Source organism: Homo sapiens, chromosome 9 (assembly GCF_000001405.40).
Source record: "Homo sapiens chromosome 9, GRCh38.p14 Primary Assembly".
NCBI lineage: Eukaryota > Metazoa > Chordata > Mammalia > Primates > Hominidae > Homo > Homo sapiens.
The window spans coordinates 25,471,199-25,541,027 of record NC_000009.12 but is presented as its reverse complement, the minus strand read 5'-3'; the positions used below and the strand labels follow the sequence as shown (position 1 = coordinate 25,541,027).

The 69,829-nt window shown below is 35.5% G+C and overlaps 1 long non-coding RNA gene across 1 annotated transcript; it reads left to right on the top strand.

Annotated features, from left to right (window-relative positions):
- The first annotated feature begins 10,269 nt into the window (after positions 1-10,269).
- On the top strand, positions 10,270-62,711 carry LOC107987056 (uncharacterized). The gene is made up of 3 exons (XR_001746637.2): positions 10,270-10,355; positions 12,897-13,080; positions 62,663-62,711. It is a non-coding gene; the product is annotated as an uncharacterized LOC107987056 (long non-coding RNA).
- The last annotated feature ends 7,118 nt before the right edge of the window (positions 62,712-69,829 follow it).

The window sequence follows — 69,829 nt, the reverse complement described above, 5'->3', positions numbered from 1 at the left end:
GCATAGGACGTTAACTGATTCCTACAAACCTCTTGTGAACTCTCATTTATTTTAGAATTCTTTTGTGCTTGCAAAACATCCATCTGTTCTTAATCACTTCCTCAATATTCTTGCCACATTTTTTTCATATAGATTTTTCCCTCATTTACCATGTGCTAAGTATTTTGAGGATGGCATTATGATGAGAAAGAATATACTAAAAAGAATGGAAAAATAGCATATTTCCTAGCATCAACTTGCTAGACATTCCAGATAATTTGAAGAAGATGCTTGTCTTTTAAAATAATTTAAGGTTTCCTGCATAACAAATATGTTAAAATGGTACAGCTACAGAAGAATTATAATTTATTTCTTGCTCTGTTTGTTTGTTGCCAGGCCCTTGGTCCATTATGCCAGCTCAAATTACCTACGAATCATACACCCACTGGTCTTGGATACCAGCAAGGATTAGAGACAATTGATCACTGGAGACAGTATAATAGAATGGCTCAGAGCTTCCAATTCTTGATTTAGACATTCCTGAGTTCAAATACAGAGTCTTCCAACTATTTTCTAGTTGAGTGTCCTTGGGGAAAATATTTTGCTATTACTTAATTTTCCTCCTCTAGAAAATAATTATACATATTGTTCAACACACATACAAAGTGTTATAAGAATTAACTAAGATAGTTTAGGTAAAAACCTTATAATACTAGCATAATGTAAGTGCTCAAAAATATTAACTATTTTTTATTATTACTCAAAATCACCATACCCTTTAAAGCCTGATTCCTTATTTGTATCAATCCATTTCTAAGCTCTTGCATTTATTACTTTGTCTTTGATTCCTTCCTCTATCTTGCTTGGTCTTCATATATTTTCTCATGATATAAGAATATTCTCCCTAACTCTCTCTCTCTCTCTCTCTCTCTCTCTCTCTCTCTCTCGGACTTTAATTGCCTCTCAGGCCTAGAATTTCCTTTTATTTCATGTGGTAGCTCAATGTTCAAGTATCAAGCAGCCTAAAACCTATTTTAAGTTAGTCCTTCACCAAAGTCTACTGTGGCAATTAAAATTTTTATTTATGTATTTTTATTACTTAGACACAATAAGGCACTCAGACCATTAATGAAAAACAAAAAAATTGCCTGCTCTCCACTGACCACACAGGGGAAATGTGGATTTATAGTTCTTATCCATATATCTACAGCTAATCTTCATGTTGCTTAAATAGTTTGATCGTTAGCTATCAGCATCTGAAGACATTGCAGCAGCCATCCTCTCACTACAACAGAGGAGAGTTATAAATAAAGCTTCTCCTTCCTTTACTTTCTTTCATCAATCATGGGAATTCAAGATATAAATATTCTTTTGAAATGTGAAATAAAATTTGAGCATACATAAACTTGAACAGAATCCTAAAATCGCTTCACTTTTAACACATTTCCAATTCTTCAGCCCATAAATTATAGGCTACATATCCTATGAATTTTAACAGAGATAAGATGGAAGATAAATAAAATTAAAACCAAAGATGTCTTTATCCTGATTTCCAAGATAATGCCTATATGGCATTGTAGATTTAAGAAAAGGCTGCTAAATAAAGGGTCAAGGATTTAGATGTCAGCCCCAGCCCAGTCCCCAAGTTGCTAATTCAACTTGGGTTCATCACTTAGCCTATGTCGACTGCTGCATCTTCCTCTGTACAACAGAGTCGGATAAATTATTTATTGAAGGATTTACAACTTGTCTATTCAAGGAACCAAAATACCTAGTAATATTCATATACCTATGAGTCTTGTGTGCTAGTATTTTTATAAATAAGCTACAGCTAAATGTATATACACATACACACACATATATGGTCTTGATTTGGCAAGTCGAAGTGGAAATGACGTTACTGTTTCCTTTCTTTCACATTTCTACACAAAACAATGGTGGCACACCAAGCACCATATCCTTTATCACCGTGAGGTTAATTTTCCTAAAATAATTTTAAGCACTTTGATTTGTGGTCACAGTTTTTTAAAAAACAGCATAGTTCCTTAATTTTTTTTCACTCATTTTTGGTTTCCTTCACAAAAGGAAAGAATGAAGGAATTATTTAAAATATCCTCATTAAAAATCTAATAACTGTAGTCTTGCACAGCAGGAGATATTTTAATTTACATTATGGCTATTATTTATTGATCTTTCATTATTAATTAACATCTGCAATAGATTATGAACGTAAATTTTTTATAAAACTTCAAAAATATATTAATACTATAAGATCATCTATTTATTAAATAACCCTATTGTTACTAAACACTGGACATTTATTTTGAGAATATCTGGAATAGTTTTTCAAGTGACACTAAATTTTCTTGCATACAGATTTTTAAAATGCCATTTTAAAAGAATAATCCATGTTTTCTTGCTTATTAGAGAGCAAATGAAGGAAACTACGAACAAAGTCAAACCAATATAAGCCTTCTCTGGGCTTTGATCAAAGCTTAAACATTAGCTACAATAGTTACTCTGTTCATTGCAAAGATTAGAGGGAGGCAGTGGCTTCAAACAATTTAGATGGAAAAAGAGCAATCAGAGGAATGGTTGTGTGCCTTGGATCCATACAATCCCAAACTTATAAAGCACCCATAAAAATGCACCCATCAGTAATTACAAATAAAAAAAAAATCATCCGAACATAAAGTTTTCGCCTCAAGGGAAAACAACAAGAACCAAAGGATGGGAGAGGGAGTAGGGAAGGAGCTAATGCAAAAGAGAAAAAGAAAGCACAACTATTGCTGTTCAAACCATGTAAGACTTGGAAGGAGCAAGAGAAGCAGCTAAATCAAACACTTAGCTGGAAAGGAGAAACTGAAAGCAAACAAAAAAGAATCCAATTACTTTATGTTTGTTTTTGTAAATGGTTTTCTGTAAGAGGAACAAAAACTATTTTGACTTGTTTTCCTCTGTACTATACTGTTAATAGCAAACCGTACCTTATGAGTAAGTCCAAGCAACTGCTGATACTTCTGCTAATGCTAATTAACCTCCTGCTACAAATATCAACAAACCCACATCTGAGCTTTGTCTGCACATCATTCCACCCTCCCTTTTATAATTCAAATTACAGTAGTCACCATTGGTTGCTACTTATTGAGCAGAATCACTCCAGCAGTTGAAAAACAAGATGACAGCCGGGGTCACACTGTCTGTTATTTCCCAGACAGAAAAAGAACAAAGGCTTAAAATGGCTTCAAGAAGTCAAAATATAATTTCTATAAGGAAAGATAGATGAGGGACTCATGATTGAGGTGTGAGGGTTGAGAGTTTTTCTGGAGGTATTTGGACATGCTTAGAATCCCATTTTGTATCAGGAATATCAAGGTCATTGGAAATCCTTACATCTGGATTATTACAAATGCAATGTACGCAATTTTCAAAAGCATGGTAAGGGCTCTCTCAACATCTAGTATTTTTGCACAAATGCTCTTTAATTCTTTGTGCAGTTCAGATCAATGAGACTATATAGGCCAAAAATAAGAGGAGAAATTTTCATTCCTTCCTCCTCTTAACTACTCTCCAAAGTTGAAACAAAATTAGCATCTACAATAGCTGCTTAAAACCAAGGATAATTGGCAGAAATGATCCCGACATTAAACTCTGCCACTTGATCTTGATTTTCTCTCAAATATGCTTCCTCTATTTTGTTTCCTCTATTTTCCTTAAATTTTCAGTATATTTTTAGGCATATGAGTTTTAGCCTAGGAATCTAGAAATCATTGCAGTGAGCCAACAAAAAAGATGCTTTCTACTGGGGAAAATGCTTCAGAGCTCCTGAGTTTGAATTCACATTTGCCTGCCCTCAATGTCCTATACTATTCTCATGATCACCCTGCCTTTAATGTTTTTTCAAATGATTGAGACTTACCTATAGAACACGAAGCTTGTTTTTTCAAGATAGCTATGTGACATACACCATGCACACCATGTTCTTCTGGCAAATGCTCATTTGAGATTTCAGTATTCTCTCTTTTTATACACCTTTCTTTCAGATAATTGAGTTTCTAGTCATAAGCATGTGCTGTTACCATAGGGGGTTTGATGATAATTAAGAAGTTCTTGGTTAAACAGCATTGCTTAAAACACATAATATGGATAACACCACTCCCAGGAAGATGGAGCCTTGGTCTCAGACTGATAGTTTCCCATTGCCGATATGATGTAAATTATTACAGTATCAACAGCATTGATTTTCCAAGGTAAGAGGTGGTTTTCTCTGTTTAATCACCTGCTGTCTCCGCAACCTTGAGAACTGGTGAGCCCAGTTTCCTCATCTAACAAATAGGGATAATGATGTCCACTCTGCCTAACATGTAAGGTGGATATGAGGACTCAATAATAGGAAACTCATCAATGGCTTTGAACCTTTTAAAGATCACAAAAAACACTGAGATACCTGTTATTATTTTTAACCTTATAAAGGAATCACAAATCCCAGACTCAGTCCAGATTGGATCCAGCATCAAGTTAGTGTAGAAAAACCCAGAACTGTTTTCCCACTAGTCTGTGTCAAAACTCCACCCACTCCTTAAGACTTGTCTTTAAAGTTGTTTTTTGTTTGTTTGTTTTTTTCTGAAAAGTGTTCTGGTTCCTTCAAATGTACACATAGTCTTCCTCCATTTAATTTCTATTATGGTCTCCCTTTTTGTTAAGCGTTTTTGTTTGTTTGTTTGTTTGTTTGTTTTTCACTTCTATTCACCCGGCTAGACTGTAAGTCCCTGGAGGGCAAATGAGTTCTTTGTCCCATCTCTGCGTTCCAACGACATCTAGAACCATAGTAAAAATGTAATAACACTCACTGAAACTTTGTTTATCTAAATTACCCTGATTCAAGGGAAATCTAATAAAACAGTATTATTAGATAAAAACAAAATTAGAAAATTTAGTAATGATAGTGATAAAGGGATGAGCTAAAAAAAACAGGTAGTTTAGGGGCTAATATGAATTCAAAATACAAAATGAATTCGTATTATTCTTTCATTTATTCATTCACTTGTTCAACAAATATTCACTAAGCCCTTCAGATGTGAAGGGAATGTTTTAAGAACTGTTACAGAAAATAAAATTTTCCAAAGTGCCTTTATAAAGTAAGGAAACTATACTATATTCTAATTCATGAAATGAAAAGCTGAGATGGAGTTTAACACTAGTTATGTTTGGAAGTCTCCTTTTATTTTAGCTCTTGGATAATTGCACAAAAACCACTGTTTCGGCAGACATGAGGTCATATGAAATGTCAGACCTGATAGGAACCCACAAAATAGCTGGTCCAGGCCCCTCCTTTTATCCAAGAGGAAAAGATCTCAGTTAATTGCCCAACATGGTCAGTGGCCATAGTGTTTGATTTCTTCTTGTTCTCCCCCTTACCCAGAACTTCTGCAATTATAGGCAGCAATTATTACACGTATGTAGACTATAAAACTATGTATTATACAGAATATAACAATTATCTGATATTTGCCCACGTGTTTGATAAACTTATAACTTTTTCTAAAGGAACTTGATGCAGCAAATAAATATGTGGTTCATCAGAAAGAAGCAGAATCAAGTCAAATGGGATTTTATGCAACAACATTGGACATACTTCATTTAAATGCTTTCATTTAAAAAGGTATTTCTACTATCTATGCCCAAGTAAGAGAGCAGTAACTTGAGCTGCAAAGAATTAAAAAAAAAACCCTGTCCTGTCAAAATTCTTTATTATTTTCTTGCATATCCACCATCATTAAAACAACGTGTGTGTGTGTGTGTGTGTGTGTGTGTGTGTGTGTGTTTTGTTTAGTTTCTTTTTTTCCAGGATCTAATCAGATCTAATTTCATTCTAGCCCAGTGTCCACAAAAAAATAGATCAGGTCATAAATAAGAATCTATTTCAAGGTTGTAGTGATCAAAGTTAAAAAACCTGGCCTTTATTTTCTGCAGTTTCACAGGATTTGTGCTTCTCATGTGTAATGAGAAACTTAAAAATATAGCAAAATTGAAATAAAAATCCGTGCAATTCTTTCAGGAGCTTTGATAACTTGTATTGTTACAATTCTTAACATAAAGAACGGAGAGAAGCTTGGAGACTTACTTTCCCCTCCTACTGTCCTTCTTTCCCAGATTCCCTGTGGTCTGATGGTAATTATTTTGGGGTTGTTTGTATTCTTGTGCCTATAAATGGCAGATCTTTACAGGGAGTAGATTTGCAGCAATTAAGAGCTAGACTTTTGAAAGCTCACTCATTCCACGTCTGTTCGCATTTCCACTCCCCTCAGTGGGATGAAAATCAGAGGGGTGTAATTAGGGACTTCAGCTCTAACACCGGCCAGTACTCTGCTTGGGAGTAAGTTTCTCCCTGAGATGAACTTCAGTTTCCTTATCTGTAAGATCAACGTGTTCATACTTACTTTCAAAATTTGGCATGAAGACTAAATGCAATAGTAAATGTAAAAGAGGAACTCAGTGTTTAACAAACAGCAGGCACATAACTGATGGTGAACTCCTTCTTTTGTTATCTCTATCCTTCTACCAGTTTTCAGAGAATGAGGATAAGATTCTGTTAGCCGACAGAACCAAGCCAGAGGAAGGGAGTGCAGATCTACTCTGAGGTAATAATGTAAGCAGTTCAGAACTCTTCTCCAAAATCTGGCAGATGCTGCATTAAGAATGCTCTCTTTGGAGTCATGTTAAAAGGCTCCATAACAGCCATTGAGGAAATCATACCACACCACACTAAGTTCTTGAACCACTTTTGTATCATCAGGACGATGCTATTCAAGGAACAGAGGGATGTATTAGTCTGTTCTCACGCTGCTAATAAAAACATACCTGAGACTGGTATAGTAATTTATAAAGGAAAGAGGTTTAATTGACTCACAGTTCCACATGACTGGGGAGACCTCACAATCACGGCTGAAGGTGAATGAGGAGCAAAGTCACCTCTTGTATGGCAGCAGGCAGGAGACGCTTCTGCAGGGGAACTCCCATTTATAAAACCATCAGATTTCGTGAGACTTGTTCACTACCACGAGAACAGTATGGGGGAAAACGGCCCCATGATTCAACGATCTCCACCTGGTCCTGCCCTTTACAGGTGGGGGTTATTACAATTCAAAGTAAGATTTGGGTGCGGACACAGCCAGAGCATATCAAGAGATATACAGATGAATAACAGAGTCCTTGTTGTTTTCATAAAAGTTAATGGAATCAGCTGGGCACAGTGGCTCATGCCCATAATCCCAGCACTTTGGGAGGCTGAGGTGGGAGGATCACTTGAGGCCGGGAGTTTGAGACCAGCCTGGCTAACATGGTGAAAACCTGTGTCTACTGAAAATATAAAAAACTTAGCCCAGAGTGGTGGCACATGCCTGTAATCCCAGCAACTCAGGTGTCTGAGGCATGGGAATCACTTGAACCCAGGAGGCAGAGGCTACAGTGAGCCATGATGATGACACTGCACTCCAGCCTGGGTGACAGCGTGAGACCCTGTCTCAAAAAAAAAAAAAAGTTAAAGAAATCCACAACCACACATTTTTGATACCTTTAAAATGTGAACTAGGCTTTAGGGTATGGGAGACAGAGAAGAGGAACAGAGGATGAAAGAATAGAATCTAAAGGTTTTAAGCAGAAGAGGGCTTATGCTGCCCAAGGAGGCCAGGTGGGCTTCCAGGTCTAGGATGTTCACTGTGTCCAGCTACTGTAGACTTCCTAGGACTTATCCTTTCTCTCTAGAGGTCTCTTCCTGACCTCAATTTTCAGGAACAAACAAACTGGTGGCAAGGGAAAAAACTCTAACATTTTGCAATTCCAAAGGGACCTTCATTAACATATAATCCAACACTGTGGTTTATCCCTGAATTCTCTTTACAACTGTATGGCAAGATAACTCTAAATCTTGTGCTTGGGGATTCACTGATTTCTAAGTTGGAAGGTCTAGATTTTGTAAAACTTTGTCTTATGTTGATCAAAAATGCACCTTCCCGTTACTTCCATTTTGTTCCCCTAGTTTTACTCTTAAGAGAATTGAATAACTTTCTAATTGCTCTTTTCAAAACAGTATTTTAGACACAATTTTTTTTTCCAAGCCAAATATCTGTACCTTCTTCAAGCATTCTCGAAAAATATGGGATTCTTCACCAAACTGTTTACCTTTCCCTAACAATGTCTGTGGTGTTTATAATGCCCTTCAAAAGTACAATTACGAATAAACATTAAAAACTGTGGTTTGACAAAAGCAGAATAGAATGGAGCTATATTTTTCTTCATTGTAGATACTGTCTGATTTTCTCTCTACCACCTGTGCAAGGATCATCTTTAGTGATGGCCACAGCCAAGTGGTGATTCACACAGACCTGAAGTCTCTAAAGCATTCCCACAGATGCTGCTTTTCTTCCACATCTATAATGTGAAGATTTAAGGAAAGTTCAGGATGTTTTTTTTGTTGTTGTTTTTTCTCATTTAATGTCATCTGTTGATATTCAGCTCTTTCCTGCAGTTTATCAAGATATTTTTAGTTCAGGCATTCAAAGCATTTGCTGTCTTTTCCAGTTTCATCTGAAGTCTGATGATTTTGTTTTGCAGATATAAACACAGTCACTAATAAATATGCTTAACTGTTGAGAACAGCCTTATGGCCAACAACACATTTCCCTCCAGGTTAGCAATGGATCCTCAAATCTTGAGTCTGGGAACAAATCTACCTGATTTAATGAGTATTCAGGATACACTTTTCCATCTCAATAAGAGATAAAAACATCTCAGCCAGGCGCGGTGGCTCATGCCTGTAATCCCAGCACTTTGGGAGGCCGAGGCAGGCGGATCACAAGGTCAGGAGGTCGAGACAATCCTGGCTACCATGGTGAAACCACGTCTCTACTAAAAATACAAAATATTGGCCAGGCGTGGTGGCGGGCACCTGTAGTCCCAGCTACTCGGGAGGTTGAGGCTAGAGAATGGTGTGAACCTGGGAGGCGGAGCTTGCAGTGAGCCAAGATCCCACCACTGCACTCCAGCCTGGGCGACAGAGCAAGACTCCGTCTTAAATAAATAAATAACAACATCTCCTAACATATCTCACTAAATGCTTTGTAGACATACTACCACATTTTCTGAATTACTAGGTTGGCAACACTATCAAAAGTAAAACTGAAGAACAAGTGAAATGTAGTGGCTAAGAGTTTAGATTCAGAAGCCAAGTCACTTAGATTTGAATCGTGACTCTGCCACTTTCTCACTATGAGAGCTTGTGGGACATGTATGAACTCTCGATGCCTTAGTGTCCTATTTGATAAAAAGAAATAATTGCACTGACCTTAAATGGTTGTTGTAAGGTTTAAACAAACACAAACATATTTGGAGTGCCTAGCATACTTAGTAACAAATAGAATTATTAATGATAATATTAATATATTGGCATTAATAGAGATGCATAAAGATATTCCATAACTCAAAGCTTCTTTGCTAGTTATAAATTTGCTTGATTCACAACTAAGTTATCAAAGAATGAAAACATTTTTAACAATTAAAAAAAACGGTACATAGAGTGGATCTACCCCATAGAGCTGTTCTAGTAAACAGAAGAGGCCTGATGTCCAAGCAGTCTGGAAATCTCCACTGACTATGGTAATTGGAGATCTAGTGCAAAAAACTAATCTGGGAACCACAGGCCTCAGTCAGCAGTCACTGGTCATATGAGTGGTCCATGCATAAACAATGAACTCCCAGTTATCAAGCTGAAGTTCAGGTAGAGAGATTCAGTCCTTCAGACCGAATGACAACCAAGGGCAGCCTATGGATGACCAAAACTCCAAATATCTGTTAGTCTAATGGGCATCATTGGTCTCTCTATGGATTGGCTCTCCAAGGGAACTCTTACATCTGAAGCATAGATAACTACTAATAGCCATGCTATATTTTGCAAGAAGATTTTGCTCTTTGAAATGTGTGCCTATTGCAGACAGACGCTTCCTCAGAATGTCAGTCCTATTACTCACATAGTGTGATTATTCAGCGTTTGAGGAGAGCTAGTCAAAGACCACTCAAAGGAGCTATAATGTAAAATAAATGATTATCTGTTACTTATTGTAATAAATGGAATTTCACATTTTTTCTTTAAATTACAGATGATTTTGTTGCCCTCCACCAAATATTTTAATTTTACTTGTTTATGACTGTTATTTTACTTATTTGATAACAAAGGTAAAAAGTGATCCCAACTCCTATGTTAATGATATGTTTATTCTTTTATGCCACATTTATAGACAGATCAAGATATCCCAACATTGTGATTATGTCATCAAATATATTTCAAGTTTTCAGTCAAGATCTAGATTGAGTGTTTGCAGGTAAAAACTTGAATTCCTTTATGTCTATTTACCTGGGTATATTATTAAATATTATCATTGCCTGTAATCTAAACTCATATGAGTTCTTACTGATTATGTTATATCAGGAAACACCAATCATAGCTAATTCAAATATGACAAAGCTAATGACCTCTATTAATTTATCTGCCCTTACTTAAAGTGTCTTCCTTCACAATTTTTAAGGACAGAGAGAACCTTCTGTTAACTAGCATTTTCCAGACAAATGTATAGAATTCTGTTTACGGCTAGAAGCCAAAAAATAAAAGACCTAGTATTAACTGGAATTATTTATGTATTTATTTCCCTCTATTAAACCTCTAGTGTTTTAAAATACTGAAATAAAATAGTCACAGTGTTCTGGGAACAGTGTACTCTCTTTAAGTTAGATAACATAAATTTGTGATGGGAAAACTTTGAACTGAAATTTCAGTCTCCCTTAAGCAACTTTCAACAGCTTACATCAAGTACAATAAACTAAGAGCATGTAAAGTCAGTTTCTTAAATCAATCCATGTTATTCATCCACAAAAGTGTGTTCAATGATTGGGTCTGTTCCACAAAAGAATGAAAGCAAGTGAATTATGGAGAAGTTCAACATTTCTATAAAAGACTTAAGTTTGTAAAATTTATACTTACTTAAATGGCTTTCATTATGAGATATTCAAGGAAATCTGACAGAGATTGGATGATGAGTGGATCTATTTTTTCTTTGCTTTCTTCCTTTTTTTTTTTTTTTTGACAATGTCTCACTCTGTTGCAGAGGCTAAGTGCATTGGTATGATCATAGCTCACTGCAGCCTCTACCTCCTGGGCTCAAGGGATTCTTTCGCAGTAGCCTTCCAGTACCTGGAACTGCAGGAGCCACCATGCCTGGCTATTTTTTTTCACTTTTTGTAGATATGGCGTCTGACTATGTTCACAGGCTATTCTTGAGCATCTGGTCTTTAGCTATCCTCCTATGTCAGCCACCCAAAGTGCTGGGATTACTATAGGCAATCCACCGTGCCCAGCAGATCTATTTTTTTCTAGGCTAAATTGCCCAATCTGGAAGGTAAAGACAATTCTTCCCAGCAGAACATGAAAGTAGAATGAAACAGTAGGAAAAGTGGACAATTTAAAGAGAGAATGCCAGCTTAATATGCTGCAGTTGAACTCATTAATTTGGATTATAAATGCAGACTCAATTCCAGAAATGACCCACGAACTGGAAATTTCAGGTTCCTACAGAATATTATGGTCAAATACAGAAAAGGATAGAATAATTCCTTTATTTGGACCCTCAGCTGAGCTGAGATCCTAAGAGCCAATGAAATTTAGGGGTTAAGATTTTAGGCTTCAAATTGACAGGCTTGGTCTTGTCTGCGCTCTATCACTGGCTAACAGTTATTGCTGGTCAAGTTATTGAACATCTCTAAGAACCTGTTTTCTTATCTATAAAAGCAGGCTAGTACTGGAATGTAGGAAATGGTGAATGAACATTTGTTAAGTGAAAAAAATATTTTAGAATCATCTATTTTATTTAGTTTTCTCTTTTGTGGGAAATGTAACACAAGTTACAGAATAAGAAACAGATAATTGTGCCTCTCCCACCAATTTAATCACTCTCCTCCTAAACTCATGAAAGCAAGTGTACGGGTTGCCTTTACGTCTTCTTTCTTTTTATTTATTTTTTTAATGTAGCTCATGATATTTTCTCATGGGTGAAGTAATTAGAAAGATGGTATTTAAAAGTATCAGCGATGGGATTCAAAATCTCAAATTCCATAGCATTTGAGCTTTGAATATATAATTATAGTCTGAAAGTGTTGGGTATGAATTTTTCTCTGATATCATGTTTTATATCTCTGGCAACATCTGACAATAGCCTGTTTAGAAATATATATTTTTCTGTAAATGTATGAGTGATTATGTTTGACTACCTAACCTAAAAAATTAAGGTAAATATTTGGAAGGAAACAAGCGTTCTAAAACTGAAAGGTAGAAAAGTATAAGCAGAGATAGCCATAAACATTATAGGAAATAGCAATTTCAGTAAGCCAGATGAAATAATGTGATCTGAAAAAGTCAAAACTAAAATACCTATTAAGAGTAATGGCCAAGCCATGCTTGTTTCAATCTTTTCTTTTGTTTATGATTTTAAAATATTTGCCAACTATATGATATGCATTGTGGAGAAAGGAATACAATCCTTTAAAATACAAAACAGGTTTATGTTTTGGACCAATATAAAAAAATGCATGCTAAAATGTGAAGTCTAATAAGGCTTTTTTTTTTCTCAATCTGGAAATAAAAAGGAGAAAAGAAATGTGATCAAAAACATTATCAGTAGTTCACCTCACTACAATGAGAGTACACTCAAAGACTGATTTGTTAGGTATATTCATTTCTTCTTTTTACCAACAATCAGCTAATTTTTCATGTAATGACTTACTGGTCTATCACAATATAATGGTTGATTTTGCTTCATTTTTAAAAATAGAGAAATAAACTTACTTTTCTGTATCTTTTTCATAATCCAAAGGAGTCATTTTTATATTGAAGACAGTTTTCTCCCACCTGAAGTCAATGGAGCTGATAAAACTTTCACTTATTGCTTTGTACCCCAACTCTCCAATCCACAGTACCTGTCAGTAGTTACCAAGCAACAGTGACAAACGTGTGCCTCCTATACATTGGCATTCACTGCCGTTATGCTGTATTGTACGGTGAGTATGTTTAAATAAGAATACAACTGTAGATGAGAATGAGACTCTTACAGTAAACAAGGATAAGTGGAGACAAATGAACCCTTTACTAACCATCTGTCTTTGACATTAGGCAATTTACAGGCCTTTTTACTCTTATCCTTTATGTGTAAAGATGTAAAGATTCCAAGAGCAATTGATCTTTTTATGAAACTTAGAAAAATGTATATTCATAGTCATATTCAACTTAATGGGTATATGTATAGTTATATTTGAGTAGCTTGAGGATGAAGGATTTTGAAGGATAGTGAATATGTAGGTAGGTGTTCTGAGACAGGGTTGTCAAGTTATAGGTATAAAGATAAGGATCTGTAGATTCTCTTCCCTGACACGCATTTTGTTTCAAGTTTGTTCACTAGCTCTTCAGTAGCCATTCTCATCATAAATTTAGGAAGAAAATAGTTACAGTGTAAAGATGCTGAAAGTCGATCTGTTTGGAATCAGCAGTGTGGGCCAGGAGTCATTGTTCTATGTGCCATTTTTTTAAAGGGATATTGTGAAATACGGAGAAAAAGATATCTGAGAAACAGAATTGTTTTGTTTGTTTATGAGAACAGTCATTTGAGTAGCATTATACAAAAAACACGGTCTTTTCACATAAAGCTGTAAAAGTTATCAAAAAGGCTTTTCCACTGGAGTATGATATCAAATTAGTTAGCCACGATTGAACCAGGAACATGATTGAACTAGGTTTTGAAAGAACATACCTCAAAATAATAAGAGCCATATACAACAAACCCACAGCCAACATGATCCTAAATGGGAAAATCTGGAAGCTTTTCCACTGGCGTATGATACCAAATTAGTTAGCCACAATTGAACCAGGAAGAAATTGAATCCCTGAACAGACCAGTAATGAGCTCTGAAATTGAGGCATTAATAAATAGCCTACCAATAAAAAAAAAAAAAAGCCCAGGACCAGACAGATTTACAGCTGAATTTTACCAGATGTACAAATAAGAGTTGGTGCCATTCCTACTGAAACTAATCTAAAAACTTGAAAAGGAGGGACTCCTCCCTAATTTATTCTATAAGGCCAGCATCATCCTGACAGCAGAACCTGGCAGAGACATGACAAAAAAAGAAAACTTCAGGCCAATATCCTTGATGATCGTTGATATAAAAATCCTCAACAAAACACTGGCAAACAGAATTCAGCAGCACATCAAAAACTTACCCACCATAATCATGTATTCTTGGGATGCAAGGTTAGTTCAACGTATGTTTCATATGATTCATCACATAAACAGAACTGAAGACAAAAACCACACGATTATCTCAATAACTGCAGGAAAGGCTTTTGATAAAATTCAACATCTTTTCATGCTAAAAAGTCTCAATAAACTAGGTTTTGAAAGAACATGCCTCAAAATAATAAGAGCCATATACGACAAACCCACAGCCAACATAATCCTAAATGGGCAAAATCTGGAAGCATTCCACTTGAAAACTGGCACAAAAAAAGGATGCCTTCTCTCACCACTCCTATTTGACATAGTACTGGAGGTCCTAGTCAGGGCAGTCAGGCAAGACAAAGAAATAAAGGGCATCTAAGTAGGAAGACAGGAAGTGAAACGATCCCTGTTTCCAGATAACATGATTCTATATCTAGAAAACTTCATAGTCAAACAATCCCTGTTTCCAGATGACATGATTCTATATCTAGAAAACTTCACAATCTCAGCCCAAAAGCTTCTTAATCTGATAAACAACTTCAACAAAGCCTCAGCATACAAAATCAATGTGCAAAAATCACTAGAATTTTTATACATCATCAACAGTCAAGATGAGAGCCAAATCAAGAACATACTCCCATTCATGACTGCCACAAAAAGAATAAAATTCCTAGGAATACAGCTAACTAGGGAGGTGAAAGATCTCTACAAAACACTGTAGAACTACAAAGGAGAACTACAAAACACTGCTCAAAGGAATCAGAGATGACAAAAACAAATGGAAAAACATTCCATGTTCATGGACAGAGAGAATTGACATTGTTTAAATGGCCATGCTGCCCAAAGCAATTTATAGAATCAATCTTATTCCTATTAAACTACCATTGAGATTCTTCACAGAACTAGAAAAAAACTATTTTAAAATTCATACAGAACCAAAAAAGAGCCTGAATACCAAGGCAATCCTAAGCAAAAAGAGCAAAGCTGGAGGCATCATGCCACCTGACTTCAAACTATACTACAGAGCTACAGGTCTACAGCGCTATGGGCTACAGGGCTACAGTAACAAAAACAGCAAGGTACTGGTAGATGCATAGACAAATGGAACAGAATAGAGACCCCCAAAATAAGTCCACACACCTACAACTATCTGATCTTTGAAAAAACATAACAAAAACAAACAATGGGAAAAGGACTCCCTATTCAATAAATGGTGCTGAGAGAACTGGCTAGCCATATGCAAAAGATTAAAAGTGGACCCCTTACTTACACCATTCACAAACATCAACTCAAGATGGAATAAAGACTTAAATGTAAAACCCAAGCACAAAGATTTCATAATGAAGATGCCAAAAGCAATTGCAACAAAAGCAAAATTTGACAAATGTGATCAATAAAAGAGCTTCTGCACAGCAAGAAAACTATCAACAGAGTAAACAACCTCCAGAATGGGAGAAAATTTTTGCAAACTATGCATCCGACAAAGGTTCCATATCCAGCATCTATAAGGAACTTAAACAAATTTATAAGAAAAAAGAACAAACAACTCCATTAAAAAGTGGGCAAAGGACATGAACAGACACTTCTCAAAATATATGCAGCACGATCATGTGAAAAAAAGATCAAAATCACTGATCATTAGAAAAATGTGAATCCAAGTCATAATGAGATACCATCTCACACCAACGAGAATGGCTACTATTAAAAGTCAAAAAATAACTGATGCTGGCAAGGTCGTGGAGAGAAAGAAATTCATACACATCGTTGGTGGGAGGGTAAATTAGTTCAGTCATTGTGGAAGACAGTATGGCAATTCCTCAAAGACCTAAAGCCAGAAATACCATTTGACCCAGCAATCTCATTACTGGGTAGAATACCCAGAGAAATATAAATCATTTTATTATAAAGACACATGTATGGGTATGTTCATTGCAGCACTATTCACATTAGCAAAGACATGGAATCAACCTAAGTGCCCATCAATGATAGACCAAACAAAGAAAATGTGGTACATATACATCATGGAATACTATGCAACCATATAAAGGAATGAGATCATGTGCTTTGCAGGGACATGGGTGGAGCTGGAGGCCATTATCCTTAGCAAACTAATGCAGGAACAGAAAACCAAGTCCTGCATGTTCTCACTTATATGTGGAAACTAAATCATTAGAACACATAGAGGGGAACAACACATACTGGGGCATATCAGAGGGTGGAGGGTGGGAGTAAGGAGAGGATCAGGAAAAATAACGAATGAGTACTAGGCTTAATACTTGCGTGATTAAATAATCTGTACAACAACCCCCATTACACAAGTTTACCTATGTAACAAACCTGCACTTGTACCCCTCAACTTAAAAGTAAAAAAAAAAATAGCCACTCCCACCAAAACCTGTGACAATGTGTGACCACTTGAGTCATCACTCAGTTTGATCTTTGTAATCCCAAAACTAGAGAGTACTCTTCTATATTCACTTATTTTGATGAGTATATCTTTTCATGGTTTATCTGTTAAGTTTATTTGTATTAAATAATCAGATAGTTTCTGAAACTTCATTTAAATCTATTTTAAAAGCTATTACAATACTTGGAAGAAATATTTACTCTCTAAGTGTACAACTATGTTCAGTGAGCAAACACTACAGGAATAAAGATATTTGCTCATGCTTGTTCTCATAGATATCCTATAATGGAGGACAGTAAGATAAACACAATGAGTGTTTTTCAAGAAGATTATTATTTACAGTATATATCTATCCTACTACTATAATAGAGATGACTTAGTCTATGTTTATGTGTGTATGTATTTAACATAAAATTTATTTTAATTATAATCTATTTTCTTTATTCACATAGACCTATATAATTTATCTTCTTTGTACACATAGACCTATATAATTTATTTTAACATTAATTTATCTTTATATGAGTTAATATCCTATTAAAACTTTGATATAAGGTTGTTTTAAAGTATCTGTCCTTCATGTATTCATTTTGTAAAAAAGCAATTTTTTGAAAAACTTAGGTACATAGTGGTACAGATCATAAAAAGATAAGAGGAAAATCCCTAAGTGCTACGCAAATGATTAGAGATTGTCACGTTAATGAACAAAAGGATCTTGATAGTTCCTTACACATTTTAAATTCTGTAATTCTCTGAATGGCATTTAAATCTTACGTAAACTGGGCCTTCGAACCAACTCATCATCAGAAATTTTAATGTCAGAGGAAACGTAAAAGAGGTTAAGACAATTTTTCTGAGACTTGGCACTTTTTATAGCCATGGTATCCCCTTCAGGATATGTACCAAAAAGGATGTACACATACTAATTATATCAACCTGAACCTCAAAGTACTGGACGGATGGCTAAGCATACAAGAATAATTGGGACCTTTTCTTCACATTAACAAAATGAAATATGAAACATCTATTGAATATTCCAAAAGGGAAATATTTCTCAAATAAATAGTTATAGATGCTGTATTCGTATCAATGAATGTAAAGTAATCATATTTGTTCTTATTTTGTTTTGTGATTAGTAATAAGTTTTAAATATATTTTTGAGTCTGGGTATAGTTTTATATGGCAGGGATTACTTGAGATTTCATATATGTCAGATATTGCTTACTAAAACTCTACATTTTCTTTTGCAATTTACTTTATTTAACCATCACATTAAACTCCATGAAAAACCTAATTAGGAAAATATATTGTACTAGAGAACAATAAATCGATATTTTAATAACCATATGCTTAATCTTCCATCTGTTTACAGATTGTAAGTGCATTTTGTTGCTATCAAATATGAAAGTTTAGTGCCTGAATAAACAATACAAATGTACGGTTATTTAAAATATGTCCACAAATATTTTTTCTTATTTTTTAATACAAGGGTCTGACTTTATTTGTAAGAGTCAAGATTAAAGTTATAAATATAACTACTTTAAAACAGATTGTTCATGAGGTTAAAAATTAGGTCAATTGTCCAAACTATGACATTTTTGAGGAACTTAGGTCTACCAATTGGTGGGTGAAAGCAAAGGATGAGTCAACAGGGAGGGCAATAATAAATTTCAGAGAAAGAAAAAAAGAATAAACCCCTTCCTCTTAAATTCTGAAACGAGAGAGAAAAGGAGTTAGGTATATTAAAATCGCATTTTAAAAGCTTTACTGCTAGTGTTAGCAAAGTAAGATTGGGTGGCTTCATATGTGTTAAATGGAGACAAGGAAGCAGAGACAGGCCAAGAATAGTAATGCAGTGGCCCTTCTTCTATTATAAGTACTGTAAATCAGCTGTGAGTGCAAAGTAACCTGTGTTTCATAGTGCTTCTTCTTGATAAAAATACATTTAAAGGTTATCTAATTTTATCATCAAAATAACACTTAAAAACACCTAGATCAATGGTATTAACCAAATACAACAGAAGAGGAAACCAAAGCGTAGATTATGGGAATGTAATTCACAAAAGTTCATACAGCTCATTAGCAGCAGCAGGAGGAACAGAGTTTGGAGGCTGGTATAAAACATGTCTGCAACAAAATGGCTAGTTTCCATAACCTCTCTGAACCTATTTCCCATCTTTGAAAGTGGACTACAACTTTGTCTCTAGGATGTTGGAGGGATTAAATTGAATTAGATAATATTTGTAAAAGTGCTTCTCATGTGGTGCATTATTGAAGAAATGTTAGTCCCTATTCCCTCTTCCTACCCCTATGTCTTTATTCCCAATCCTGAGCTTTTCCATTATTCTACAGTGTCTTTTTCAAAACTATTTTAACTTGTAATGGATGAGAAACGTAATGTGTAATAGATACAAAGAGAAATATAAATATTGGCTCAGGGAGAGAATTCAGTTTTCTAATTAATAGTAGCAGGTGTGGTATGGTGCCACATAGTTTCGCAGAAATGTTTTTCAGTCCTGCCCTGCAATACCTGCTGCCTCAGTTGTCCATCACAACACTTGTTCTGTTTCTGCCTATGGCATGTTTTGTAAATATGTTTCGACACCTGGGCCTTTGTGGGATTTTATAGAAGAAATAGCAAGATACTCTTTTACTTATGTTTTCATTAAAAATTTCCAACTTCCAAAAGTGATTTTCTTTTCCTTGGAAATGATAAACGTTTTGTCCTGGAAACTAACAATAAACAGGATATTGGAAGCCACTTTTGTTCTGCCATGCAAAGCTTTATGACACCAAATTACTCAGGCTAGCATTGCCAATTGGTATTATTATGCTCTTGGGGCAGTAATGTTAAATAAACACTTCACAAGAGTTCATCATAATCCTCCCATATTTCTACTGTGTAAATTTCAAGAGTGGCCACGATTTCACTATTTGAGCCCAAATAAAAACTTATTCATAGAAGTAAAACAGGTAAGTCAATACTTTAACATTCACTCACTACTATAAAGCTCAATGTTTCATTCACAAAGAAAGAATGGCAAAGATGTTTCCATGTGCATAGTACATGCATGGTACTTACAGGAGAGTAGTCAGAAAGAAAATGGCTCAGCTTTAGTCTTGAGTTCATCAATTCAAGTATTCAGCATTTACTGTATGTAATTATATGCAAGCATCTCTTCTGTTATAGGCATAGTTCTATATCTTGGCTTATTTAAAAAAATGACACAGTCTCTGGCTGGACCTATTATCATGGTCTAATAGGAAGAAAGATAGGTTAAAAAATAGTACTTTAATATGTTGCTTGGGAATGGCCAGTTCTTATTAAACTATCAACTTTGAAAAATTAATAATGATGCATATAATTCAGTTCTTACAAGTATTCAAAAGACACATTTTCTGTTATTAGGTTCATAAAGTTGTGATGAAAATTCAAGAGCTAATCTTTGAGCTCATTTTTTTTTTTTTTTTGCCACAACTAGGAAACTGGGATGATCAGTGTTCATACAGTAGAAGAATAACAATTTTAAGGATTGTCATGTTTTTTGTTTTTTTTGGTCTATATTTCTTAACATTGACCTAAATCAGCAGGCTTTATTCAAAAAACTCTCAGCGACTCAATGACATTTATACAGTATTTCAGCATGTTACCAATGTCTATTGACTTTTCTGACTTAGAACTCATCTTAACAATTTGCAATTTACTTTAAAAATGTTATTGTTGCCTCTTAGAATACTATGCTTGATTATTTCTCTTCAATCCTTTCAGAAAATTAGTTCCATTCTGATACTTTATTCTTCCTGTGTTAAATAAAAAAAGATTATTAGCTCTAAGAGTGTGGACTTGATATCTTAGCTTGTCCTAAACTCTCAAGCACCTCAGAGAAGCCTTAGGAGACATTTATTGATCTGGATTCCCTGCCATGTGTTACTCAGGAAAATATAAGAAATATTAGTAAACACTGATTATTCCCTACAGTAGTTTGTAATCTGGAAATATGTGAAAGCTCATGATTCATGGATTAACATAGATATCAGTGATAAAAGGTTATAAACTATTTCAACTATTGACAAAAAGCCAAGCTCTGTACAATATTTAATGGCATTTATCCTGAGACTCATATTTGAGTGACCAAGGCCTGTGACACAGCCCCAGGAGGTCCTGAGAACAGGTGCCCAAGGTGGTTGTGTTACAGCTTGGTTTTATTAGGAAGACAGAAGTTACAGATGAAGACATAAATTAATACAGGCAAGGTAGACATTGGTTCAGCCTGGAAAGACGGGACATCTCAAAAGAGAGGGGGTGCTTCCAGGTCATAGGTGGAGACAAAGATTTCTTGATTCACTATTGTTAAAAGAGTTAAGCTTTGCCTGAAGAGTTGAAGTCAGCATAAAGAAATGCTTGAGTTAAGATTAGGGGGACTGTGGAAGCTAAGGTTCTTGTTATGTAGCTGAAGCCTCTAAGTAACAAGCTTTAGAGAGAATAGATGGTAAATGTCTCTTATTTAACCTTCAAAGGTGTCAGGTTCTCGGGGAAAGATCTAGTAAGGGAAGGAGATTCTTCGCAGAATGCAAATTTCCCCCATAACAGAGAGCTTTGCAGGGCTACTTCAAATTGTGTCAAAGGTAATATTAGTTTGAGATAAAATGCTTTGATTTCCTTAAGGACTTGCTATCTGTTGTGTGATGCTATACCAGAGTTGGGTTGGAGTTGAGTATCTTATTGCTACAAAGAGTCTGTTTTGTTAGTCTTATGATTTCTACTGTAATGTCAATGTTGGTCATAACAAGGTATGTCTGACCTCCTCTTCCTTCATGGTCTGAACCAGTTTTTCAGGTTTCTTTTAGATTGCCTTGGGCAAGAGATGGTTACATTCAGTTGGCTGGGGGTGTTTAGAATTTCATTTTTGGTTTACACTACTTGTAACACTTCTGATTCCAATAACACGGGATTGTTTTCACACCAAGAACAAATTCTCTAACCTCCAAACACCAATTCAATTCAATTCTAATACTACCTCCCCAGAGTTAGCTTCAGACGCTACAGGTTAAGGGCTCAGTGCCACAGGATTTCTCCCACTTCCCACACCAATTGCAAGTACTGGACTTCCTGTACTTCCAGCCAACTAGCTATAATTTGGAGGTTCCCATAAATCCTCCCTTGGGTTCATTAATTTTGCTAGAATGGCTCATAAAACTTAGAGAAAGCAGTTTACCTACTATTATCAGTTTATTGTAAATGATATTACAAAGAATAGAAATAAAGAAGGGTAAGATCTGGATGGGTCCTGAGCACAGGAGCTCCTGTCCTGGGAGCTAGGGGTTGAGGTGTCCTGCTCTTAAGCACATGGGTGCATTTACCAACCCAGAAGCTCTCAGAATCCTGTAGGTTAATGGTTTTTATGGTGGTTTCACTACATGGGCATGAGTGACTACATTAGTTTTGGTGATTATGACATTTTGATTTAAAATAAGATATATATTTATATTGCCAATGGAAGAGATCCGAGTTACCCCGAGAGTTACCAGCAGCGTATCTGTACAGGTCTGTAGCAAATTCAGTCCTTGCTTCTTCAGAAGAAAGAATTCGACTGGGGGCGTAAAGCAGAAAATGAGACTTAGGCAAGTTCCAGAGCAGGAACAGAAGTTTATTTAAAAAGGCTTTAGAACAGGAAAGAAAGGAAAATTTGCTTTGAAGAGATCCAAGTGGGGACCTGAAGGTCAAAGAGAGAAAAAGAGAAGAAAGAAAAAGCCCCTTTAACCTTGACTCTAGGACTTTACAAAGTCTCCTCTCTTGCATGATTCTTCCCTTAGGGTGGGCTTCCTGCATGCACAGTGTTTTCCTTACCCTATGGAACTGAGCACGGGCAGTGTGTTTAGGGAGTTATACACATGTCCGTCTGAGGCTTTCTTCCCTTTTCTGGTGGTGTGTGCCCTGGGAAGATCATACTTTGCCATTTTTGTTTATTAACATACATGATCAGGAGGCTGCTTCTCCTTGGGGCCTACATTCAATGAACCGTTTTAATGTTTTAACAGATATAGACCATCAGGAGATTTTTCTCTCCAGGCTGCTGAATTATCATTCTTAGAGAAGCAATGTGATAATTGCCGAACCATCACCATCTAGCGGGTTGGGGAGGAGCTCTCTCCTGCCCTTCTCCTGTTTAACTACCTGTAACATTTATATATATGTATATGTATATATATACATGTATATATATGTGTGTGTGTATATATATACACATATATATATGTGTGTGTGTGTATATATATTCATGTATATATATATATGAAATTCATCCCAGTTTCCTGGCACAACACTTTCAAAACCCTTGGAATCTCCAAAATGATAAGTATCTTTTCATGTGCTAGTGAGATGACTGATGGCGCTCCTATATAGCCTCAGGAGGGAGGTTGGTTGCCAAGGAAATCAACCTTGTGATTAGAGGGTTGGAACTTTTTGTCTTCCCGACCCACCTACAGGGAGCAGAGTGGAGTTTGTTTGTTTTTGTTTGTTTGTTTGTTTGTTTGAGACAAAGTCTCCCTCTGTCACCCAGGCTGGAGTGCAGAAGCATGATCACAGTTCACTTAGCTTTGACCTCCTGGGCTCAAGCCATCCTCCCACCTCAGCCTCCTGAGTAGCAGGGTCTACAGGCATGTGCCACCATGGCCAGAAAAATTTTTATTTTTTATAGAGATGAAGTCTCACTATGTTACCCAGGTTGGTCTGAGATTCCTGGGCTCAAGTGATTCTCCCTCCTCAGCCTCCCAAGGTGCTGGGATAACAGTCATGAACCACTGTGCCCCAGTGTAACAATCATTTTTAATCCCCATGAAGCTCTTTGAATAGTGCAGCTTTCTGAAAATCCTAGTCAGCTTTCTATATATTTGATTGCAGTAAACTCTATATGGTTGGGCATACCTTAATCAATTAAAAAATTTCTAAGAATTTTTTTTGAAGCCTGAGTTCTTGATTCAGACCAGAAATGGACTCTAATTAGTTTATCTAGTATTACAAATTTTCTGTCTTCTCTATTCTGATTGCCTTAGCTTGAATTATGAGTTTATGAGATTTTTGCATTTCTATCACTGATATTTGGCAAGGGAAGGACATGGAAAGAACCCACCAGATTGTAAACTTTCTTCTTTCCCTGCTTAACGCTTTCTCCTTTCCAACAGTACAGGAAAGCTTTACCTAGTTTTACAAGTTTGAAGTAATGTTAATGAGGAACACTGATTCTGAATAGTCACATCATCTTCCAAAATTTCTTATTTTATGCCTGATACAGAAGTTAAAAAGTGAATTTTTGTGTGTTCTTTGCTATTATCCTCTTCTTGAGAGAAGTATGGTGGATTTCTTACTTTTCCAAATATGACAGGAAGGAGAAAATGGCATAAAAACCTAAGAAAAAATACAATGGTTGCTATTTCTAAGTATTATTCTCCTGCAGATGATCTGATTAAATTTTCTTTCTTTCCTCTGTTACTATTGCACATTTCCTTTGCTAGAGAGCCAAGTCAGAAACTCTTCTGATAAAGTTAGGTATGCCATAACTATGACATTCTCTACAAAAAACATTTTTGTGCAAGATCTAAATATTAAAAGTTTTTTGCAGTGGAAGGCCAGAGGCTGTATAAGCACACTAAAGTTTGGCTTTTTATCCACTTGGATGTTCTCTAAAGACATAGTTTGGAATGTTGTAAGATTAGCTCCATTGGTGGAACATATGTAACAAGTTCCTTTATCTTTGTATACAGCTTTTTAAATACCATATCTGTCTATTATACCAACTGGTTAATTTTGGTTAATTTATTTAAACATGGAAAAAACCATACACTTACATTTGAACAGGAGAATATATTTATGAGCTTCTGAGATATTTTAGGGAGCTATGTTTTTCAATTGTGTATAACATAGATAAATGTTAGGCAATGTTGTATTTATCAGTCATTGTTTTGTTTAATATATATTTATTAATCACTTATTATGAACCAGCCAGAGACGTATGGGAAGATAGGCCTTGAAATGAGCTTATAATACAAAATGATGTGTGAATTGAGAGAATAAAAAATGTCTTATGGTAAGTTATTAAATTATTAGATGTGAATGAGCGTGGGTCCAATTGGGAAAGAAAAAAATATACAGTAATATGAACAGGAAAACCTGACTAATAAACAGGATTTAGTTTAAGGATTGCTGATAATGTTTGCCAAAAGCAGAAAACCAAGAGTTTTAGATTTTATGGGCTGTTTATGAAAAGCGACAATGCAAGTGAAAGGTGCAAATCAGACTGTCATATTTAGCTTTGACCCTCAAGGAAAAAATATAAGCCAGAAAAAAATCTGTCCTAACACAGGGATGTGAAAATAGATTTAGGGCTTAAATTTGTTTTAGTGAGGTGTATTGGTCAGGATTCTCCAGAGGAAAAATAAAAAACAGATATCTATCTATCTGTCTATCTATCTATCTATTATCTATCTATCTATCTATATATAAAGTAGAGATTTATTATAAGAATTGACTCACATGATTATGGAGGCTGAGAAATCCCATGATATGCCATCTGCAAGTTAGAGAATCAGGAAAGCTGGTGGTGTAAGTTTCAGAGTATAGCATCTCAACAATCAGAGGCTTTATGTCCAAAGTGGAGATGATAGATGTCCCAGTCCGAAAAAGGAGGAAGTATGAACTCTTCCTTCACCTTTTTGTTCTATTTGGGCCCTCAACAGATGAGATGATTCTCATCCACATTGGCAAAAGTGAAACTTCTTTACTCAGTCTATCAATTCAAATGTGATAAAATTCAAATATAATATTGTTGGGAAACAACCTCACAGCTACACACAGAAATAATGCTGCCTGAGCATTGCTCAGCCCAGTCAAATTGACACATAAAATTAAGCAACAGTCAATGAATATAAAAAAAACTAAATCCAGTAATATACTAAGATATTATGAAGATAGTAGCTCCTTGGGCACATGATATGAAGAAATGCACATATTCTCTGGAGGGACTCATCATCAACATGATCCTGAGCATTTTCTCAAAATTAAAAATTAAAAGCATACAAGAAGGAGGGACTCATCATCAACATGATCCTGAGCATTTTCTCAAAATTAAAAATTAAAAGCATACAAGAAAGTCATGTTTATAAGAGATAATCATCAGACAAATATAAACTAATCTTCCTTAAATCCCAAAGACATAGATGATGTGTAAAATATTTAGAGATAAAAGAGACAATTGAAAACACAGATAACAAAGAATAAAAAATAAAAAAAAAACAAAAGATGAAGCATAAAAATAAACTTCTAAAATAAAAAAGTCTGATCACTAAGATTAAAAATTTAGTGGAAAATTAAAAAGCATCTGAGGCATGCTTGATGAGCAAACCAATAAACTGATATATAAATATGAAGAAGTTATTACCTATAGCATAGAAAAACAAATCAATCTAAATATAAATGATAAAGACATAGAATCAACCTAGGTGTCCATCAGTGGTGAATTGGATAACAAAAATGTGGTACATATACATCATGGAAGACTATGCAGCCCTAAAAAGAATAAAATCATGTCCTTTTTAGCAACATGGATGCAGCTGAACACCATTATCCTAAGTGAATTAATGAAGGAACAGAAACCAAATACAAAGATTAGAAGATGTAAATTAAGTCTATAGTTACAGATGAAAAATTAGAGACTGTAGGCAAAGAAATATTGAAAAAATAAGGGAGGAGAGATTAACTAGGCAAAAGACAGGTTAGAGTTGGGGTTGGTGTGGGAGATGGTTGTAAGAAAACATCCTAGGAAATAAAATGTTATGTGCAAAATTTCAGAGAGTATGTTAACTGAAAGTTTAGTCTTGGTTATATCGTAGAGTCAGAGTATGTTAACTGAAAGTTTAGTCTTGGTTATATCGGAGAGTCAGAGAATGTCAGGGAAGCAATGAATCTGGAATTCTAAGCAGTGACCAAATCATGAAGAGCCTTGTCATCTATACTACCATCAATTTTGTCCAAAGGGCAAGAGGAGACTTTAAAGTATTTTTAGACATAGGCACCAGTTTAGGTAATATTGAATTGCAGCTTTTGGGTAAATAGTACATTAAAACTAATTAGCAATGGTTTAAAAAAGTTGCTGGATGTCAGTAGGGTCATGGACTAGAAAGCTCCAGGCCCTCCTTTCCCCACAGAGATAATATGTTAACAATATATGGACCAGAATGTCTCTGTGAAAACTTTAGTGACCAGTTGAGAAGCCACAGCACCCAAATCAATGTAAAATCAAGAAGAGTTTCCAGTGAAAGGGGAAGAAAAATTGTGGCATCTTGTACGCATCCTCGACCCTTCTGTGTGACATAACACGTATAACAAGAAAAAAATATCCTATATTTGACATTCTTTTTTTAAAACAGAAACAAAGAGTGGTTCATGCATTCCACATTCTAGGTCATCTGGTAGTTGCCTGAGGGAAAGAATTTGGTCTTACCTAACTCAAAGCACTGGCAGGCTAGTGCTAATGTGTTCTGTTTTCAACTGCAGAATTTGGAAGCCTGCTGAAAACAGGTTAACACTGTGACACATTAGAGTTCCTGTTCCATGAATAGAAACTAAGAAGAGAAAGATATCAGAAAAGATATGAGAGACCCTAGAATTTCTAGCTGAAGTGAAAGTGAAAACTGAAGGTGAAAGTCTTCTCCTGCAAGAAGCCAATACACAAAGCCAGAGGAAAGAGACTGTTTCTGGAATGCTGACATCCCAGCAAAAGATTACAAGGCATAAAAGACAAGAAAATACAGCCCAATAAAAAAAATCTCATGGAAAAGACCTTAAATAAATGTCCACCTATGGGTTGCCTAAGAAAACATTTAGGAAACTGTCATAAAGATGTTCAATGATATACATCTGTCATAAAGATGCACAGGGAGCTGAAAGATAATACAGTTAAGCAAAATCAAGAAAACACAATTGGAAAAACAAAACAAAAATGTCAACAAAAAGAAACTGCAAAAAGAAACAAACAGAAATTTTGAAATTCAAGAGTACAGTAGCTGAGTACAATAGAATGAAATAATTATGATTCATGAAAAAGATTCAACAGCAGACCTGATCATGCAGAAAGGCAAATGTGTAAACTTGAAGACAAGTCATTTGAAATCATCAAGTCAGAGGAATGAAAAGGAAAAAAAAATCTAAAGAAAAATGAAGAAAACCTAAGGGACTGTGGAACACTGTAAGTGAGCCAATATATGCATTTTGGAAATTTCAGGAAGAGAAGAGATAAGAAAGGAGCAGAGAAGAGAGCTTATTTGAGGAAATAATGACCCCAAACTTCTCAAATCTGATGAAAGAAACAGATATGCAAATTCAAGAAGCTCAAAAAAGAACTAGGAAAAAGCTAAAAAAAATCACACTGATATATTAACAAAACTGACTGAAGTCAAAGACAAAGAATCTTGAAAGAAGAAAGAATAAAGCAAGTTATTTCATACAAGGAACGTTTCATAAGACTATTCTCAGCAGAAATCTTGCAGGCCAGAAGAGTGGAATTATATGTGCAAAATCCTAAAAGAAGAGCCGTCAACCAGGACACTATATTTGGGAAAATTTTTCTTTAAAAATGAAGGAGAAATTAAGACTTTCCTAGATAAACAAAAGTTGAGGAAGTTCATTACCACTAAGCCTTCTGTACAAGAAATGCTGAAGGAAGTCTTCCAGGTTGAAACAAATGTATAACATAAATGGAAATATAAGGTTCTTCAGTAAACGTAAATACATGAACAACTAGAGTAGCTTGGATTACTGTAATTATGGTGCATATACATTAAATTAAAAAACCTGGTATAAAACTATGTTAATCGGTATATAATATTTAAAAGTGTAATTTTTGACATCAATAATTAAAAAGGGGGGGAGTGGCACTATAAAGAGTAGAATATTTATATACAATCAAGGTTATCTTGTTATCACTTTAAAGTGGAATGTTATAATTTTATGATGTTTTATGTAATTGCTATGGTAACTACAAAGAAAATATGTATAGAATATACTTATAAGGAAATGAAAAGGGAATCAAAAATTGCTACTACAACAAAACACAAGTAAAGGCAGTGATAGAGAAACAAAGGTACAAAAAAAGCTACAAAGAATACAGTAAATAAATTAAAAAATTGGCAATAGTAACTCTTTCCTGATCAGCAAGTACCTTACATGATAATGGCCTGAGCTCCTCAGTCAAAAGCCATAGATTGAGACTAAACTGATTTTTAAAAAAATAGTTACTTATATTCTATGTACAAGAGACTCACTTTAGATGACACAAATAGGCTGAAACATGAAAAGACGGAAAAACCTATTTCATGCAAATGGTAAACAAAAGAGATCACTGTAGCTATATTAATACCAGATAAAATAGACTAAGTCAAAAACTGTCACAAGAGACAGAAGACATTATAATGATAAAAGGGTCAATTATTCAAGAAGATATAACAATTATAAATATTTATGCCCTAAACCTCACGGTTCCTAAATATAGGAAGAAAACATTGACAGAACTGAAGGGCAAAATAAAGAGCAACATAATAGCAATAGGAGACTTTAATACCCCACTTTCAGTAATGGATAGAACAATCAGAACATGAGATCACTAAGTACAAAGGACTTAATGCTGCTTACAAACTGGACCTAACAGACATATACAGAACATTCCACCCAATAAAGGCAGAATATACATTTTTCTTAAGCACACTTGGAACATTCTTCAGGATAGACTATATGTTAAGACACAAAACACATCTTAATAAAAGTAAAGAATATTGTAATTATACCAAATGTCTTTTATGATCAGAATGAAATGAAACTAGAAATCAATAGCATATTTGTTACGAAAATGTAGAAAATTAAATGATACACACTTAAGTCACCAATGGGTTAAAGAAGAGGTCAAAAAGGAAATTAGAAATTATCTTCAGGCAAATAAAAATAAAAGCAGAATATCCCAAAACTTGTAAGGTCTAAAAAAAGCAGTGCAAAGAGGAAAGTTTGTAACTCTAAATGTGAACATTAAAAAAATAAAAAATCTTAAATCAACAACCTAACTTTATACCACAAGAAAGAGGAAAAAGAACAAACGAAATGCAAAGTTAGCAGAAGGACTGAAATAATAAATATTAGAACAAATTTTTAAAAATAGACAATATAAAAAGAAAAAATCAGCAAAACTAAATAAGTTGACAAAATTGACAAAACTTTAGTTGGAATAATTAAAGAACAGAGAGAGAGAAGAATCAAATAACTAAATTTTGAAATGAAAAATGGGACATTTCAAGTGACACCACAGAAATAAAAAGGATTATAAAAGAATACTATGAACAATTTTACGCAAGCAATTTGGATAACTTATAGAAAATGGACAAATTCATGGAAATGAGCAGGCTACCAAGACTGACCCACGGAAAAATAAAAAATCTGAACAGACTAATAATGAGTAAGGAGAGTGAATCAGTAATCAAAAACATCAACCCCTCTCCAAAAAGCCCAGAACCAGATGCTACACTGGAGAATTCTACAAACATTTATAGTAGAATTAACCCCAATCCTCCTTACACTCATCCAAAATATTGAGGTGGAAATAATACTTTTAAATTCATTCCTGGAATTTTTGACTATATGGGAGACTAGGATCTATTCTTCAAAATGTGTACCAAAAGGAATGTTTATGAGGTCATTTGTATGATATGATTTCCTCACATTTAGCTATTAATGAAACTGTTATTTTAAGGGGGATGAACTTAATTCAAAAAAGGCATATGTTTAAGATAAATAATTTTTTTTTCAAAAATAAACACAGTTTCCCTTTTGGCAGAATAATTTTTGTTGTTGTTAGCACTGTATGTTCACACTGCAAACCTCAGGTCAAATACCTCCGCTACACCAACAGTTATGTGAACACAAATATAAACAAACATATTACATAATAAGGAATATACTCTAAGTATAAGATGTAGCATTTATATTAGAGCATGTAAAAGCTTCATTCTGGCACAAAGTTTCACTTTGATTTCTTCATCTTCTTTGTTATAATTCAGAATGCCTTATTCATTGCTTAGAATAAAATTCTGGCACCTCATTTTCCTTATTGCCATTGGTTGTCCAATGCCCCTCTCTACTCGCCTGTGGCTGTGTGAACTTTCTAATGCACTGATGAGGAGATCAGCCCCTTGAAAATCAAAGGATCTTCCTGTCATATATTTTAACAATTAAACTAACAAAAAAGTCCTTAAAGTTTTACTTGCTAGGAAAAACACTCGGAAGTCTTTAGACATCTTTGTTTTTCTGTTGGACAAACACTGTGGAAGTTTCAAATGGATGTCAACTCAGTTTCCCGTTTCAAATGCCCTTCTACTGTTTTCTAACTTATGTCCAGATTCATCACAGCCTTTCCTACTGAGTGGCACTAGGTTTCATCTACCATATCTGAAGTCAACTTGGCCGCTCCTCTATTGCTGACCACCAAGCAATTCTTTGGGGAGTGCTGGGTTCTATGCATTTGTATTAAAGCCAATCAAACTCATAATGTGATTTGTTGAGGAAACTGGGGTATGCTAATGCCAGCCTTTGGCTTAGGTTGCTGCATTATCATCCTTCCTTTCTGCAATGTCACTATGCTGTCCTTTAAAGTAATTGTCTTTCTTCTCTTTCATTTTTAAAATTCTAAGTCTATAGTCTTTATTTCAACAACCACTTTCCTCAGAGCTTACTACTTCTCAGCTTAAGAGCTTTGAATAATTTTAAACATCTAATAGATCAAATCTAAATTCCTTGAAAAGATGTTTTAGGGCTTTCATAATAAACCATGAATACCATTTCTAGACTCGTCACTACAGGTTCCCAAATATCTTAGATCTCATGTTCCAGAACAATTTATCAAATTGTATGTTATCATTCATTTGCAGTGTTTTTACCTAAATTAAAAGTGTATATTCAAAAGTAAAATTGCATATGTTCAAATTCCACCTTTTCCATTCACCAGCTGTGTGTTCTGGACATGTTTCTTACCTCTATGGTTGTCAGTTTTTTGACGTAGGTAAAATATCTATTGGGAGCTCAATAAATGTTAGTTACTATGTTTCTTAAATTGGCTTTTTCCTGATTCTCTATTTGATTTCCGAATCTCAATTTAAATATCACTTTCTCTATGAAACTTCTTGGATTTCCTCCAGATAAAAATCATCAGTTTTTCCTTTGTATTTCAAAAGCATTTTCTATAAAGCTTTGCTAAACAGACTTTACTATCTATTATCTACCCCCTGTTCCTTTATCTATTTTCACTGGTTTATAAGTCATCTCAAGTAGAACAAAGACCAGCTTGAAAGTAGTACCATGTGTTATTCCTTTTTGTCCTTCCCATATCTAGAGCACAAATAGCAGCTTAATAAATGTGTGTTGAATAAATAGATGCAGAAAAATAGAAATGGATTAAATTATCAAATTAGATGATGTAAATGATTATGTATACTTAGTAAATTTTAAAACAATTAATCCCAGAAACATAGAACATTGACAAAAATAAGTAATCTTTCAGTACTCTAATTTTTAAGGGTTTAGTTCATATTACCCTGAGAGAAAAATGTAGACACATCAGCTATATTAATAAAATGTAAGTGTTAGCAAACCAAAAGGATAACAGCAGACTAAAAATTCTTGCTGCTTAATTATAAAGATGCAATACAATTAGCTCTGGTTTCTTCCAAGTTTAATTTAGTTTATCCCCTTAGGAGTGATCCATTCACTGTTTAATTTAGTTGTAACTTATTGTAATAAATATTTTCCAAAAATCAAATTGTGATGCGCTGAAGACATGCATCAGAAATTTTAGATTTCTCTATAAAAATGCTTTGTTTTATTGTATTAATAATACTGAGAAAAATTTAACTTCCTAAAGCAATTCTACTTAAGAATGTCATTAAAAATACTTCAAGGTTTGGATGCCAACAAACCAAATTGAGATAAGATTTAGAATTCTGTTGGAAATTTAAGTTTTTCCCAATCTGAATAACAGAAAAAAAATGTAATGACAGAGAAGGAAGAAAAGAAGAAAGGAGGGAGGGAGGAAAAGGAATGAAGGGGAAGAGGAGGAAAGGGAAGAAAAGGAAAGAATCCCACACTTACATATGCTTGATCAAAATGGGAGAGTAAGTAGAACATTGGGTTATTATTATTCAACACAAGTCATAAAGTCTTTTTTGACTGAAATGCCCCAATTTAAAATCTGTTTTATATGATAATTACAATTTTTCAGTTAACATTTAACATTTGGTTTTTAACCTACATCCAAAGAGGAAAATGTGTAAGCTTAATCTCTGAAAAACTATTAGGGACATAGCCATTTAAGAAACATTCTGACTCAGGTTACATTCCATATGTTACTGTCACCAGTATATCAGCCATGTTTTGGAGCCTGCCCCTAAAGCTGGATATTAAATACACTCCTTAACTGGGGGTGTCTCATTGCCTTAAGATAGCTTGTAATACCTTTGAAAACTGAGCAGAGTTCTTTATCTTTACTCTTCATAAAAATTCAACCATTTTGGAAAGCTTCAGAAATAATTGCACAGCCATGAAGCTTCATCCTTGTCTATGAATCTATGATTTCAAACCAATACTGACTGTAATCCTAATCTGAAGGGACTCTACCAAAGAATGTTGTGTGAATTTTAATATTCATTCTTATTTTCCTGTCTCCCATGTGATTTACATCTAGTTAAGCTGCTGGTTTTCCACGCTCTGGTGATATCTACACTGGAGACCTTGAAATCCTGCTGTGATATTTTCCCTTCTTTATTATTATTGATGCATTTTTTACAATGAAAGCGAGATTGACAACTTATGAGATGGCAAAACAGAATCCTTCTCTCTAAGTATGGATGATGAAATAGAATGATGAAATATTCATACTATTGTTTTAGCAGTGTTTAAAGCAGTACAAACTTCATTTTGAGAAGAAACTAAAACAATAAGACATTATGATTTTAAAACACCAAGGAGGCCAGGTGCAGTGGCTCACACCTGCAATCACAGCACTTTGGGAGGCTGATGTGGACAGATCACAAGGTCAGGGGTTCGAGACCAGCCTGGACAATATGGTGAAACCCCATCTGTACTAAAAATACAAAAATTAGCCAGGTGTGTTGGCATGCGCCTGTAGCCCCAGCTACTTGGAAGGCTGAGCCAGAAGAATTGCTTGAACCCGGGAGGCAGAGGTTGCAGTGAGCTGAGATCATGCCACTGCACTCCAGCCTGGGTGATAGAGCAAGACTCCATCTCAAAAAAAAAAAAAAAAAAAAAAAAAAAAAAGAAAAAGAAGTAAAAAAGACATCTAGAAAGAAGACAGCTTAAAAGGAAAAAGTCACTCTTCTGGTCTCATATATGTGAGGTGAAGGGTTGATACAATTTGGGTCTGTGTTCCTGCCCAAATCTCATGTCAAATTGTAATCTCCAAGGTTGGAAGAGGGGCCTGGTGGGAAGTAATTGGATAATGGGGGCGGATTTCCTCCTTGCTATTCTCCTAATAGTGAGTCAGTTCTTACAAGATCTGGTTGTTTAAAAGTGTGTAGCACCTCCCCACCCTTTCTCTTTCTTCTTCTCCATCCAAGTAAGCTTTGCCTGCTTCCTCTTTGCCTTCTGCCATGATTGTTAGTTATGTGAGGCCTCCTCACCCATGCTTCCTGTACAGCCTATGGAACTATGAGACAATTAGACCACTTTTTAAAAATAAATTACCCAGTCTTGGGTAGTTCTTTATGGGAATGTGAGAACAGACTAATACAGAAAATTGGCATCAGGAGTGGGGGCATCTCTATAAAGATATCTGAAAAAGTGAAAGCAACTTTGGAACTGGGTAAAAGAGGTTGGAACCGTTTGAAAGGCTCAGAAGAAGACAGAAAGATGAGGGAAAGTTTGGAACTTTCTAGAGACTTGTTAAATTGTAGTGACCAAAATGCTAATAGGGATATGGACAATGCGTTACAGGCTGAGATGATCTCAGATGGAGATGAGGAATTTATTGAGAACTGGAGTAGTTACTCTTGCTATGCTTTAGCAAAGAGACTGGGAGCATTGTGCCTCTGCTCTAGGGATCTGTGGAACTTTGAACTGGAGTGATGATTTGGAGTATCTGGCAGAACAAATTTCTAAGCAGCAAAGCATTCAAGATGTAGCCTGGCTGCTTCTAATAGCATATGGTCATATGTGTGAGCAAAGAGATTATCTGAAACTGGAGCTTTTATATAAAGGGAAGCAGAATACAAAAGTTTAAAATATTTGCAGCCTGATCATGTGGTAGAAAAGAAAACCTCACTTTCTGGGGAGAGATTCAAGCCAGCTGTAGGAATTTGCATAAGTAAAGAGGAGCTGAATGTTTATAGGAATGACAATGGGGAAAATACCTCCAAGGCATTTCAGAGATGGTCACAGTAGCTCCTCCCATCACAGGTCCAGAGGCCTGGGAAGGAAGAATGGTTTCGTGGGTTGGGCTCAGGAACCCACTGCCCTACACAACCTCAGGAAATTAGTCCCTACATCCCAGCCACTCCACCTCCAGCTGTGGCCAAAAGGTCCCCAGATATGTCTCAGGTCACTGCTCCAGAGCTTGAAAGTCACAATCCTTGGTGGCTTCCATGTGGTGTTAAGCCTATGGGTGCACAGAGGGCAAGAGTTGAGGCTTGGGCACCTCTGCCTAGATTTCAGAGGATGTATGGAACCACATGAATGTCCAAACAGAAGTCTTCTGCAGGGGCAGAGCCCTCATGGAGAGCCTCTATTAGGCAATGCAGAGAGGAAATGTGGGGTTGGAGCCACTACACAGATTCCCCAGTGATGCACTGCCTAGTGGAGCTGTGAGAAGAGGCCACCATTTTCCAGACCCCAGAATGATAGATCCACTGACAGCTCGCACTGTGCACCTGGCAAAGCTGCAGGCACTCAGTGCCAGCCCTTGAGAGCAGCCTTAGGAATCTAGCCCCACAGAACCACAGGGGTGGAGCTGCCCAGGGCCTTGCAAGCCTATCCCTTGCATTACTGTGGCCTGGATGTAAGACATAGAGTCAAAGGATATATTTTGGAGATTTAAGATTTAACCACTGCCCTGGTGGGTTTTGGACTTGCATGGGGTCTGCAGCCCCTTTGTTTTGGTTGATATCTCCCTTTTGGAAAGGCAGTATTTACCCAATGCCTAAACCACCATTGTATTTTGGAAGTAACTAACTTGTTTTTAATTTTAATGGCTCATAGGTGGAAGGAAGTAGCTTTGTCTCAGATGAGACTTTGGACTTTGAGTTACTGCTGGAATGAGTTAAGACTTTGAGGGACTGTTGGGAATGCATGATTGTGTTCTGAAATGTGAGAAGGACATGAGATTTGGAAGAGGCCAGGGGCAGAATGATGTGGTTTTGGTCTGTGTTCTTGCCCAAATCTTGTGTCAAATTATAATCCCCAATGTTAGATGAGGAACCTGGTGGGATGTGATTGGATCATGGGGGTGGATTTTCTCCTTTTTCTTGTAATAGTGAGTTCTCACAAGATCTGCTTTTTCAAAAGTATGTAGTACCTCACCCCTCTCTCTCTTCCTCCTTCTCTGACCATGTAAGATGTGCCTGCTTCCTCTTTACCTTTTGCCATGATTGCCAATTTCCTTACGGCTTCATAGCCACACTTCCTATACAGGCTGTGGAATCATGAGCCAATTAAAATGTTTGTTTTTTAAAATAAATTACCCAGTCTCAGGTAGTTCTTTATAGTAATGCAAAAATGGACTAATACAAGGGTAAATCTTGATATGATTGAATTTGACATTCAGATTCCAGAATGAGAGTGATTAGCACTTGTTTTGAAAAGTGAGACAGGACCAAAGACATATAAGTGCTTTCATTATGATTACAGGTCAGCAGAAAAAAAAGAAAGGAGTATGATAGAGAGAAAAATATACTTTTAAAAATATTAGCACTGAAGCACTAATTTGGCAAATATCACAGCAATGATAAAGTATGAACCCCAGTGGATTCTAAACAAATAGACAAAAACTCTGAGGTTTTAATTTTGTAACCATTTTATGTACTCCTTGGAAAAGAGCACTTGTCACTTGCAAAGGTAAATGTCAGTGGTTTTTCTTTGACAATGTCATGTCAGGTGAAACTAGATTGTTGGCTACTCATAATATTTAAGTGCAGTGAAAGAGCAGAATAAACCTCAACAGAATAAAGAAATTATAGTAAATCTGATGGGGATTGTAACTATCTCTTGCAAAAAATTTGAACACTGGGTGATATGAGGGGAAATACACAAATTTTTGGAGGCAGATACATGGGGCTTTGAATTTGGGCTCTGTTACTGATTACACAGCCTTCAGAATCAGTAATTAATATCAAAACACCTATTATGGGCTAGAACATTAAGATGACATCCCTGATACTTTTGATAACCCTTAAGGTTTTCAGTAACCTTAGCCACATTTTTCCATAGAGGAAGCATTTGATATGCATTATTACTTTTCTTTTTCCTTGTAGCAAACTAAATAGGCCACTAGCTTAGCAACTATATCTATATCTGCACAAGTGGAAATAAAAATGAAAAAGTCAGCACAGATGTGTATATATTGGTAAGATTCTACAAATAAACAGGTGCTAACTCATGTAAAATAATTGTCTTTGCCTCACCTTTTCTTCCTAGTCACTGAAATTATTTTCTCAGCTTAAACAAGGGTTTTAGCTTTAAGGTTCCATATCACCCTTTATGACTTTAAGTATTGCATATACCACATTTGGCATTATTTCAAATTCTAAACTCTAAACTAGAATATTTGTAAGGATAGTCACTTCTGTGGGGAATGAGATACAAAGTCAACATGAAACCTGAGTTTACAGCTCACCTCGAAGACAGAACTAAAGTACATGATGGAATTATGAGAAAATAAATGACTTGGTTTCTAAGCGAGTCAAATGCAGTAAGGTTTCATAATAAAAATAGTTGAAAGTATAAAATTGTAGTTTATAAAGAAATACTAATTCTATAAATAGGGATTAGCAACGTATGAGGCACATCTGCTTGGCATGATATTTTCTTAGCCTAAGTCCTTTATTATACCTTGCTGCAAATACTAAACAGCACAACACATGCAAAACAGTGAATACAGTGTTTTGCACATTATTGATATTCAATGTATGCAGCATTATTATTTTATTATCTATGTGAAGTATAAAAGTAGGAAAAATCCTGATGGAAAATGTATCAGTCCATTTTCACAGTGCTATAAATAACTCTTTGAGACTGGGTAATTTTTAAAGGAAGGTTTAATTGACTCACAGTTTAACATGGCTGGGGAGGCCTCAGGAAGCTTGCAATTATGGCAGAAGGTGAAGGGGAAGCAATACACTTTCTTCACAAGGCAGCAGGAAGGAGGAGTTTCAGGAGAAGCAGGGAAGACCCCCTTATAAAACCATCAGATATTGTGAGAACTCACTCACTAACATGAGAACAGCAAGAGGGAAATCACTCTCACGATTCAATTACCTTCACCTGGTCCCCCCCCTTGACACATGAGGATTATGGGGATTACAATTCTGGATGAGATTCGGGTGGGAACACAAAGCCTAACCATGTCATTCTGCCACTAGCCCCTCCCAAATCTCATGTCCCTTTCACATTTCAAAACCAATAATGCCTTCCCAACAGTCTCCCAAAGTCTTAATTAATTCCAGGATTAACCAAAAGGTCCAAGTCCAAAGACTCATCTGAAACAAGGCAAGTGCTTTCCACCTATGAACCCGTAAAATCAAAAGTGAGCTAGTGACTTCCAAAATACAATGGGGATTCAGGCATTGGGTAAATAAACTCATTCCAAATGGGAGAAATTGGCCAAAACGAAGGGGCTTCAAGCCCTATGCAAGTCCAAAACCCAGCAGTGCAGTCAAGTATTAAAGCTCCAAAATAATCTCCTTTGACTCCTCATCTGACATCCAGGTCATGCTGATGCAAGATGGGGGCTCCCATGGCATTGGATAGACCCCCTGCCAGCTGCTTTCGTGAACTGGCATTGAGTGTCTGTGGCTTTTCCTGGTGCACAGGGCAAGCTGTTGGTGGATCTACCATTCTGGGGTCTGGAGGACGGTGGCCCTCTTATCACAACTCCACTAGGCAGTGCCCCAGTGGGGACCCTCTGTGGAGGCTCCAACCCCACATTTTCCTTCTGCACTGTCCTAGCAGAGATTCTCCATGAAAGCTCCACCCATGCAGCAAACTTGCCTGGACAACCAGGCATTTCCATAAATCCTCTGAAATCTAGGCTAGGTTCCCAAACCTCAATTCTTGACTTCCGTACCTCAATTCTTGACTTCTGTGCATCTGCAGGCCCAACATCACATGTAAGCTGCCAAGGCTTGGGGCTTGACGGCCCCTTCTGAAGCAACAACCTGAGCTATATGTTGGTTCCTTTTGGCCATGGCTAGGATGCACGGCACAAAATCCTGAGACTGCACAAAACAGCAATGTCCTTGGCCCAGCCTATAAAACCATTTTTTTTTCCTCCGAGGCCTCCGAACCTGTGATGGGAGGGGCTGCCGTGAAAACCTCTCACATACCCTGGAGACGTTTTCCCTATTGTCTTGGTTATTAACACTTAGCTTCTCATTTCTCAAGCAAATTTCTGCAGCTGACTTGAATTTCTCCTCAGATAATGGGGTTTTCTTTTCTGTTGCATCATCAGGTGCCAAATTTTCTAAACTTTTATGCTCTGCTTCACTTTTAAACATATGTTTCAATTCCAAATCATCTCTTTGTGAATGCATAAAACTGAGTGCTTCTAAGAGCATCCAAGTCACCTCTTGAATGCTTTGATGCTTAGAAAGTTCTTCCACCAGATATCCTAAATTGTCACCCTCAAGTCCAAAGTTTCATAGATCTCTGTAGCAGGGGCAAAATGCTGCCAATGTCTTTGCTATAAAGCATAGCAAGGTTCACCTTTGCTCCAAGTGCCAAGAAGTTGCTCATCTCCATCTGAGACAACCTCAGCCTGGACTTCATTGTCTGTATCACTAGCAGTGTTGTGGTCAAAACCATTCAAAAATTATCTAGGAATTTCCAAACATTCCCACATCTTCCTATCTTCTTCTGAGCCCTCCACACTGTTCCAACCGCTGTCCATTACCCAGTTCCAAAGTTGCTTTCACATCTTCAGGCATCTTTAGAGCACTGCCCCACTACCTTGGTACCAATTTACTGTATTAGTCTGTTTTTATACTGCTATAATGAACTGCCTGAGACTGGATAATTTGTAAAGGAATGAGGTTTAATTGACTCAAGTTCAGCATGGCTGGGGAGGCCTCAGGAAACTTACAATCATGGCAGAAGGTGAAAGGGAAGCAAGGTACCTTCTTCACAAGGCAGCAGGAAGGAGAAGTGCAGAGAGAAGGAGGAAGAGCCCATTACAAAATCATCAGATCTTGTGAGAACTCACTCACTATTGTGAGAACAGCATAGAAGAAACCACCCTCATGATTCAAGTACCTCCACCTGGTCTCTCCCTAGACACATGAGGATTATGGGGATTACAATTCAAGATGAGATTTGGGTGGGGACACCAAGCCTAACCATACCAATAAAATATGACTTGAATTGGATCACTGAAGATTTGATAGGATTTTAAGATGTAATCTAAGTATGGTAATCGAAGGAGAAGTATTCCAAATGGAAAGAGAAAAATAAAGGCTTGGAAGCAGGAATGCAAATTGCTTCTTTAGGAGATAACAGAGAAAAACTTCCCAATTAGAGCAAAAGTTTCTGGGAGAGAATCAAAAATTTCACAACTAATTTGGCTTTTAAATAGACCACCTAGTAAAATTCATGTAAAATAATTTAAAAATTTTTTCAAATTATAGAAATCTTTTGTTAAACACAACACTATTCATGGAGTGAATAATCCTAGATAAAGGCCCTGCAATAAATTACACTTTTACTGTCATCCATTATAATACTTGTGTTGAAATAACAAATTACCCCAAATCTCAGTAGCTTAACACAAGTTTGCTTCTACTAGCAGTTCCAGTCTAACTTGAATGAGAAGAGGTTTTGGAATATCATGGCCACTCAGGGACGTAAAATCCATGAAGACTCAGTCTCTACACGTGCTTCCATTAATGCTAAGGCAGAAAAAATGGGCATGGTAGATCACACACTGATCTACCATGGCACATCTACCAGGCACATAGTTATATCCTGAAGCTGGAGCATGTTTTTTATGCTACAGTTTATTGGTCAAATTAAGACACATGACTTCTGGATTCAAAGGGAGTGGATAAGTATAATCCTAATCAAAGAGAGAACAGAATATTTTAGAACAAGCATTAATAACTCCATAATAGTCAGAATTCACTTTGAGCTCAGACGTGGTGGCTCACATGTATAATCCCAGCACTTTGGGAGGCTGAGATGGGAGGATTATTTGAGCCCAGGAGCCAGAGACCAGCCTGGGCAACACAACTAGACCCTGTATCTACAAAAAATAAAAAATTAGCTAGGTGTGGTGGCATGCACCTGTGGTCCTAGCTACTTTGGTGGCTTGGGTAGAATGATTGCCTGAGCCCTGGAGTTCAAGGTTGCAGTGAGTTATGATCACACTACTGCATTCCAGCCCGAGCAACAGAGACCCCATCTCAAAAAAAGAAATCATTTCGAATCACCAATGCCTGATATATTAAAAGCAAATACAGAATTTTAACAATATATTCTTACCTGAAAAAAAGTTGATATCTATTCATACTGGATGTTATCTATACTCTTTTTGAATCGCTTTTTTAGTGGTTTCTCTGGATGTAACAATTTATAAAAGTCTAGTTCAGATTAATACTACCATAATTAGAACATTACACAACCATATTGCTCTTATGTGTCTCCCTTCCTCAGTCCTTTGTGATATTATAATCACAAATTACATATTTGTACATTCTATGCACCTTAGCACAGTTTTATATGTATTACCTTCTGCAGGTTTTTAAAAAATCATTCAGCAAAAAGAAAAATTATAAACAAAAATGCATGTATACCTTATATCTTCATGTGGAATCAAATTATTATTTAGTAGACCTTCATGTCAACTTGAAGGACTCTGTTTGTTATTTCAGGAAGGGAGGTTTGCTACTAACAAATTTGCTTAGTCTTTGTTTATCTGGGTACATTTTAATTTCTCTTTCATTTTTGAAGGATGATTTTGCTAGACATAAAATTCTTGGTTGGTATTATTTTTCTTTCAGCACTTTAAATATGTAATTCTACTTCCTTCTGATCTCCATGGCTTCTAATGATAAATCATCTGATCATCTGTTAACGTTATTGAGGGTCATATGTATGTGAATTGTCACCTCTCTCTTAGTGCTTTCAAGATTTTCTCTTTGTCTTTCCATGGTGTGGATCTCTGAGTTTTTTCTTCCTAGAGTTGTTGGGCTTTTTCAATGTAGATAAATATTTTTCATATTACTTAAAATGTTATTTCTGTCTCTTCTCTCCCTGTGCCTCCACCCCACCACCATTTATCTTTTATGAGTATGTTGGTATATATGCTTGACAATGTCCCACATTTTTCTGAGTCTCTACTTTTATTTTATTTTCTTTCTGTTTCTCAGAATGGACAATCTCAATTGACTCATCTGCAGGTTCTCTGATTCTTTCTTCAGCCAGTTCAAATCTGCTATTGAGCCCCTTTAATAATTTCCTATTTCAGCCTTTCTAATCTGTTACTCCAGAATTTCTATTTGCTTCTTTTTTTAAATAACATTTTTGTCTCTTTACTGATATTCTCTATTTAGTGAGTAGTAATTCTCATGCTTTTCTTTATTTCTTTAGATATTGGAGCTTTTGTGTTTTACTTCTTTGAATATATTTATAATTAAGTCTTTGTCATGTAAATCTAAGCCTGGGTTACCTCAGGTACAGTTTTTATTAACTTTTTTTTCTGGTTTATACTTTCATGTGTCTCTACATATCTCATTTTTTTTGAAAACAGGATATTTTAAATAAAATAATCTGGTGATTCTGGAAAGTGGATGCTTTCTTTTCTATTCCTTAGGGTTTGTTTTTGTTGCTGTTTTCGGGTTGTTGGTTTCTTATTGACTTTCCTGAACTAATTTTGCCAATTCCATATGCTTTGTCAATTATAATTACTGAAATGTCCACTTAATGAGCTAATAATTGGACAGAAATTTCCTCAAATGCCTTGAACCAATACATTTTCTAGTTTTTACGAGAGACTGCACATGCATGATGTGCTGTGCCTCTGACACTCCATCATTTACAACATTGCCTTAGCCTTTACTTCCTGAGTGCAAAGAAACTCAAAGTAAGCTAGAAAGATGAGATTCGAGTATTAATTATTTTCTGAAAATGCACACAGGCTTGTACATTTATGTGACAAGAAATATGTCAGAGGTTTTCAAAATCCTCTATCTACTTCTAATTCTCATTTTTAGGCATTTTCTTTCTAACTTCTTTGGTTACACTAATTGGTCCCAACTATTGTTCCCTTCTTTGGTAGCTCTGATGTTAAGAAAGTAATGATCATTGTTTTCAACCAAAAGACTGTTCTTACTAAATGAACCTTGAGTCAGGTCAAATAAAGAGAAGTCCTAAGAGAGGAGGATTACCAGGAGTTGACAGACAAGTCAAATAACGACAAATATTTGAAAAATGGTCCTTTGGGGAGCTAAAAACATGTTCTACTCCCTCAGTGGCTGCTAGGCTGCTTATTTTCCAGCTACCGTGATTATGTGGCTTTTGGTTTACAAGATTACCACAGAGCTAGGAAGTTTGGACTGATATAAGGGCAAATTATAATGCCACAAAGTTTGCTTTTCTTAAGCAGATGTAGTCATTTTAGTGAATAAATGCTTCTCAGATTGTTGCAAGACTTTTATTAATTTTCAAAGTCATGAAAAGGTTGATTTTGACAGTGTTTGCAAGTCTTCTCATTGTTTTTATGGAGATTTCTGGTGGTCTTTATTATGTCATTCTGAAGATACTTTTCCTATGTGCATTCTTAGATTTTCCAATTATTTAAATATATTTGTTTTCATTTTTTAAAACCAGAATTTTTAAGACATTGTTATTTCTACATATTTAAAAATGGTTTAAATCCAATTTTTATGTTATCTACAGAGCCTAATAAACTACTTAGCACATAGTAGAAATCTGTATGTCTAATGCTAAATCCAGCACTTAGTAGAGCAGAAGTCCCTTAATAGTTGTCCAGTATTTCTTGCAAGAATCAATGCACAAATGAATGTTTTCTGAGTGACTTGTGACTTTCTTCTAGCTCCCTATGTGTCTTATGTAACCTCTTTTATTCTAAACTCTTGACCTGACATCATAATTTTCTGTAAACCATTCCAAAGATGAAATAAGAAGAAAATTATTCAGGAGAAAAAAAACATTGCTGAGCCAGAGGTTATACAGCCTCAGTTCCAATCCCAAATCTACCCTCCTCTGTCCCATGACGCTGATAAGTCACTTTTAGGTCTCTGAGCCTCTTTTCTTTACTTACTTAAAATAAACTAGCAAACAATTCTCGGGTCACAAAACTGCAATAAGGCTAAATAACATTACGGATAAGAACTTTGTAAAATACAAAGTGGACACAATTGAAGTATGTTACTGACCCTGATACCACTAGTTTTGCAGTTTCTGGTGAAACTTTGATGATTTCACAGCAAGCATTAACTGATAGGTTACCTACTCACTTTTGTGGATAGGCAAACAGCATTTTCACATTGGACCACTGGTAAATTGAATTCTATATAGATAATACTGATACTCATGAAGAATTTAGGCTTGCTGAAGTGTGGTGTTATATAAAATAAAATTGCATTAATAAAATTATTTCTATGCTTTAATCTTCAAAAGCAGCTCCTAGAGGAACTGCTTTGTACTGTGCAACTGGAATAAAATTGGACCATGATAGCTCAGCACAGCCGGAAAGAAAGGCTATGTGTAATAAAATAAAATGTCTTCAATGTGCAGACTAAAGGAGGTGACTTTCTTTAACAAGATAACTCCCATTAGATGAAATTTTGTATGGATTATACTGGTAATGCTAAGCATTTCAAAATTTCATCCATGTTAATGTGAGGTTTTTAAAAAATGAATCCACTAATTGTAAGGGTAATTCAGATCAACTAATGACACATTTTTATGTTTTTAAATCATGATTCCCTTTGAGGTATTTTGGCACTCAGTCTTTTTATTAGTCTTACTCATCTGTTTTCATTCTTAAATTTTCACCCTTTCTACTGTTAGCTCTTTATTAAGCCAATTTATTGTGCATCTGACACTCACAGATTGTCTGTTTGTAATGGGCTAGGAACTGAGAATGTAGAATTGAACAAGATATAGTCTCCATCTTCTCCGTGCATTGGGGCTAATAAGCATGTGAGAAATTATCAGAAGGGTTTTGAGAGATGCTATTACGCTATTATACAAATTGGTATAAAACACTAATGGTACACATAAACTAGGTGACTAACATATTCTTTAGCCCTAGAGAAGTCTTCAGAGAGGGAGAAACACTAAATTGTTCTTAAACGTCTCATGGCATTTCACCAAGAAAAAGAGATTGAAGTTGGCTCTCCACGCAAAAATTCAAAAACAAAGAAGTGTGAGAAGATGACATTGAGAGAAATGGAGAGACACTCTGGGTAACCAGATCATATTGCACATGAAAGAACAGTGAAGATGTTACTTAAAAAGAGGGTGACACGACTGGCATGGTGGCTCCCGCCTGTAATCCCAGCACATTGGGAGGCCGAGGCAGGTGGATCAAGAGATCAAGGGATTGAGACCATCCCGGTCAATATGGTGAAACCCCTCTCTACTAAAAATACAAAAATTAGCTGGGCCTGGTGGCGTGGTGGCATGTGCCTGTAGTCCCAGATACTCGGAAGGCTGAGGCAGGAAAATCGCTTGAACCTGGGAGGCAGAGGTTGCAGTGAGCCCAGATCACAGTGCACCACTGCATTCCAGCCTGGTGAGAGAGTGAGACTCCATCTCAAAAAAAAAAAAAAAAAAAAAAAAAAAAAAAAGGGTGACACCACGTTGTTAGGAGTTGTTTATGTCATGTAATAGAATTTGAGGAAACTTTGAGTTTTTAAATGGAGAATTTTTACCTGAATTGTGTAAAAATAACAGTAATAATAATTTTTTTTAACTAAGTCAAGCCTCTTTCTATTCCTTTCTCTGACAACTTTCAAAGTGTATGGCGGGGCGGGGTGGTGTCCATGTCCATGTGACATGTGGTTGAGATGCTACCTTTCCTTCTGAGTTTATTTGATATTTCCATTGTCTATATATTATTTCTTCCAGATCTTTCATTTATTTATTTTTATAATGTGGTATGCATGAATCTTTGTAAGTTACCTTAATTCCTATTTCGAAGGAGGTTTAATATGAATGAATAAACAAAATGGAATATACATTGTAGCAAGAAGATAATGATATGGATTAATTAATTTTACATAAAGGAAAACAAGGTTACATCAGACAGAATTTGTCTATATCTATGGTTATGTGTCTCACAAATTCAGATGACTCTGAACAAAATGGAAAAATACAGATAACTCAGTGGAACCTATTATTACTATGAGAGACACAGCCTGCAATTAATCTAATTTGTATATCTTTTTCTGTGGCCATAACATACTATATTTAACATGCATGAATTTTTGGCATTATTCTTGTATTCTAAGTTTCTTTTTATCTATATCATCAGTAGTCTTATAAAACGTTACACACATTCACACAAATAGACTCTTTTAGAAGTAAGGGTATAAACATAACCCTTTAGGGTGATGTGCACTGTGGCCAAAACCCCTCAGATATTTGCATGAAAAATGGGTGATCTTAACTTGAAAATGTATTGTAATTTTGAAGTCTATTCCTTAGCAGTCAACTTCTTCATATTTTGAATATTTGAAATATTTGATTTTTTTTATAATTAGGCTGCAACAAAGCATCTGAATACCTAGAAAATCATATTGACTATTCGGTCCTCATAAACTTGCTGCTCCCCTAGTGTTAAATCAACTTGAATATTTGGAGGAAATTAAATGTTAGCCTTCAAAGAGATTTATTCAAAATACATATGAATTATCAGAGTAAAATTTGAAAAGAATATCTATGAATATTCTTTCTTGTACAGATGAAATAAATGTGTTCATAAGTGCTGATGGGCAACGCAGTGTGTATTAATCACTACTGGTTTTATTTGTTATAGTCTCCTTTTACACTTTCTGTAAATATGACGTTTATGTCAACCTTTCTGTTTTTAAGTACCTATTGTGACAAAAACTAAGTGCCTTAAATACTTCAGTTAGAACAAAGATGGCATTTTACAAATATTTTATTTTTCTGGTCTTTATTCATAGCATGGATTACTTTGTGTTTAACTATCTTAGTTGAGTTCAGGCAAGAGCTGACGTTCTTTGAATGATACAAATCTTGGTCAGTTTATTGTAGAAAAACTTAATGTAAATAGTCCCTTTGAAGAGTTTTCATTAAGAAAGAGGGCTGCGTGGTACAAAGGAAAGAGTCTTGGACTGACAGTCAATAGGGAAATAACTACTTGAAACTATTTGTTTCACTCACTATTTTAAAGCTGAACTCCCAAATTCTCTTTTCCACTGCCCATCAAAGTCCTAACGTCTTTTTTTCCTGAATTGTTGTCTCATTACCTTCATTTCCTAATTATCTTTCTCCCTCTTTCAATAACTGGCTATATGCCAGGTGCAGTGACATTTTTACAGTTTTAATAAAATTTAACTATGAATCTAACTCTAATAATCAAGCATCTCAGGCTTTTTAAATTGAAAGTTAAACAATCCAACAATGTATACATCTAGAAAGAATGGCACAACTTTTATTTCTAAAAGGAGCTATGTAAAATTAGCTTTAAAAGAGACATATATTATTTAATCACTGATTTATTTATAACATAAACATTTAAAAGAGTTTTGCTGTTTTTGAACATGTTTTGTGCAGGGTAAAAACACAAGTTGTCACCCTAATACACTACCCAAAACAAGTTGTCGTGCTAACACACTGTAAAAAAGACGTTTAGGTTCCAGGCATTATGGATCAACAGGGACAAAATTTACCTCCCACTTCATAAAACAGAAAAACAGACACTATATAAGGAATATTAGTTTTGAGAAATGGGATAGCAAACAGAACAGGACATTTATTCCTGAAAAGAGCGACAGAAACAAGATGAGCTCTACCACTGCCCTAGCTGACTGCTTGGAGGCAGTTTGCAGGCAATGTCATAGTGGAGAAACAGAGTCCAGATTTCTCATGAAGTTGAGGAGACAGAGCTTAGAGGTTAAGCAGCGCAAGAACCTATAATTTGCAAAGCTAAATACTAGAGAGGAGACGCCTTTATAAGGAGAAAGTCTTCAGATCTTGAGATGGAAGAGAGGTCTCTTTAAGCCCGTAGTTGGGCGCTAATCTGTTCATGTGTGATAGGGAACTATCTGAGGCCATGGAAAGAACCACTGAAAAGAAGGAGGTCAGAGAATTCCCGAAGCTCAAAGAGGGCTGGTGTTGCCATCTGATAGTTACTTGGAATCAGTTTGATTCTTTTGAAGTTTGTTTTAAAGCTCTTTTAAGAGCAGGTTTAGAATAGCCTTTAGTAGAACTGTTTTAGTCCTACTACTGAGGTGATACCCTTCTGAAGAGTCTACATGGTGCCTTTATTACAAGCTGTTTCTACTCACTAGAAAGACTGCAAAAATAAACTTTGACCTCTGTCTCATATCATATATAAACATTTACATGAAATAGATCATTGATTTAAATATAAGATCTAAAACTATTTTTTAAAAATCATAAAAGAAAATACTTGTGAACTTAGTTGAGGTAAACATTTTTTGAATAAGGCACGAAAAGCGTGAACCATTAAAAAGTTGTTAAATTTGATTTTATTAAATTTAAAAATGTTTGTGCTTCACAACCAGTATTAAGAAAATGAAAAATTAAGACACAAATTGGATGAAAATATTTGCAAACATATTCCTAATATAAAACTTATATTTAGAGTATATAAAGAACTGTTACCATATAATAATAATAGGACAACTAACTTTATATTAAAATAGGATAAACCAGAAAGTAAGGAAGTATGCAAAAACAAAAGATTTTGGCCATATCAAAAGGACACAGGAACCAACCTGAAAGAGTTTTCATTGGCCAAAGCTGGAACAATTCGACTAACAAAATAAATAAAGTACCATATAACTATAACCAAAGTACAAAACATTAATCCTGACATTAGTTATCGAGTAAATAAATGTGGGGAAAGGGACAACTCTTCATTACAGAACAATTTCAAATCTTACATGGAAATACTCCTTCCACTAGGAGGTAAGTCACAAATTTCATATTATGTTTACTAAACCTTTTTTGTGAAGGGAGGATGAGAAAGCTTTATGTTATCTAGATTGAGATTTTCCATTCTTGACTTACTATAGTTTAAGATTGGCTTTAGAAAATCAAAATGATAAAAACCTGTAAGTAGAAGCAGAATACTATCCTCTAAATAACCTGAGATGATGAAAACAACCAAACCATCATTGATACAGCAAAAGAAATGTTGACGAATGTAAGCAACAGAAACATTAACAAGAATAAAATTAACATGGCTTCTTAAATATATATTAATAAAGTGATAATGTTAAGCAAAGTGGAATTCAAAACAGAGAAAGAGGGGCATCATAAATAAGAGATAAATTATAATGAGTATATGATAGTTTATAAATGTACACGCCAAGTATTGTAGCAAAATACTTGGAGAAAAGTGATTAGAACAAGGAAAATAATTGAACATAAGTAAAATTAGAGTGATAACACTGAACGTACTTTACAGCCTTTCATAGAAAAAAAATAAATGTCAAAAAAGATATAAATAACTTAAATAATATAATTAATCAGATTAAGTGAATAGGCACAAGGAACATAACTTTTTAAGTGTGCCGAGAAGGCAAAAATTTATAGCATGCTAATCTGTTACACACATTCACAGAATTTAGATATGTGTAGCCAATTTATATGCCAATTTATTTGATCATTTAAAATACAATTGTTACCAGAAACAAAAATACTGTTTCCTTTTTTTAAAAACAAAAATCTCTCCTAAATGAATTCTATGTAACAGAAGAAATAAAAACTTTAAATAAAATAATTTTTCATAATGAAAATATATTTTATCAAATCTTGTAAGACATGAACAAAGTAACATAAAATGAAATATGTAAATAAAACATAGTCTATATTTTTTTTGAAAAAAGTAATATCTTTCTTTCCCATCACAAGGCTCATGGCTGAGGTACCTGTAACAGAAGACAAATTAACAAGTAAAAAGCTAGCAAATGGCCAGGCATGGTGGCTCATGCCTGTAATCTCAGCACTTTGGGAGGCCGAGATGGGCGGATCACGAGGTCAGGAGTTCAAGACCAGCTTGGCCCACCTGGTGAAACCCTGTCTCTACTAAAAATACAAAAATTAGCTGGGGATGATGGCAGGCGCCTGTAATCTCAGCGACCGGAGAGGAGGTAGGAAGATCGTTTGAACCCGAGTGGCGGAGGTTTCAGTGAGGCGAGATCGCGCCATTGCACTCCAGCCTGGGCAACAGGGCGAGACTGTCTCAAAAAAAAAAAAAAGAAAAGAAAAAAAAAAGAAAAAACTAGCAAATTTACTTACTATGAGGTATATGTGACACCAGTGACTTTAGAAATGAAGGTAGAAAGAAACAGGGAAATCTATATATTTTTACACTTAGGTTTGATAAAGAGCGGACAGTTGTGGGGAAGTATCATTAGACAAAATAGGGTAACAAACTGGAGGGAATTAGCAAGGTCTGTTTATTCAGATTCTTCTCTATGTCCCTGGATCTATAGAGATAGGAACATTTCTTTCCTGTGAGGATAGGGTGGGCACCCCTGGAATGAAGTCTATGACTGTTTAAGAAAGAAAGGCAAAGGGAAAGTGAGAGTGACCTTGTTGCTTATTCTGTTTTCTCACATTATAACCTGCCATATTTTTAGTTAGCTTTTCCTGACCCACATCAATATAAAAACAACAATACAAAAAAAAATAAACATAAAGGAGGCACACAAAAAATGTTGTGAAAAAATACTACAGAAGAGAGATTAAGCATCTCAACAATAATAGTGTTGAACACCCCTGTTAAAATAAAATAAATATTTTCAGATTTTATTTAAAAAATCCAACTGTGTATTGTTAGCAAATGATAAAATCCAGGTCTGATGAGACCCAGAGCTTGTAAAATTGTGTGACTCTCTTTAAGAAACTGAAAGTATCATTATAAATACAATCTGACGCACAACTTTGGAAGGTTCCTAAAATGGATATCTTATTAGTTTGATGTTCAAGCTGCCTCCAGTTGCACAATTTCCATATACAACAAAATAAATAGAAAAGCTAAAAATAAAGATCACCGAAGGTAAACCAAAACAAAAAGAATAATGCTAATAGATGAATAAAATTTAATACAAAAATAGGAAATAAGAAATAGAGGATCAGTTCATGTTTATAAAATTTCCCAAAATATATTACAATTATGAAGAGTTCTGTAATAAATGAAACAAAATGCATTTAGGTAAATATTTTTTAAATAAAGAGGTTTGTGAGAAAAAATTTTAATAAAGAAGCATACATCTATTGAAATTTAAGTAGATTACATATAATTAAGAGCTTATAAGTGGAATATGATATAATTTGATTTGTATATATTATGGGATGATATATGAAATATAGATATTGAAATTTTTAAATTTGAATATAATTTTAAGTATACATAAATCAAATATATCATCAAACAAAACAGAATTGTGTTGTGAAACATTATTTATACTTTTATTTTATGTATAATTATATTTTAATTCTCCATAGGACATTTACTGGGCAAAATTTAATGCTAGGAATGTTTCAGAAGAATTATCTGCTAAAACCTCATTAAAATATTTTCACAAGGACTTATTCTCAAAAATATTTAAAGAGCCATTTATTTTATCTATAGATAGTGGTTATCTACTTTATTCTTCTTTTATTTGGCTCTCTTTTACACTTTTAGATTCCTTCAAACTTTGTAGGAAACATTTTTCAGTGTCCTTTTGTGATGGATTAGAGATGATTTCTGCCCCTTTTCAATTTTGGGTTACTACAGAGTGACTTTCCCTACTACCAAATACTGGCTATAAACAAAGTTCTTTATTTGGCAGAAGTCTGGAGATGTATGGCCTTGGGTATCTGCGAATTGAATGCAATAGTACCTGTACAGACTAACAGAAAAACACTTAAGAGGCTATATTGTGAGTGTTCGAGAATTTTATCCATTCGGAAGTCCTATTCAAAGTTAAGAATCTATGACTGTAATTGTTTCTATTTCATTCATTGCTATCATACTCATCTTTTCTTCATATACATTACATAGAAAAGTTCTTCATTTTTTTTCCTGATTAGTACATAAAACCATACATTTCTAACCAGTATAACCCATGACATCTGCTTGGCCCAAAAATGAAGTCACATCCAATTTCAAAATTTAAATCCCGTTATTAAACACTCACTGGCTTCCAAAATCTCTCTCTCAGTCCCATTTCCCCATCAAAAATTGTTCTGGAATTCTGGGGAGTTATCCATTACAAAGAGGTATTCTTATTTCCAAATACCTCCTTTTTGGAAAAATTGGAATAACTTGAATAGTTCAAAAGAGAAACCCACATTTTCTGCTATAGTTATCTTCATTTGTGCCAAATAGTGTCCCTCTTGAAAACAGATATACTAACAGGAACATACATTGACTGCTGAGATAATTCTAATACTGATGTAGATTTTTAGAAAGTTATGGTGGAAAGTTCTTTTAAGAGAGAATTATCTGAATCTTCTGAGTTATACTCCTAGGCTCCTTGCAATTGTTCTTATTGCCTCCCCAGGGGCTAGCCCAGGAAACTAATTGATATTGAGAAGGACAAAACTCTTCAATACACAGAAAAGATTTTATTTCACCCTGACTTTAGGGAAATGAGTGTGAATTTGCCTTAAAGTTGCAAAACTAAAGACGCCAAAAAGAAGCATTTCTGAAAATAAAGAAGCTGAAATGGTATTTGGCAGCTTCTTTCCCTGAAATGTTAATTTCTATTTAACAACACACTACCAGTTCAGATTCTGTGCAACTAGGCATTGAACTAGTTGAGCTCCTTTGAAAGATACCTTGATTATTTGGCTCCACTACTTATCTGGACAAAATAGCAAAACTATTCAAAAATGTGTAGATTTATCAAGTCATAAATAATCTATTGCATTAAGTTTCCTTTTACTTTCATTAATCATAGAAGAGGGGCATATAATAGTGCTCAACATTAAATAAATGAACTAATAGCCACAGATCTTTTGATTAGTAATATATAGAGCTTTTAGTTATTTTGTATAACTGCAGTAAGGGTAATGATCTAAATAAAACATCTAGTCCAGGACTGGTACAGATATTTAATTTTATAATTAATATAGGGATAATTTTCCAGATCCTAATATAGTCAGAAGCTTAATTATACATAACATATACATGGAACTTCAAAACAATTCCATGAGTTAGGTGTAGTTATTCATAAGTTGAGAAATTAAAGCTGAAAAAATTAGATTAACAGCTCAAAGTCAAAAAGGTAAAAGGTAGTCAATACAGAATTTGAACTTTGGCCTCTTGACTCCAAGTCTAACACACTTTACCCCATGTGTACCTAAGCCAACATGACAGAAACTGATGAGATGTTCCCTGTGTTTCCATCTGGTGGACTGAGAGAGTAAACTGAAACAAAGAAAACAAAAACAACACATAAACATCACCTTGGTCAAACACGTAAGCCATCTTGGATATATATCAGTGATATAGCTACTTTATCTGTAAAGATGTTTGAAATATTCATTCTTGGCCTATATATATAAACACACTGCTTTTATTCAAACTTCTAGCCTAGGTACTAAAGAGAATGTAAAGATGAGTAAAAACAAAATTCCTGACTTCAAATTACTTGTTTGAGGACCTAGGGTTCCCAAACACATTTTAGGTATTCCTGCATCATCACATTTAATCCTCAAAACTACTTAATTGGTTTGGTGACTCCTTTGGTCTAGTTTTCCCAGGCTAACTACCGCATAGTAAAAATTTAATAATATGGTAAAAGTTTGTGCGGGATCATAGTGGGCAGAGGGAATAAGAGGGTGTTATGTTGAATGATGAATATTCAGCATGTAACTGCAAAATACCCAAATTATCCAACCTTCTTCAGAGTCTCCCTCAGACAGGCGCGGTGGCTCACACCTATAGTACCAGCACTTTGGGAGGCCGACAGGGATGGATTATGAGGTCAGGAGATAAAGACCATCCTGGCCAACATGGTGAAACCCCGTCTCCACTAAAAATACAAAAATTAGCTGGGCGTGGTGGCACACTACTTGGGAGGCTGAGGCAGGAGAATCACTTGAACCCAGGACGCGGACGTTGCAGTGAGCCCAAATCACGCCACTGCACTCCAGCCTGGGCGACAAAGCAAGACTCCATCTCAAAAAAAAAAAAAAAAAATCTCCCTCATCAACTTCCTCTTCTCCCTTTTTCTATCACATCTTGAGGTAACTCCACATCTCTCTTTCTGAGTACAATATTTTTTCTTAAAAAGTGAAAAAAGGATGATTTATCTGCACTCAGGAAACAAACAAACAAACAACAGCAACAAACTCTAAAAGCAAGTACCAGGCTCAGAATACGACGCTCCCAGATATGGCGCTTTGGCATAAGAGAAAGGTCACTCTGATCTTTTCCCACCTTTTCTGTCTTAAAGCCATAAAAAGAATTCACTCTTTCTTCTCCCCTGGAAACCCACATGTAGCAGGTATCCTCTCCTATACCCAGAAGAAAGTAATACAAAGAGACACAGAGAAACATCTGAACAAATAGGCCTTGCTAAGTTTTCCTCAATTGGTTACCATTAGATGATACTCCTTTAGCCCAAACCTACTTCTATATTACTGTTTATTCTTCATCAAACCTAAGCATTAAAAATACAGTTTTCCCTGGGCCTTTGTGTTTTCATTCCTAAAGGCTCCATGTCACATAAAACTTGAATAAATACATTTGCTATGCTTTTTTCTTCTAATCTGTCTTTTGTTATAGGGATGTCAGCCATTAACGGTGTGATGGGCAAGGAAAAGATATTACCTTTTCTCCCCTACATGAGCAAGAGTCACTACCCTCCTTAGGAGTAGGGGTGGAGACAGGCTAGATTATAAACGACACTTGTCTTGATAACCAGAATACTTGCTGGCTTACTTAGAAATAGAACCAGGATTCAGATGATGACTAGTTAGAATCTAAACTAGCATTTTTCCATGAAATCATTCTACCTTTCCCATAAACCACTATAAAATATGATTATGCATAAAAAAAACTAAAAGATCACCAGAATTATCTTTTCCACTTAATTTGAATAAAATGTATTTATTTAGAAAAAAAACAATGAAGGTTTGTTGTCCAAGGCTGACTAGAATTTCCCATCTAGCTCAATTTTTTTTTCAATATTCTACATTCTAGAATGGTTTTAGCCTGCTAATTAACACTTAGCTCAGACTTCACTGATATAACCAAAGGGAAATTTCTTTCTAAGTTAAATTTTCAGTAGAAACAAACCAACAAACAAATACCCAAATAAAGAAATAAAATCTTATTCTTGAGGTTTTAGGTTGTTAATTATTATTTGGGGCAGTAGAGTCCTGTTATATTTTTAAAAATAGCATTAATTTTTAAAATACTGTTAACAATTCTTTTTTTGTTTTATTATTATTATACTTTAAGTTTTAGGGTACATGTGCACAATGTGCAGGTTAGTTACATATGTATACATGTGCCATGCTGGTGTGCTGCACCCACTAACTCGTCATCTAGCATTAGGCATATCTCCTAATGCTATCCCTCCCCCCTCCCCCCATCCCACAACAGTCCCCAGAGTGTGATGTTCCCCTTCCTGTGTCCATGTGTTCTCATTGTTCAATTCCCACCTATGAGTGAGAACATGTGGTGTTTGGTTTTTTGTCCTTGTGATAGTTTACTGAGAATGATGATTTCCAATTTCATCCATGTCCCTACAAAGGACATGAACTCATCATTTTTTATGGCTGCATAGTATTCCATGGTGTATATGTGCCACATTTTCTTAATCCAGTCTATCATTGTTGGACATTTGGGTTGGTTCCAAGTCTTCGCTATTGTGAATAGTGCTGCAATAAATATACGTGTGCATGTGTCCTTATAGCAGCATGATTTATAGTCCTTTGGGTATATACCCAGTAATGGGATGGCTGGGTCAAATGGTATTTCTAGTTCTAGATCCCTGAGGAATCGCCACACTGACTTCCACAATGGTTGAACTAGTTTACAGTCCCACCAACAGTGTAAAAGTGTTCCTATTTCTCCACATCCTCTCCAGCACCTGTTGTTTCCTGACTTTTTAATGACTGCCATTCTAACTGGTGTGAGATGGTATCTCATTGTGGTTTTGATTTGCATTTCTCTGATGGCCAGTGATGATGAGCATTTTTTCATGTGTTTTTTGGCTGCATAAATGTCTTCTTTTGAGAAGTGTCTGTTCATGTCCTTCTTAATATGAGTTGAGAACTGCAATGTGCATGATATATCCCCCAGTACTTTATTCATATTATTTTATTAAATTCCCTCAAAAATTGATTAAGCTATCTTATTCAATTTATACATTACACAACAAATATAAGGTACAAGGCTGTGATAATGCAGCAGTTAAAATTCATGCGTATCTAATGTCAGTAGCCAGTTTTGAACACTTAAAACAGAAGTCTCAAGCGCAAAACCTTACCAAGAAACAGACAGATGATATCAATAAGTGGAACAGTTAAAAAGGAGTTAAGTTAGGTAGTGGTGGAGACCGTGAGATGCTACAAAGCACAAGCATTGTTGTCTAAAGCATTCATTCTCAACCCAGCTTATATCAACACCAAGGGATAAATATTGGTTCTTGGAGGGTATGAGGAAGAAAATCTTACTATATTAACATATAAAGCCTTGATATACATACAACAAATATACATCTATATGTAGTATTACAGTTTCATGCGATAAGGAGGGGTGATGATGAAAAAGAATGTTAAGAAAAAAAGCAAAGACCACTGTTCTTGCCAGATTTTGCCATGGTACAATGTTAGATCATTATTGCTAGGACTTTCACAATTTTCAAGAAAATCGTATATTCTATTTTTTTAAATGACATTTCTAATTTCAAAAATACTATATAAGCCAAACTAAATATATCTATATGGCAGATTTGGTCCAGGGAAAAGGTCAAAGCAAAAATTGCACTGGACAAATATACATGGGAGAGGAAGGCTCATTCCAGGCTATTGCATTACGGGAATAAAACTAGAGCTCATTCAAAACTCAGCTTTGCTGAAACAAAATTCTGTGTTAAGTTTGTAGTATGTAAACTAGAAATCGAACCTGAATATTGAACTTCAAATAGGTACAAAATTTTAAAAAATTATCTCTCTTTAATTTTGACTCCCTTAACATTGCCATTGATATTTATTTTGGTTTTAGGTATATTTGACCCAAACATGTACTTAGGAATTGCCAAAAAGAGAAAAATACTCACAAAGAACCATATATTCTGCTTGTCTAGTAGCTAAAACCTTTTGTAAACTTATAAATCAGTGTTGTTAATGAGCAAACAATAGACTTTAAAAGTGCCGGTTTTTATTTACAAAATTTCAGATGGGCCAAAAATTAGATCGTAATAAAGGTAAATTTCATCAAATTTATTAGAATGGCAAGCAGAACTATTTTCAAGGAAAGGTTATTAATGATTGTTCAGAATATATAAAAAGCAAAACATTTTACCACCATTTAATATGTGTACTGATCTAAAATATTCAAATAGTGAATTCATATAAAACAATAATAAAATATAATGAGAAAGAATATGGTTGATTTTTTACAGTGAGCCATATTTTAGTTTTATATGAATCATAACTAAGCTTTATATATTTCTATGTACAAATAAGCATAAATGGCCTCAGCTTTGCTTTTGTTAAAACTGGTTGAACCTGATCCAAACTGTTTACCTGGAAATATTTGCAGTGAATTTCAAGCCTCTATAAAAAGAATTTAGAGCCAAGGAATTAAAAACTAAACTTGATTAGCAGTATAGATCTTAAAGCTATTATTCTAGTAGACAAAAGTGGGTTTCAGTCCAACTTTGCCACTTACTTGCTATGTGACATTGGAGAACATGAGGACACAGCCTTGAAGCTTTCCAATCACTGTGGCCTTCCTCTGCCTCTGCACCCCCTCTCTTATTCCCCTCCCCTCTCACCTCCCCATTGCTCTACTTATTCTCTTCTTTCTCTTAATCTTTTCTTCTTCCTTATTTTTATTATATGGAATTAATTTAGTAGCCATCTCTATTTGAAATAAAAATTTTGAACTCAGTGCAAGTAGGATTGTTCATATATTTTAATAGATTTAAGACTATAAGCATTCAGAACTTAAGAATGTAACTTTCATAGTAACTACCCAAAATAAATCACACTTGATAAGAGTGATTTGTCCTCAGCTTTATATTAGAAATTGAGGCATTGCTTCAACTCTAATACAAAGTGGACTTGTTATTGCTCTTAAGTTTGCTTCCTGCTTTGTAATTTGACTGAGATAACTATCCTCTGTTGGCATATTGAAAGTTCTTTCTGAGGTATCACGTTACCATGAGGAGCTGTAAGGACTTGTTGAGATCCTATTACATGCACAGTGCTGCAAATCTGTATTAATTTATACTGACCAGTATTGTATGAGAGTGGAAATAGTTTCTTTTTATCCCCAATGTTTTTATAAAATTTTCTGCCACAGAAGATTTCAAAGATACAGAAGATTACAAAGATGTAGCAGTTATTGCTTATGAGAAAGGGAAGGACCATGAACTCAGGAGTGTGGCTGTAAGGAGACTAAGGAACTGAGGTAAATGTATCGGATGGTTATGGATGCCACTATGAATATACGCTGGAAAGGACATGAACAGAAATATATTAAATCAGGTGCTTAACTCATCCATGAATGAAAGGAAGTTACTGATAGAGGAAAGGGAAGGCTGATAGATTATAGCAATATGGAGAGAGTGGGAAACAGACTTAACGACATACTTGTCAAAAAAGTTGGGGTATTTGAAGATCAAGGCAGACACCATTTCAAAGTGGTAATGGTGGGTCAAAAGAGCTCCTATCTGGAACTTGGTGGAAGGACAGACTGCAGGGGAAAGATGACATCATGGAAAAGGTAGATTTTACAAGGGGCAAAAATTTGAACAATTTGAAGATCTAGGGATTTGCTTTTATTGACTATGGATTCTAATGGGGGAAAATAAGTAGGACAAATGAATAAAAATAACATTAAGGGGATAAGTTTTAGGTGAATAACTGGTTTCTGGTGCTGATGAGGGGTCAGGCATGGTGGGATTAGGTCTGATAATCACTTAGGTAAGACAGTTGGACATTTTAAACTGGGTAGGTATAGACCTATTAGGCAACTGCTCTCTCCTGCTTGTCCTGGTACTGTGGAGATCAAAGAAATGTAAATGCCTCCCCAGGGAACAATTATCCTAGGTAGCTCAAACACAGATCTCTGAGCAGTTTCCCTCTAGTGAGGATGTGGCTAAAGTAGTAACTATCTCAGTTACAGCAGGTTTCTAGGAATTACATCTTCTTCACGATTGTAAGATGCTTCCCTTATTGGAGCAGAAAATGAATAGATGCTCCCTCTTCATTTATTAAAAGGTGTTGTAGTGGCTTAAGAACACTATACAGGGAGTAGCGTGCTCCTTCACTATAGCAGTGTGGTTTTGTAGCGTCTACAATTCACAGCCTGTAGGTGCTGTCTATTTTTCCTATGGTGCCTAATGCAAAATACATAGACATTCAGGTTTGACATGGTTAAACCCAAAGACCTTTCAAAGGCAAATTCAATATTGCCCCACAAAGAAATCGTGAAAACTCAAGACATGCTGGACTCCAATAGTAATTTACTGTTTCTGTAATCAACTAACAGTCAATAAAACATAAAAAATAATAAATAAAATCCTCAAACTCCAAAAATAAAAACAAAACATCAAGTCTGGAGCTGGATAAGTGAAAACTAATCTACACATACTTACATTGTAATTGAATTGCACATAATCAAAGATAGAGGGGAGATATTAAAACAAACTAGTAAAAGAGAAAAGACATTATTTACAGAAGCATAGAAGTCAGGCAAATAGCAGATTTTCAGTGGCTAAAATAGGCTCTAGAAGCACACCCACCCAGATTCTACTGCCAAAAATTATTATCTTCAGTGCTTAGGATAAAATAACCATATCAAAATTCCATTTCCAAGTAAACAAACCATTGAAAATGAGGTTGAAAGCAGGACAGTGTTAGAGATGTAAAGACTAAGAGTGTTTACTAGTTGCAAACTCAGCCCAGTGTAAAGGATATTCCTCAATACAATCAAACGTGAAACTTAAGGAAAAAGTAGGATCCCAAAAGATGATGAGCAAAGAAATCAGTAAAGCATGCTGATGAATCTAAATGAGAGTTGACATGAAAAAAAAATTGTTATTGGAGATTTTAAAAATGCCTTGGAACTGATGTATTTAAAAACAATACATATATATTTTAAATCTTTTATAACATCATATAGCTTGGGAAGAAAAATTGAAATACTGATTAATCTTAGAGTTTATTAAGATAAACATGCATTGTCAAAATTTATGGGCAAGCACTAAAATAACAGATATAATAAAAATAAATTTCAAAGTAGTAAAGGGTGGAAAAAGAGTAAACTCAGTAAAGCAAACAGGTAACGTGTAAGAAGGGATTTAAAGAGCTCAATTTTAATAAGTAGCAAAATAAAAAGACAATACAAAAGCATGGTGAAAAATTAAAAAGAAGAAAAGAAGCCTAAATATGTCTGTAATCGAAATAAATAGAAAACTAGAGATAGGGCTTTCATTTCTGGCAATATGTTGAATTACATGCATTGAAAAATTACTTGCTTCAAAACACTGAATATGTTTTTAAAATGTAACGAACATCAATTAAGATGCCCAGTTTACTTAAAAATTGAGAATCCACAGAGAAAAAAAAAACAAACAGAAACCCAATATGGTAAGAATATTATGTTTTCATTTCCTGGGGTACTTATTAATATCAATAACAAACAGTGCTGAGGTTTAACCATCCAGAGACAGAGGTTAAAGTATGAGGTATACAAATTCATAGAGTTAGAACTGAGGTATAGAACTAAATATGGTACTTTTAAAAGACTATAGCTTCTATTGAAAAGTAGACTACTTAAAATCTATCCTTTTGCAAATGAAGACCTTAGAGAAGTTTCTAAGCCTATGCCTGAGATCTGAATTAAAAATTAAAATTTTTTTTGAGAATTCCAGCTTTAGGTCTGCCTCATGTGAGTTTTGGGATTGAATTTACATTACTTTTTTGACATGGAAAATTAATGTAAAAGTAGTTCCTATCTGAGGCACCTGAAAAAAACAGATATAAAAACTTTCTGGAGAAATTTTCAAAATAAACATTGTTCAAAATTGAGCTTACAAGCTAAAATTTGGCAATATAATAGAAAGTAATTTATTTTGATCAAGACTGATCAGGAACCACAGAGACACACAGAGACACACACACACACACACACACGAATACAAATCCTTGAAAAATGAACTTCCTTAAACTTTTAATGGATGTTAACAAAAAGAGGAACTAACACACTTAATAGGGAAATTATAGAATTGCCCTTATAATCAACACCAAGACAAATGTTCTACTGTTACCCTTAATATTTCTACCGAAGTATAACCAAAATAATAAGTTCATAAAAGACATAGTAATAATATAGATAAAAGATAAATAAAAACTTGTCATTGGTTTCATAGAAAATTTAAGAAATTTGTTTTAGAATTAAATAGATAAATCAAGTTTACCAGATACAAATATCAGCGATCTTCTCATATTCTTGCAATGATCAATCTAAACTAAAATAAATATGTAAATAAAAGCAATTCAAAAACTTAAAACAGGTTGCAACAAGAATCATACAGCACCTACAAATAAATGTGACAAAATTATGAAAAAAACTATAAACATTTTTTGAATGATATAAGGTAAAACTGGTTTTAAGTAAGTGGAGACAGATATCTTCCCAGATCAAAAACTAAATATCATAAAGATAAAGAACTTTCCAAATTAATCTGCAAGCATAATACAAACCAACAAGATAATTTATAGAGCATGACAAATTAATTTTAAAATACATTTGGAATGAATTGTGTCACAACTCTTAAAAAGAAGTAGTAGAAGGAAATTGCCCTACCATATACAAGAATTTTTTTACGATGTAACAGCAATGAAAATCATGTAGAATATGAAGAAATAAATCATTTGATCTAAGCAGGAGACTTGAGAGCCCAAGAAGTGATACATACGTGAAATGGGTAAGTTAAAAAGTTAGAAAATGTATTTTAAAGTTTGACTTGTTCCTTATGCCCTAAATAAAGTTAAATCCACTTTGGTTTTAAAATATTACCAAAGAAGACATTGACAGTTTTGAGAGAAAGAATCTTAGTAGCAGAAAAGTCTAAATAAGACCAAAATAAGGTGCTAACCACAAATAAAAAGACTGATATATTTAATAAAATAAAGATTAATAAATCTTTTTGGAAAAGATACCAAAAATAATGTAGAATGTCAAACATCAAACAGATATAAAAAGACATATAATCTATTTTTCTTTAGATATTGCTGCGTATGTTTACAATGTTGGCCGGAATTTGGAAGCTGGTGAAGTGATTTCACGTTGTCAGGGGTGCTTGCCATACACTGATGATGGCAAAGGAAAAGATGCAAGAAATGTGAGTTATTAATGATGTTGTTGAGCTGCTGGATAAAGCAATTTGTGAGACTCATTATCTTGGACTCTGTTATTGAGTGATATAGTTTCCTATTGCTGTTGTAACAAATTACCACAAATTCAGTGGTTTAACACAACAAAAACTTATCATACAGTTCTGGAAATCAGAACTCCAAAATGGGTTTTAATGGACTGAAATCAAGGTGTTAGCAAGCCTATATCAATTTCTAAAGGTTTTAGAAGATAATCTGTTTTCTCACCTTTTTCAATTTTGAGAGTCTGTTCATGTTCTTTGGCTCATTGTCCTCTTTTAAACTTCAAAGTCAGCAATCACATCACTCCAACCTATACTTCCATTTACACTTCTCTTTGACTCCTACTCACCTGCTTTCTTTTTTACTTAAAAATATCCTTGTAATTATATTGGTCCTATCTGGATAATCAAGGATAATATCATCATCTCAAGGCCAGCTGATTAGCAACCTTAATTCCATCTGTAACCTTAATTCTTCTTTGCCATGTAAGTAACAAATCCATAGTTCCTAGGATTAAAACACAGACACCTTTGGGAAGCCATTATGCTGCCTATCACAAGTGAGACTAAATTTCCTATTGCTTTAAGCTAGATAGTTACCGTTTTCTATTATGTACACTTAAGTCATCTTGATGCATTAGTCTTTAATTGCTTGTAGCTGCTACTACTAATTGGTATCGCTTGCTGAGTCCTTATATTCTGGGAGTAAGCATCTTAACACACTTAATTCTTACAAGAACCCTATACATTAGTTATTATTGACATCATTCTTTTACAGAGGGAAAAGTGAGGGACAGACAGACTGAGCAACTTGTGGAAGGTCCCCAGAATTTAGGTTTTTAACTACTATGCTACATTGCTCTTCTATAAGTTTGAAATGTCCATAAATAAAAAGAAACAGAAATGATGTTTAGAAACCTAAAATATAAGTTTAAAAACTTAAAAAAAGTATAACCTCAGCCTTATGAATCACTCTCACCATTTTAAAAACGTAGCCTGGACTTATCATCATAGGAGTCCATATCTGCACACTGTGGTGTTAACATACCTGTCATGGGGTTCCCTTTGTTTTTTTCTGCATTGTCAAAATAGACTGCTCTAAATTGCCAGTGAACTTTTTGAGAGGAGTTCTTGTTTGAAGATCCTGTTCCTTTGCATTTTCAGTGTGCTGCTGTGGTTCTGCTTGTCTGGCCATCCTGACGGATGTTATGCTTTGCATTTAGTTAACAGTATGTTTCATTTGCTAGGTGTCAACTACAGTCCCTTAAAAAATCCATTTTTTCTCAACCTGCACTTGCTTCTTAATCTCTTCAATTATTTCCTCATTTTATCTTTTTAATCTATTCTCAGCAATCAGTTATTTAATTAAGATATTAGGAGAGGTGGAAATTCATAATTGGATGTCTCTTGATTATTAATAGAAAACCATTAGCAGTCAAGAAAAAATGTAAATAATGATTTAAGATTAGAAAACATTACTAAATATACTAGGCATTTCCATTTTTATAACAAAATGTCATTGGAATCCATTTTATGTAAAGCATTGTGTTAATATATTTTGTAAATTAAAAATAGGCTGGGTGCAGTGGCTCACACCTGTAATCACAGCAGTTTGGAAGGCTGAGGTGGGCAGATCAGTTGAGCCCAGAAGTTTGAGACCAGCCTGGGCAATGTGATGAAAGCCTGTCTCTACAAAAAAATACATAAAATTAGCTGGGTGAGGTGGCACACACTTGTAGTCCCATCTACTCGGGAGGCTGAGATGAGAGGATCAATTGAGCCCAGGAGGTAGAGGTTGCAGTGAGCTGAGATCCATCCACTGCACTACAGCCTGAGTGACAGAGTGAGACCCTGCCTCAAAAATAATTAATCAATAAAGGAGAAAGAAAGAAAGAAAGACCGAAAGAAAAAGAAAGAAAGGAAGAGAAAGAAGGAAAGAAAGAAACTCTATTTCAAACTTTTCTTTAAAGCAAGTTGCAGCTCTCTCACCTATTTGAATGTGAAGCCGTGATTGTGCAGAGTATATGTAATGCCTCAACCCAACAAACATTTATTATTTGCAAAGCACTACTGTGCTCTACTATGATGAATTCAAAATTTGGGCAAAGCAAGTTTCTAACTCTCAAGGGTATATGGTTTTATAGTACAGTTAGACTTTACACAAAAATATGTATTTTAAGGCAGAATTTTAAAAGCATTCTGAAGAAGTTACAAAACAATGGGAAAGACTATTACTTAGCAGAGTTTATAGGAGATATCCTGCAATTCAACATTTCCCCAACATGCCTGATCACGAGACTCATCTAGAGTGCTTACTAAAAATACAAAATCCTTGTATTTCCTTGGATGTTCTGATTTGGTACCTTCACGAGGACCTGAGGATTTATTTTTTTTTTCACAAGAAACTTTTATAACTTTTATGCTCAGTCAAGTTAGGGAATTGCAAATATAGAAGAAAATCTTTGCACTGATTTTGAAAGATGGGCAGTTATTTAAAGAGGTTATTGAGGGGGAAAGCATTTCAAGCACAAAACCTTTTGAACAAATGAGGCCAAAATGGCAGAATGGCTTCAGGTAATATTCATTCATTCACCCATCCATTTATTCACCAAGCAATACGGGGTAGAGAGAATAAAAATATCAATAAGACACAAAAACTGCCCTCTAAGAATCCTTTGTAAAGATTGAAAAAATATATTATATATACATGAATAGGTATGCAAATATTCATTCAAGTATATAGACATCTATGAAAGAGCTAAATGATTTCCTAGATTTGGAGAATGAGAGACTAAGTGATCAATAAAGTTTTGTTCATGAACTTCAAGGCAAGGTATATTTTGCAGATTGTCAGATTTCCAAGAAAAGCTGCCTGTGGTAGTGAAACGGCAGTTCAAAGAGGAAGACTTGAGAATTCTGCATACGATGAAAACTGAAACATACACATCTCACAACCACTGCTGCACACTCCAATAGAAATGACTATTGGAATATAAAAATAGCTATATGTGGGAGAAGAGGGAAAAGGCAAATGTAAAAGCAAATGAAGACATTTCTACATTCTTGATGGCTGCAGTTGGTGTTGAGTTCTCTGATGCTAGGTAAGAAATGTGACAACTGCAGTTTGAAGAGGAAACAAATACTCCTCTTTTTAGAAAACTGCTTTGATGAGCATTTAGGTTATGAAAAGTAAACTAGCCTTGTTCTGGAATGGAAGGAGAAAGTTAAGACATAAGGAGTAGTTACATAAATGGTGTTGATAAACAATGGTAATGTGGGATGAGTTTTTGTATTCTAAATGTAGTTTCCAGATAGGACTTTGTTGGGAATTCTGGGACAGAAAAAGACAAATATTTCTTCTGTGAGTGCTCGCTACTTTGTTTCCCTGTTCACCAGGATTCCAAATAATACAATTGGTAATGTAACTTTTCATCACCAGATCTTCCAAAGAAATGCCAAAGTATCAAAGAAATACCAGAGCACCTAGATTACAGCCACTTGTCAGAGGTTCCTTTAATGTGGTTTCAATGTGGGGGCCTTTTAATAAATCAAAAAATGCTCTATCAGTTTCTTAATATAATGAAAAAGGAGAACAAAAGCAATTGTAGGATCCAGTTTATAGAGTTATTGAGAAGACTGTTACCAAAACACCAAGGATTCAGTCTAGATTCTGCTGCTTACCACACAGAAAGCCAATCACTGAGACAACAAATGTTGTCAGGGAAGAAGAGTTTAATTGGGTGCTGCAGCTGTGGACATGGGAGATGAGTCTCACATCCGTCTAGCTGACCAAGTTAGGGATTTACATAGTGGGGAAGAAATGTAATTACATGTGGGTAAACAGGAATTAGGGAGGGGTAAAGAAGAGGAGTTGTTCAACAGGAAGCGGGTGGTGAAAAAGGAAATCATGGTGGGTAAGAGGTCTGGCATCTCATTGTCCAGATGCAGTGATCTGGTAAGTTTTTGCTGGTTGGTACTATCTGGAAGGGCTGATGGGAAATAAACCATGAACATCAGTTCTATGGGACAATTGGGCTGGTGTCAAGATGAAATGAGTGTATCATGTAATGTATTTAGAAAATTGACTGTTGCTTTGGAAAATAAAAAGAGAGGACACATGATAAGTCTACCCCAGGTCCATAAAACAATATGGCAGATGTCAACAAAAAGAGTTAAACTCTGTAAAATATTTGAAGAGATTTATTCTGAGCCAAATATGAGTGATCACAGCCCGTGACACAGATCTCAGTAAGTCCTGAGAACATGTGCCCAAGGTGGTTGGGGTGCACCTTGGTTTTATACATTTTAGGGAGGCATGAGACATCAATCAAATACACTTAAGAAATACAATGGTTTGGCCCAGAAAAGCAGGACAACTCAAAGTGGGGGCTTCCAGGCTATGGGTAAATTCAAGCATTTTCTGGTTGACAATTGGTTGAGTTTGTCTAAAGACCTGGGATTGATATGAAGGAAATGTTTAGGTTAAGATAAAAAATTGTGGAGACCAAGGTTCTTTTGAAGTCTCATAGTTTCTGCCCTTAGAGACAATAGATGACAAATTGTTTCCTATTTAAATCTTTAAAAGGCGCTAGACTTTTAGTTAATCTCTTTAGGATTGGGAGGGCCTAGAAGAAAAGGATCTAGTTATGTTAATAAAGATTCTTTATAGATAAAAATTTTCCCCCACAAAGGACAGCTTTGTAGGGCCATTTCAAGATGTGGCAAAGAAACACGTTTTGGGGTAAAAATTTTGATTTTCTTCCTTGTCTCATAATGTTATTCCAGAGTTAGGTTGGAAAACAAGTCACAACATATAGGCTTATGTAAAACCCATCTGATGAGAATTTATGGTTTGTAGGGCATGACTCCCAGACCCCTTAGATAGAAATGTGGGCAAGATAAAAAAAAAAAAAATCAGAGCTTAGTCCTCACAGACTACACTGACACAGGAAGCTCTCTCTAACTCTAAACATGTATAAATCCTAATTGTTTTTTTCTTTTTATCCCATGGTATAAATATATTTTTTAATCGCTTAAAATATATAGCCAAAAAGATGGCTGATTAGAAGAGGCTGCAGTTCACAGCATTCACAAAGAGGAACAAAAAGAGCAAGTGAATAGAGCACCTTCAACTGAAATATCCAGGTAGTCACATTGGGACTGATCAGGGAAACAATTTGACCCATGGAGAATGAAGAAAAGCAGGGTGGGGCAATGGCCCACAAAGGAATGATATGGAGTCAAAGGAATCCCCACCCCCAGCCAAGGGAAATGGTGAGTGCTTGCACAACCCCAAAAAACCATGCTTCTCCCATGGATCTTTGCAACTTGCTGATAAGGAGATCCCCTGGTGAGTCCATGCCACCAGGGCCTGAAGTCAGACACACAGAGCTATGTGGAGTCTTGACAGAGCCTGCTCATGCTCACACAGAGACACAGGAGTTTTACATATTCTGGCCCTGGGATCCACAACAAACGTGTCTGCAACTCAAGCAAGGTGGGAAGCCCGCACATACCCTAGGAAGGGGACAGAATCCAGGGAGCTGAGCAGCGTAGTTCTGTGAGCCCCACTTCTATGGCACCTTATTGGCTTGAAATTTCAGCCATCCTCTGGCAACAGGGTGGAGCCTTCCTGAGATGGGAAAGAGCCCTAGGGAGGAGGGGCAGATGCCATCTCTGCTGTTTGGTCAACTCAGCCATTCCAGCCTGTGGGCTTTGTAAAGTCCAAATGGTCTGGACAAGGATCCCCCCAGCAGCACAGCACAGCAGCTTTGCCAGATTGTGGCCAGTTTCTTTAAGCGTGCCCCTGATCCATTCCTCCTCACTGCACGAGACCTCCCAGCCATGCCCATCTGCACGTAGTACTACAGACAGAGCTCTGATCTCTCCCTGGGCTAGAGTGCCACAGGGAAGGGAGGGCCAACACCTGGGCTGGTTGGATGACTCAGCCATTTCAGACTGTGGGCTTTGGAGAGTCAAAGCCAACGGGGCAGACTATGACCCAACATGTCATAGATGTTTTGTTGAAGCATGACCAGACAGCTTCTTTAAGTGGGACCCTGATCCACTCCTTCTCACAGGGCAGATCTGTCCAGCCAGGTCCTCCCAGCCAGGGCCTCTGGTCACTCTGCCCATGCTTTGTGGGTCCAACACAGCTCAACTTTCTCCCTGGGATGGGTACCTGAGGGGCAGTGCAAGTTGCCTCCTTGGCCATTTTGGATTCTTAGCCAGTCCAGTCTGTGGGCTTTGGAGAGCCCAAATCAATATGGAGCTGAAGGGATCCCCAACACAGCATAGCTGCTCTATCAAATAGCAGCCAGATGGCTCCTTTATGTGATCCCATTCCTTCTGAACTTGTAACAGGGGTCCCTAGCCAGCTCCTACAGGTGTGTTCTGGCTGGCAAGAGGTCAGCACACTCATGGGACAGAGCTGACAGAAGAAGGGGCAGGCTGCCATCTTTGATGTTTTGCAGCATTCACTGGTGATAACTCCAGGTATGGGAAGAATCAACGCAACCAGAGTTTAGAGCAGATCCCCAGCAAACTGCAACAGCCCTATGAAAGACTGGCAGGACTGTTAGGAAAAACAAAAGCAAACAAACAGAAAACAACTAAAACAACAACAATAACAACAAAACCACAAAAAACCCATCATAAGGTTAGCAATCTCAAAAATTGAAGTTAGATAAGCACACAAAAATGAGAAAGAATCAATGCAAAAATGCTAAAGACTCAAAGAACCAGAGTGCCCTTATTCCTCCAAATGACTACAATACCTCTCCAGCAAGGGTCCACAACTGGGCTGAGGCTGAGATGGCTGAAATGACAGAAGTAGGCTTCAGAATATGGATAACAACAAACTTTGCTGAGCTATAGAAACTTGTTGTAACCCAGGGCAAAGAAGCTAAGAATCACGATAAAACAATGCAGGAGCTGAGAGCTAAAATAGCCAGTTTAAAGAGGAACATATCTGACCTATTAGAGCTGAGAAACACACTATAAGAAATTCACAATGCAA